The sequence below is a fragment of the Cornus florida genome, unplaced genomic scaffold (genome assembly GCF_030987335.1).
Source record: "Cornus florida cultivar Cherokee Brave unplaced genomic scaffold, ASM3098733v1 CherokeeBrave_3.0.0_Hap2_Chr01, whole genome shotgun sequence".
NCBI lineage: Eukaryota > Viridiplantae > Streptophyta > Magnoliopsida > Cornales > Cornaceae > Cornus > Cornus florida.
This window is the reverse complement of record NW_026775571.1, coordinates 59777884-59849972: the sequence shown is the minus strand read 5'-3', so window position 1 is coordinate 59849972 and position 72089 is coordinate 59777884. Positions and strand designations below refer to the sequence as shown.

The window sequence follows — 72089 nt, the reverse complement described above, 5'->3', positions numbered from 1 at the left end:
AAAAGCGGTGCTCCTAGAATTTCCTTGAGAATAAGATGATTGATTAAGAAAATGTGTTACCCCTCGGATCCGAGACACGGGTTGATCAAGTCCGACCCGAGTCCGAGGGATATCAAACAATTAAAGTATTTTAAATCGAACACGGAATACAAAATTGATTTAAGAAATAAAAATTTAAAAGTTGAAAGGAATTAGAAGTAAATATCTTCCAAATATAATTATAAAAATCCAAGCTTTAAGACCTCTGTAAGTTTACAACTCGGGAATCCATCTATTGGACCCCTTATAAAATTCTCAAATAGGAGTTTAAATCATAGAAATAAATTCTACACCTAACATAGAGAAGATTCCTACATAGTCGGAGGAATGAATATCTGTATCTGCTCTGCACGTCCAAGCTCTAACCCTGGAACTGACGAACACCTGAAAAATAAAGGAGTGGGTCAGCCCCACATGCAAGTCCAGATCTACTACAATTCAAACAGTAATTCGATACGTAGATAGATCCTAGGAAGACTCAACCATATCTAGAGTAGTCCATATATGTATATAGTGCACACTAATAGGACGCTCGCTAGTCCAATAGGTTTGTCTCAGCCTGAATAGAAGGCAACATGCAAATACGCACCCTAAGGTGGGCATGAGTACCTAGACCTACTAGGGAACAATATCTATGTCCAGTTTTCCATCCTAAGCAATATACGCGCCCTAACCATGGTCCTGAGACTCAAGCTCATACCATGGCACATAAAATAAATATATAAAGTCCGTACTCCTAATACAAAATATCATCCATCTATATAGTGGTCTGATATATGTAGCACAAATTCATCCTGAAACTATAGTAGGTCATTCACTTTATTTGATTGACATGACACAAGTAGGTGATGGACTTAACATTTATGGTTAATCCATACCTTAATCCAAATTTGGGTAGGACTTAGTGTTTTGAATTAATCCATTCCAATATAGGTAGGTCTTAGTGCTTTGAGCTAAGCCATCCCTAATATGACACCGTCCCATACCAGTTCATACACATCCATTCAAGTAAGACTTAACCTTTTTATAGGTAATCCAACTCATTCCAAATTAGGTAGGATTAGTGTTTTAACTAATCCATACCTAGTATGGCATCATCCCATACCGGTGCATACAATCCTCCAGTTCCATAGTTAATAACACAGCATAAACATGTATCAACTAATTTCCAAAAAAACATAAATATAGTTTAACATATTTACAACCAATTTATGCATCCAATATACCATTTAAATATCACATTACAGTGCTTTATATATATATGAAAAGACTGTACATGTAGTTCCTCCAGTTAATATAGTTGACGGAACAGTAATAAATACCAATCCACCATACTTCAAGATTTGCATATAAACAGTTTAACATGTGTACAGCACATTAATAATCCTACATAAGGTTTAGAAATCCCTTTCTAGTCCCATTTTATTAAGTAAGACTGAAACCTACCACTCCTCCTGCACAACCATATCTGATGCAATAGTTGATAAATTTAAAACATCCATTAATTCCATTTAAGCGTACTTAATCTTCTAGATAGATAAACATATGCTTATAACATATTTGAACATGCTTGATAAATTTAAACATGCAAAACAACCCAAAACTTTGCTCAAAGCAGTAAACAGTTTACAAAGATTTCAAAGACAACTTCACATATGCAGTTTCTTCGTTTAACCTTAGGTTGCTTCAAGGTTCAACACAATACCATTAACAATACTTCCAATCATTTTTACATCCCTGGAACTATTATACAACCCAATTTTACCCACTGAAACAACCCAGTCATCTTCCATAGGTCCAGAAACAACCCAAAATCACGCAGAAGCAAGAAAAGAAGCTGGAGCCGCCTCTAGAATATTGGAGTCGCCTCCCTTCTTGGTGGAGCCGGCTCCTCCCTTATTGGAGCCGGATCTACCCTTGTGGAGCCGGCTCCAATCCCTTGTGGAGCCGGCTCTCACACCCCCTAGAGCCGGCTCCCTCCTTTGGTGAGCCGGTTCTCCTCATTTGAGAGCCGTAATTCCTTCTCTGGTTGTCTTCTTCGCCTCCGGCTAAGTTCAAAACCTATTTAGTATTTTAAAACCTTGTTCCAGTGTTTATACACTATCCTAGATTATATGAGAAACCCTCCAACATGCATCAATAATCCCAATTAACCAAGTTTGAACCCAAGACACAGCATGCATCAGTTCACAGTTCTTTAAAAATTTGCACAGTTTGATTCACGAGATTTATTTCCGTTTGAACATGCATACAAGATAAATTTAATCATTAATCTACTTTTAATCTTGGTTTAATCCTTAGAGTCTTTCTAAGCCTGTACAGAACACAGATTAAAGAGATAGAGTGGAAACAGAACTTGCCTTCAGTTTTAGACTGTGGAACTGCAGACCTCTATCAACTCCGGCAACGATGGTTGTCTTAACTCCCTCTGCTGCTCCTAATTCAATCCCCAACCTTCTCCTTGAATTCTTCCTTCAATCCCCAAAGGTTCTCTCTGAAACTCTCTACAACTCTCTGTTTTTCCCTCTCTGAAAACCTGATACGTGAATGCAGGTTGTGTGATGTTTGTTTGCTAAACCCTAAACCCACATGAAGAAATATATTTATAGGCTTAATTCTCCAACCCTAATCCATATATAGCTAGAGCCCTAATGTAAACCCTTAGTTGGCCCATGCAATTGTCCAAGTTACAATACACGGCGACTTAATACAACCTAGGTCGGCTACAGTAACTCCAACCCTAACTGACATATACATAAATCAACTTAATTATATAATTTAACATTTAAATAACTTCCACAGAAATATAATCCTAATCTAAAATAAATTAACATTTAACTTAACCTAATTCAAAATAATCCAATAACAAAAACAATAATATTAATAAAAGAAAACAATTAATTCAAATAAAAGGACAAACAAGCAGATAATCAATTATCAAGCAAATAATCCAATAAAATGACACAGAATAAAATAAAATGCAATTAAATACAATAATTAAATTCCAGAACTGTCCTTTTAAAATTAGGGGTATTACATTCTTCCCCCCTAACAAAAGGAATTCCGTCCTCGGAATTCGCTCTTACCTTCTTCCAGTAATCCAGGAAACTGCGAGCGAATGGCATCCTCCCGTTCCCAAGTGGATTCAGCCTCATTGTGATGACTCCACTGCACCCGAACTAAAGGAATAACCTTATTACGAAGGATCTGATCCCGACGGTCGACAATACGACACGGTGGCTCCACATAAGTTGCATCCGGCTGCAACTCAATCTCCCCTATATCGATATGCTGGTACCGATCCTCATCTCGCAGAAATTTCCGCAACATGGAAACATGAAACACGTTGTGCACGCGATCCAAATTATCCAGAAGTGCCAACCTATAAGCAACCGCTCCAACGCGATCCGTGATCATGAATGGACCAACAAATCGTGGTGACAACTTCCTTTTCTTCCCAAAGCGCATAACACCTTTCATAGGTGACACTTTAAGTAGAACCTGATCTCCAACCCTAAATTCCAAAGCACGAGTACGCCGATCCGCATAACTCTTTGGCATACTCTGAGCGGTACTCATGCGATCTCGAATAAGAGCAACTTTCTCAGAAGTATCCGTAATAAATTCAGGACCCAAGAATCTGCTCTCGCTAAATTCCACTCCGGTATCGGCAGTGGCTGTAGAGTTCCTGGCGACCTCTGATGATCAATCTTGACCATCTGACAAGTACTATACTGAAAAACGAAAAGAGCAATGTCTCTCTCTATACCTGCCTACCAAAACTGCCGCTATTCCTTTTTTAGACCATCGTACTATCCTGGGGATTCAACATTCAGAAACAAAATTACCCTATCGACTTACACCAGTTCATTTATAAACTCCTTAGTAATCGTCCTGTCTTAACACATCATACATGTAAACAAATATTTGTTTGTTTGTCCAAAACCAATCACTCCACTGTGATAATCCTCCATTATCGTACTATACACATACCAATATAGTTTAACAAACCCATATGTATATTTATATCCAAAAATACTATCGTAAAACACAATGAAGATAGCCAAAACCACTAGTTTACGTTATTAAAACTCCTTCAAATCCATAAACCTCCAAAAGAATAATTGTCTTAAATTCTTTAAAACCAAAACTAGTGTAAACAGTACTATTCTTTAAATAATACTTATACCCCTACTAGTAGATAAAATCATAGTACTCTTAAAAGAGCATTTATACTTGAACTCCGGTGCTCTCCTTCGTGGATGCTCCAGTGTTTTCTCCATCTGGATCTTCTTCGGGGTCTTCCTCTCCGCTTGACTCAGCTTTGAGCACCACCGAAGTTGTGTTAGGTCCACAGTATGGTGGCCAATCTCGCACACCAGAAACCTTCCTTGACGTGTACTCCGAAGCAACACCCATTGGAATCAATTCCTTATTTTCCAATTCTTCCTTCTTGATCGACCTTCTCAGGGGAATCGCCGGAGTAACCTTCCTCGGCCTTGGGCCAGTCTTTGCTTTCATCATGGACCCCATCCTCTTCCTAGTGCCAACCATTCTGAAATTACAGAATAAACTTGACATTCGTACCTTCTAAACGAACCGTAAAGGAATTCAACGAATCCTAAACTTAAGCTCTAATTAAGAGAAAACGCTACGCGGAAGACTTAATATGAAACACCCTAGAGACACTTGAACCTGGAATGCTCTGATACCAACTGTGATACCCCTCGGATCCGAGACACGGGTTGATCAAGTCCGACCCGAGTCCAAGGGATATCAAACAATTAAAGTATTTTAAATCGAACACGGAATACAAAATTGATTTAAGAAATAAAAATTTAAAAGCTGAAAGGAACTAGAAGTAAATATCTTCCAAATATAATTATAAAAATCTAAGCTTCAAAATCTCTGTAAGTTTACAACTCGGGAATCCATCTATTGGACCCCTTATAAAATTCTCAAATAGGAGTTTAAATCATAGAAATATATTCTACAACTAACATAGAGAAGATTCCTACATAGTCGGAGGAATGAATATCTGTATCTGCTCTGCACGTCCAAGCTCTAACCCTGGAACTGACGAACACCTGAAAAATAAAGGAGTGGGTCAGGCCCACATGCAAGTCCTGATCTACTACAATTCAAACAGTAATCCGATACGCAGATACATCCTAAGAAGACTCAACCATATCTAGAGTAGTCCATATATGTATATAGTGCACACTAATAGGACGCTCGCTAGTCCAATAGGTTTGTCTCAGCCTGAATAGAAGGCAACATGCAAATACGCACCCTAAGGTGGGCAAGAGTACCTAGACCTACCAAGGAACAATACCTATGTCTAGTTATCCATCCCAAGCAATATACGTGCCCTAACCATGGTCCTGAGACACAAGCTCATACCATGGCACATAAAATAAATATATAAAGTCCATACTCCTAATACAAAATATCATCCATCTGTATATTGGTCTGATATATGTAGCACAAATTCATCCTGAAACCATAGTAGGTCATTCACTTTATTTGATTAACATGACACAAGTAGGTGATGGACTTAACATTTATGGTTAATCCATACCTTAATCCAAATTTGGGTAGGACTTAGTGTTTTGAACTAATCCATTCCAATATAGGTAGGTCTTAGTGCTTTGAGCTAAGCCATCCCTAATATGACACCGTCCCATACCGGTTCATACACATCTATTCAAGTAAAACTTAACCTTTTTATGGTTAATCCAACACATTCCAAATTAGGTAGGATTAGTGTTTTAACTAATCCATACCTAGTATGTCACCGTCCCATACCGGTGCATATAATCCTCCAGTTCCATAGTTAATAACACAGCATAAACATGTATCAACTAATTTCCAAAAGAAACATAAATATAGTTTAACATATTTACAACCAATTTATGCATCCAATATACCATTTAAATATCACATTATAGTGCTTTATATATATATGAACAGACTGTACATGTAGTTCCTCCAGTTAATATAGTTGACGGAACAGTAATAAATACCAATCCACCATACTTCAAGATTTGCATATAAACAGTTTAACATGTGTACAACACATTGATCATCCTACATAAGGTTTAGAAATCCCTTTCCAGTCCCATTTTATTAAGTAAGACTGAAACCTACCACTCCTCCTGCACAACCATATCTGATGCAATAGTTAATAAATTTAAAACATCCATTAATTCCATTTAAGCATACTTAATCTTCTAGATAGATAAACATATGCTTATAACATATTTGAACATGCTTGATAAATTTAAACACGCAAAAGAACCCAAAACTTTGCTCAAAGCAGTAAACAGTTTACAAAGATTTCAAAAACAACTTCACATATGCAGTTTCTTCATTTAACCATAGGTTGCTTCAAGGTTCAACACAATACCATTAACAATACTTCCAACCATTTTTACATCCCTGGAACTATTATACAACCCAATTTTACCCACTGAAACAACCCAGTCATCTTCTATAGTTCCAGAAACAACCCAAAATCACGCAGAAGCAAGAAAAGAAGCTGGAGCCGCCTCTAGAATATTGGAGCCGCCTCCCTTCTTGGTGGAGCCGGCTCCTCCCTTATTGGAGCTGGCTCTACCCTTGTGGAGTGGGCTCTAATCCTTTATGGAGCCGGCTCTCACACCCCCTAGAGCCGGCTCCCTCCTTTGGTGAGCCGGCTCTCCTCCTTTGAGAGCCGTAATTCCTTCTCTGGTTGTCTTCCTCGCCTCCGGCTAAGTTCAAAACCTATTTAGTATTTTAAAACCTTGTTCTAGTGTTTATACATTATCCTAGATTATATGAGAAACCCCCCAACATGCATCAATAATCCCAATTAACCAAGCTTGAACCCAAGACACAGCATGCATCAGTTCACAGTTCTTTAAAAATTTGCACAGTTTGATTCACGAGATTTATTTCCGTTTGAACATGCATACAAGATAAATTTAATCATTAATCTGTTTTTAATCTTGGTTTAATCCTTAGAGTCTTTCTAAGCCTGTACAGAACACATATTAAAGAGATAGAGTGGAAACAGAACTTGCCTTCAGTTTCAGACTGTGGAACTGCAGACCTCTGTCAACTCCGGCAACGATGGTTGTCTTAACTCCCTCTGCTGCTCCTAATTCAATCCCCAACCTTCTCCTTGAATTCTTCCTTCAATCCCCAAAGGTTCTCTCTGAAACTCTCTACAACTCTCTGTTTTTCCCTCTCTGAAAACCTGATACGTGAATGCAGGTTGTGTGATGTTTGTTTGCTAAACCCTAAACCCACATGAAGAAATATATTTATAGGCTTAATTCTCCAACCCTAATCCGTATATAGCTAGAGCCCTAATGCAAACCCTTAGTCGGCCCATGCAATTGTCCAAGTTACAATACACGGCGACTTAATACAACCTAGGTCGGCTACAGTAACTCCAACCCTAACTGACATATACGTAAATCAACTTAATTATATAATTTAGCATTTAAATAACTTCCACAGAAATATAATCCTAATCTAAAATAAATTAACATTTAACTTAACCCAATTCAAAATAATCCAATAACAAAAACAATAATATTAATAAAAGAAAACAATTAATTCAAATAAAAGGACAAATAAGCAGATAATCAATTATCAAGCAAATAATCCAATAAAATGACACAGAATAAAATAAAATGCAATTAAATACAATAATTAAATTCCAGAACTGTCCTTTTAAAATTAGGGGTATTACAGAAAATGAGAGTTAGAAAATTGATTTCCATGTGATTGAAAAGATAATCTATAACTTTGGGAACCTTGGATTTGCATTGGAGGCGGAACATACTTGCCTTGAAAACCATCTTGGGAAGGGTTTGAGCCTTCCCCTTGGCATTTCCAAGAGAAGTTTGGATGGTTCCTCCACCAGACATTGTAGTGTGTGCCATAAGGATTATTCCTTTGGTTAACAAATGCAACATTAACTTGTTCATGATGCTCACTTTGCACATGTCCATGGGGACAATTGGAAGTAGAATATAAGACACTAGAGCAAGTCATGTAAGATTCATTAGATGAATGATAAACATGATTAGGGGAGAAAGACACTTGATTCACCGAATTTTGGTTAGTCAAAAATTGATCGAACCATCAAGTTAAGGATTTGACTTTGGCGGTTATGTCATTGGAATTGTTAACTTGATATAAGCCGACATTCTTCCTTCCATTTACAATTTTACCATTTTTTTTATTACAAAGATCGATGCATGGAATTTTAACTCATACTTTCATACAATTGTCAAACATCATTTTCATGTTTATCAAGATACGAACCACCCATAGATGCATCTACCATTCCTTTTTGATTATCCGGCAAACTTTCAAAGTAGTATTGTACTAATTGCCACTTAAGAATGTCATGATATGGATACTTTCTAAGCAAGTCATTAAATCTTTCCCATGCCTCATGAAATAATTCCCCATCCCCTTGAGAAAATTCACGAATGGAAGTTCTTATATCATTGGTCTTTGAAACTGGATTGTACTTTTTCAAGAACTCTTGTTGCATTTCCGCCCAAGAAGTTATCGAAAAGGCCTAAGATTGTTGAACCAATATTTTTCCTTGTCCTTAAGGGTTAAAGGAAAAAGTTTAAGTCTTAACACTTCTTCTGGCATGTTCGTGTATTTCACGGTGGAGCATACTTCAAGAAACTCATCCAAATGCTTGTAAGGTTCTGCACTTGGAAGTCCATGATAGTTAGGAAGCATTTGAATGGTTTGTGATTTGATTTCATAGTGATGTTCTCTAAATAGGGGCAATTGAATGAATGTAGGTGCATTGAATTCATTTGGCACATAATGATCACGCAAAGCAATAAGTGGATTCACAACCAGTGGTGCTACACGAACACTTTGATGGCCTTGCATAATGGGAGGTTGTGGAGCAAAAATTGGCTGAGGCATTCCCAATGGAACTTGGCCTTGTTGTTGTGGTGGAATAAATGGTCTTGGCATGCCTAATGGGATTTGAATGTTATCATGATGCACATTAGGGTAGAGGATGCCTTGTTGGTCTATGTGACCAAGGTACTCCACATAGTCGTTATGTTGCTCCTCCATTGGTAAAATGGAGTGATGAGAGTTACCCCATCCTCTAGGATTACAAACAATGGATTCAAGATTCAAATTAAGATGGATAAGAGTAGGATTTAATGACCTACAACCATGCGTGCACAAACAAAACAAAAATAAGCAACAAGCAAGTAGCAATCACTTCGCCTCCATAACAAATCAATCAATAAACATTCTCCACATACTATGATCCCATACTCCCATGCTTTCAACAATATGCAAGGAAAAGTAAACTGCCTCCACGCGGGCTCACGATTTATCTAAGAATTTAAGAACTTGCCACCATGCGGGCTGACGATTTAACTAGAGATTGAGTTAAGAAAAGCTCACAAATGATCCCTAAGCAACTTCAATTTAGTTTTCAAGTTTTGCTATGTTTTGCAATTTTTTAGATTTTAGCCATTTTATGCTTAGCTTAGCTCATTGTTTTTCAATTCTCCTTTGCTTCACTTTCTTACCCAATGCACCTAGCTAATCAAGAACAAACACAATAAGTGACCAAAATAAAATAAAGTAAAAACACGATCAAAAGAGTACTAATTCCTAATTGTTTCCAAAACACTGCGTTATCAAATCAATCCCCGGCAACGGTGCCAAAACTTGGTGTCGCCTCGAAAAGACAAGTTAAAATGTGTTAGATAGTAGCCAAGTTTGAATTTATAAAGTGCCACTACTACCTCTAACTACTAATATAGCTAAGGTGAGTAGGGATCGTCCCAAGGGATTGGGGGCAATGTTGATATGGAAACAAGGTCGGACTAGTAGGTCGAGTGATGAAAAGGTGATTTGATTGGTTAATTAAACTACAATGTAAACAAATTCAATAGAAAACAATTAAAGTAAATAAAAAGGTAGAGAACAAGAGTGAGAGGTCTTGGGATTTAGAGGTTACCACTAACATTACCTTTCTAGATACTCAATGTGTAAAGAATGAGAGAAAATATATGTTGCAATACCAATATGTGTGATTGATTGAATCAACAAGTATGGATGACTAATTAAGCATACATTGTCTAGACAACCTAATGAATAGCATAATATATCAAACTAAGCCATTATTCCTTCCTTTAAGCTCACAATCAAATACTTTAACAAGCTAAAGAATTATACTACTTGCATCCATAAACATGGAATATCAAACAACAAGTATGGATTGTCTTCCCATCTAGGAAAATAAGGCAACTACACTACAACTAAACTAGAGACATAAAAATTAAACTAATTAAACTAAGGTAGAGGCATAATCCATTAAGAAATGAGTATGAACCAGCAAACAAGCCACAAGAGTATTCCATTAAAGCATCATGCCTTGACAATTTCTAGATTCATAGCATCAACACACATAGATATGCATTAATATCACAAACTAAGAGATAAATACATGAACATTTATTCTAGCATACATAGACATATGAATAGAATGAAATGATCAATTGGAAGCATTAAAACGACACAAATCATTGTAGAAACAAGATTCATATATAAATCAAATGTCAAGACAAGATTACAAGACAAATCCCCGCAAAATACAAAACATCAAGATCTAGAAGGCATACTTAGGGCTAACTCTAGCCCCAAGAAGATGTTTAGCCACTCATTGATGTAGTCATCTAACCCTCAAGGGCCATTTCCATGGTAGGAATGATCTTCTTCTTGATGGAAACCCTAGATGAATGGAAGAACTCCCAAATGGTGTATAACTCTCTAATCTCTAGCCTCCTCTCCACGATTATATAAATGTTTAAGATTGTATATATGTAAAATGACTCAAAATCCTTATATAGGTAGCTCAAGTATCACACCCAATGGTCAAGTTTCGTGCACTAGCGCCCTTTCAATGATTGCATCATGAGCCATCTTTTAATGAGCTAGACTTGTTTTATTTCAAGCTTGAGGAGGTTCGATCTATCTAATTCTGATGAGATCGATTGAACTATGGCTAGATCAATCAGAGTGTAGCCAGATTAAATAATCCTTGGCGACGCCTTTTTTGGAATAAGACAAATATGAGATATTTTTGGGATATTTTAGGAAAAAGACAAAAATGGTAGGTGGGGATAAGATCAAAGAGGTTCGATCGATTGAAAGAAAAGTTGCATCAATCAAAGATGGAAATTCTTGAGGATAAGGACAAAAGGTTTGATCCATCTTGGTGAGGCTGGATCGATCACTGTGAGATCGATCTGAGATTGGTCTGACCGATTGAAACTTGTTGTTTTCCACCACTTTGCTCTTTTCTTCCATTTAGCTTGAGATTGCTTCTTTTATGCTCTAATTTGGCTGAATTGACTTATTTTGGGGATAAATGCCTGAAAAGGGAAATAATATGAAATTAGTCTAAAACGGAAAAATAAGACAGATAAAGGTCCTAGAATACCCAAGCTTAAGGGGTTTAAATGCATACTTTTCGACGCTCATCAGTGGAATTTAACTGGACTAATCATTCTTTGTTTCCATACTGAAGGAGATTCTATTAGGGTTGCGATCCGGCGTGGCTAGTTCCATTGGAACTCGCCACAAACCTCTTCTTTATTGGTAGACCACATCAATAATTCCATGTCACACCTTCCTCTTTTGGATAATTAGAGTATTAATCCAATGTGTCAAGCTTATTGAAACTCGTCACTTGTCGTTTTTCCATTAGGCAAAAATAATGGAGTAAACAATAATAGTAACACTTTACAATCGGAATTTTAAGAATAAAAATATCCATGTTTAGTGCAGCATTGTGGCGACTTTGTGTGCACGTGTATTGTGGACTGGTGCAAGAGACACTGACAGACTATCACACTAAGCGAGTTACAGATGCACAATCTTATATTATCTGAGTATGGAAAGAGGAATTATTATATATGTAGGCGTATCACTCCCAATTGGTATGAAGCTTTTTGAGATAAAAGTCAAAAGTAAAATCGTGCGGGTTTTAGAGTTTAAAGATGATAATATCATAACATATGGTGGGGTGGGTCGTTTTAAATGATAGCAGAATTTGACCTAACCAAAAGTGTGGCCAACGAAGACGTTAAGTCCCAAAAACAATAATTATGTGAACATTATAGATGAGTACGCTGTGGGCCACTAACAAACTACCACACTTGAACAAGTCCGGATTAGCAGTAAGGTTAACAAAAAAAAATAACAGAAAAAACCTTATCTTTTAGTAATATATATAACATGCACTGAATTTATTTATTGTTTAACAATTACGAGGTTTGTCTGCTTTTTAATCAGTTCACAACTTCACGTTGCCAAAGAAATGCTGTCATATTTTTGAGATCCACATAGGTGATGGACAAAAAAAACAAAACATGTGTGATGCATGCGTGTGGAACATGGCGCTTGGGTCGGTACGTATATCGACTTTATAATAGACTCATCAGATTCAAAAATAATATCTCAAAACTTACCTGCCAAATAAATCCCACAATAGACAATAATAATTAAATAATATTGCTAACACATCAAGTGTTTTATAATGAGAAAATGTGATTACTCTATCCTGTTAATACATTATAATAATTGAACAATCTGGATAATAGATAATGACATGTTATGTGTGATTAGGATCCTGCCAAGTTTTAACAGCTCGGATTGTGTTGAACTCCGTACTATTATTCATTAAAATAATAAAATCGTACAAAATAATCTCCTTCACAAGGAAAAGAATCTTTTTCTGATATTACAGGTTGGTAATGGTACGTATATTAGACTAAAATTATTAATTACCTCAATAATATCGTATCTTTACATGTTTGTGTATATCCAACAAATGACATAATATCATTTAAATAAAATATCATCATCATTTATAGTAAATGCATGTTTTTGTAAGATCATATCAACCACCTCTCTTTTTAATTTTATTTATTTTTTTCTGATAAGTATCGATTACCTAACTACTAAAACATAAAACATATGTTGCTAAATAATTGGTAATGGATTTATGCCTTTTCGTAAAATTATTTGTAAACAAAGTACTAATTGATAAGCAAAGTTTAACATTTTTAGATTTAAACTACTAGTGTTTAACTATACAGTTATATTTTTAAAAATACAATTTTTTTTAAAAAAATATTGCACTGAAATGGGTTCAATAATATCATAATTAAAATAAATAAAAAAATAATAAAAAAAAAAGTATACTTGCATAGAGTTTGCAGCCTTAAATAACAAAATGATTTATTTTAAAAGTTCATTTTTTACTTTAGTTGAATTATGTAAAATAATTATATATGCATTAATAACTATTGTTTAGGTCTAAAATACCCTTCAAACACTTATTCCAAAATACTAAAAATTAACCCATAAAATCAAGTACTTTCTTTAAATAATTTATTTCCTTTAACTTTAAACCATATTGCTGCAATTTTCATATACACACACGATAACTTATACAAATAATAAAAAAGATTCAGTATAGTAAAAGTGGGGCAATCAATGGTTAGTCCCAAATATATATATATATATATATATATATATATATATATATATATATATATAATTAAACTCAAGAATATATAAATCTTCTTTATTGTGGTGTATGCCTTGAGATGATCATCATCAATTTTTTGGCTTAATTAATTACACTTGTTTTATAAAAATAATAATAATAATGGTAAAGTACAACCACATCCTCTGAGGTTTGGCAAAAGGACACTTAGAGGAAACTTACCTGTTTTTTGGACAAAGACATCCTCTGAAGGTTTAAAAATGAACAAAGACACCCCTTTACATAAAAAATTGACCAAATTACTGTTTGACCATTTAGGAGACTTTTTTAACTTTACAATTTAATAAATTTGACCAATCTACCCTCATGAATAATTTATGCATAAAAAAAAGTATAAAAAAAAAACTTTATATTGTTCACTTATTTATTTATTTATTTATTTATTTTACTTTATAAATGTCCCAACTTCTTAAAAATGTAGATATCTAAAATGATTTTTTGATTCAATACATATACTTCAAATAAATTATATTTTGTTATTACTTATTTTCTTTTTCTTTTTTATTCATCTAAAAAAATTAAACCAATCTCTTTTCCTTAAAAATAAAAAATATCCAATATAACTTTATGCATCTTAAATTATATATCAAATATTATGCATTTCCCAACATAAAAGAAAATAGGTACTAGTATAACTTTATGCATACCTCTGTTTTTTTTTTTTTTCCCTTTGTTTTATTATTATTTTTTTCCCCTTTTATGTTAGGAAATGCATAGTATTTGATTTATAATTTAAGATGCATAAAGTTATACTTGTACATATTTTTTATTTTTAAGGAAAAGAGATTGATTTAATTTTTTTAAATGAAAGAATTAAGCATCTTAATTTAAAAATAAAAAAGAAAAAGAAAAAAAGTAATAATAAAATATAATTTATTTGAAATATATGTATTGTATCAAAAAATTGTCTACATTTTTAAGAAGTTGGGACATATATAAAGTAAATAACAATTTTTTTTTTATTACTTTTTTTTAATGCATAAATTGTTCATGCGGGTAGATTGGTCCAATTTATTAAATTGTAAAGTTAAAAAAGTCTCATAAACGATTAAAGGGTAATTTGGTCAATTTTTCATGTAAAGGGGTGTCTTTGTCCATTTTTGAACCTTCAGGGGGTGTCTTGTCCAAAAAATAGGTAAGTTTTATCTGAGTGTCCTTTTGCCAAACCTCAGGGGGTGTGGCTGTACTTTACCCTAATAATAAAAATGATTGCTGGTGTACCATTTAATGAGCAACCATTTATTTTTTTCATAATCTCCCTCCCTGGCCATTTAGTTTTTTCATGATCTCGCTCTTTATGCGTGTGTACTGTATGTTGTATGTGTGTGGAGGGAAAAATCCCCCTCCAGTAAGAGTTGTCCACATAATCGTAATACAAATTTATACTTTCAATCCTTGAATAGATTGCAGAAGCCCAATCCAGGTTGAGCCCAAATTAAGTCTTCATTTAGCCCAAGATCGTTGGTACTAAGCTTCCAACCCATCAATCAAACTCAGCTGTCCCAAGATATATTTGGCCCAGACTATATGGGAGTAAATAAGTCCTACTAATCAAAGGAATCAATATAGAAGGAAAGTTCTATGTAATGAAAGTTTGGAATGGAAAGAATTATGAAAAGGAAAGAACTCTATTTGTATATAATGATGTATATGGAATGAATTGGAGGACAAGTAAGGCAAGTCCTACATAATTCTACTATCTTTTTGTATATAAATAGAGGCCTAGACCTTCAATAAAGATCATCAAACAATATACACTTTTCTCTAAGTAATTCTTATTGCTTATTATTTTATCTTGAGTGAGTTATATTATTTCTTTTAAATTCTTTTATAGAGAGAAATTTTGCACTTACAATTTGGTACCGTCTGTGGGAAACGTATAGAAATATACTCCCACAAGTGATTCAAATTGTTTATGTTATTACGATCTAGAATGTCGACTAGAAGATCTACAGCAGTAGCTGATCAACAGATAGAGTTAATGCAGAAGATGCGAGAAGAGTTCTTGCACCAATTTGAGACACTTCGTCAAGTGAATGAGGCTAGCACGGCTCAGATTATGTTGCTTCAACAAAGGAACAATGCCCTCTAATCAGCTATGGCCCAGATAACACCGTAGCCACCACCAGGTGATGTGGCAACACCTCCCCCCAACCAAAACATTCCTTCGATTAACGAACCTCAAGCCAATGAGGTTCGGCCTAACGGGGTTTGGCCTAATGAAGTTCAGCAAGAGCAGAGAACAAGAACCGAAGTGGTCGCTTCAGGCAATCATCCTCGTTGCATGCAAGACGAACAAACCGAGTCTAATCGTAAACTTACGGTATGGTCTAATGGCATTCCGGATGGCGCAGGCGTCCATGAGGCCTTTGACGAGAAGAGGCTTTTGAGGATTCAGACGACCGCCGAGATGGCCAGAGAGCATAAGAACTCTCTAGTGAAGACTTCATTCACTGATGATATATACCTTGTTGACAGACTTAAGAAATTCACTATGCCTTCTTTCACTTGGTTTGATAGCACAGGAGATCCTTCTCGTCACCTCGACCACTATTCACAAAAGATGGCTCTGGACAATCACAACGATGCATTCACGTGTAAGGTTTTCCCGACTAGTTTAACGGGAGCCGCATTGGAATGGTTCAAGAATAGGCCGCACAAGTCCATCCCGAACTATGAAACTTTGTGCACTATGTTCCTAGCACAATACTGCGGAAACAAAAAGTAGAAGAAAACTATCTATAGCCTCTTCACTATAAGGCAAAAGAGAGGAGAAACACTGCAGGATTTCCTGTCCAGATTTAACATGGAGGCCTCAGAGATAGCAGCTTGTTATCCTGCAACTGCTATAGAAACGTTCAAGATCGGCAAAGTCTAAGGAACCAAGTTCTATACCTTCCTAGTCAAATATTCCCCCCCAGACATGAAGACTCTTAATGCTAGGGCATAGATCTACATTAGACTTGAGGAGAATATAGCCCACCAAGCATAGCATGCCACCTTCGTCACAGTAGAAAATAAGCCGTGGGAAAAAGCTTCAAGTTCAAAAAGTCAAAAAAGCCAGTATGCCTCAGCACCGGTCGCTCAGGTACCTGAGAAGAGGCAAAGGATAGAGGAGAGGTTCACACCTCTTCATACCAAACTGGCTCGGCTAATCCAAGAGAACAAGATGAGGTTCACAGCCCCTTAGCCAATAAGGCAACCGTTAGAGCAAAGGGACAAAAATAAACATTGTGCTTACCATAGGGATTACGGGCATACAACCAATGATTGCAGATCCCTTAGGCAGTAAGTGGAAAACATGATAACCAGAGGTGAGTTAGCAGATTACCTCATATCAAGAGAGTACATGAACCCTAGGGAGGTCAATCCACGGAAAGTAGAGGGTAATCAAGTAAAAGTTATTCATGCGATACATAGGAGATCAGAGGACGACCAAGAGTCGGAAGAAGTGTACGGATCTAGACTGAGGGCAGCCCACAAGCTAAGGAAGTTATCCTCGGTAAACATTATCGCTTCGGGTAGTATCAGTATTGGTTTCGGCAATGGAAGTTGAGTAGAGCAGGCTCAACAAAAGGGTAGAGCAGGCTCTACCTTAGGTAGAGCCGGCTCTTTAGGCTCTAGAGGCGGCTCCACCATGTGTGGAGTCGGCTCTACTAAATGGTGGAGGCGGCTCTACCTTGTGTGGAGCCGGTTCCTTCAACGGTTTGTAGTTTTTCGACTTTCCTGCGAACCTAGGCTGCTGTGATTGAATTTTTAAGGTCTCAGGCTGATTCAAGAGCTATTCTAGGGTTATTCAGTAAGGTAAGAACCATGTTAAATGGGCAGAAGGTATGGTAATTCATAAGATACCATAGGAAGCTGAAATAGTGTCATAGTCTAACCCTTAGGGAAGTTTTCAGTTTAAACTTTGTTGCGGACGATTCAAGTTGTTTAATTTTCTAAATTAGCAATTGAATTAGGATTTTGATATGTAAATCATATAATAATGGTATGAGATTAAGCTTGTTAACTAATATAAATTCAGTTAATGCTTAATAAGAAACTAGTTGATATTTACTAAGAATTGTTTATGTCAACTTGTGGGATGTTGTGGAGTAATTGCAAGTAAGCATGTAATTATTGTTAATATTATTATTATGCTTATTGTGAGTTACAGGATGGTTATATTTATTCTCTGCATTTAAAATTTGTTAGAGAATCAAGTACTAGATGTATTGAACAAGCATACTAGCTAAACATTCTTGTTACGCATATGATTGGATATGTTGATATTGATATGTTATGCTATCATATATATATTATCAATACTGGATGGATAGTTTGTATGCACTGGTATGGGACGGTGACATACCAGGGGGATTAGCTCAAAAACGCTAAGTCCTACCTATTCTGGATTAAGGGATGGATTAACTACAAAAGTTAAGTCCTACCTATATTTTGTGTCAGATCACTAAATAGTTGAGTGACACTTTTGGTTTGGAACGGGTTTTAAATATATTTTTATGGTGCCACGATATAAGCCTGAGTCTCAGAGTCGTTGGCTAGGGAGCGTATATGCATTGGGATGCATAGCTAGCTATGATGGTTGGATGTGTACCCTGCTAGGTCTAAGTAGTCATGCCCACCTCAGGTGCGTTTTGCATGGTGCCTGCTAGTCAGGTTGAGACATGCCTGTAGTCCAGTGAGAGTCCTGTAGTGTGATTATATATATATGTATCTACAGACTATTTAGTTATTGTTGAATTGGTTAGGATGTACATGCGTATCGGGTCTCTACTTGGGTAGTAGTAGTATAGAACTTGCTAGTGGGCTTGACCCACTTATCATTTTTCAGGTATTAGACGTTTGAGGTCTTAGGGCTTGTTCGAGCTGAGCAGAGACGGTCTTCCATTCTACCAACGACGTAGGACTTTTTTTCAAATATTAGATTTGGGTTTTTATTTTCAGTTATTTACTTTCATTCGGTTTGGGTTTTTAATAGGGGTCCACTAGAGATGGATTCCCGAGTTGTAAACTTATGGAGTTTGGATTGTTAGAGTTTAAATATTTATATTTGAGGATTTTTAATTTAGTATTCCTTTAGCTTATTATTGTTATTTCTTAAATTCATTTTGTATTCTGTATTCGGTTAAATATTAATTGTTTGGTATCCCTCGGATCTGTGCTCGGACTTGATCACCCGTGGCTCTAGAATCGAGGAGTATCACATATAACCACTCGCAAGTGCACGAATCCATGCATATAGAGCTTCTTGTAAGGGTGTCGTACCCAAGAGACTTGTATTAATTAATTTGTTAATAGACTTCTTAAATTCTAAATTAACTTGTAATAGGACAAATAAGTTTTGATGATTTAATCTAATGAACTAAATATAAAATTAAATTAAAAACAATAATTAAATTAGATAAGGAAAATATGAGAGAAAAGACTAAGGATATGATTTCACCACTAACGTCGCACTACTAGTCAATTGCATCAATTTATTGGAGAGATATAAAAAATACATAAGAAATTAATCATGACTACAAGCACATATTAATTCAGCTAGAAGATAATATAAAATTAAAGCTAAGCATGGACTATCTTCGATTAACATTAACCATCTACCTAACTACTCTACTCTAAGGTATAGTGTGGTCTATTTTCTTTAAGCATAATCTATCAAATCCCTAATATTATATTCAATAAAAAAAACCATTGTATAACCATCTCATTCATAACTACAAGAAGTAAATAAGTTGTATTCAATCACAAGCATTAAATACCTAAGACAAGATATAAAATACTTTGCAATTGAATTAAAACTTTAAAACCGATTTCTATTGAAAAGTCAAGTAAAAATCCTCTAAGTTATACAATTATGCACGAAAAATATTGTTCTCCAATAAACAAATACAATCCAACCAGTAGTGCTAAGCTAGGGCTACATCATAACCCTAGCAATGCTTTTAGCCGCTCATGACTGGAATGGAATTCTTCTTGGTTGGGGAAGACATCTTCGCCGCAATAAGTTGATCCCTTCTTTCTTCTCCTCCGATATTAGCCTCTAGCTCCTGTGTATATGATGATTTCTCGATGGTGTAGAGAACTCTCTTTAAATAAGATAAGAATAGCCTCAAAGTTACCTTTTCCAAATAGAAGATATACAAAAATTCTGCCAAACTCGGACTCCAAACTTCATGTTGACTTCCAGCCCAGTATTGACAAGGTAAACAGCTATTTCACGAAATTCACGTGAAATACAAAATTATAGATCTTCGAATTTCCTTTCAATTAATGTAAAAGTTGAGCCATTTTGGCACTCGAGGAAAGAGATACAGACATAGTACCAAAATGGGTTCAAGTTCCCAATTTTGGAGAAAGTTCCTAGTTGGAGAAGGATTCTTCCTTTTCTTCTTGTTTCCATTCTCATTAACTTGTGGCTTCTCTTGGCTTATTTCTAAGTCTAATTAGACATAGATCTTCATTATAGCTTAGCCCAATGATATGAGGGGCAAAACGAGAAAGTTGAGCAAACCTTGCCTTGTACTCCCCAACTGTCATTGTTCCCTGCTCTAATGCTAGGAATTATGTTGCCTTTTGTTGTATGACTATCAGGGGAAAATATTTCTCATAGAATTTCTCTTTAGAAAATATACCTAGTATGAAATGTATCCTAACCTTCTCAGATCTCTTCCTCAAGTGTTATTCTTTCCTTCCTTGAGGATCTCAGAATATCATCTTGAACAACTTTCCAATTCCGCAACTGAGTTCGATCTTGATATGGTAATGTGATATTACAACTCGATCAGACTTATTTTGACACTAAAATTTACCAATTTCAAAAATTATATGTCACAATAAGCACATTAGTAATGTTATTGCTAGTTCTTTTTCTTGATAAGTATATAAATCTCTTTATAAATCGGAAGATTAAGATGAAATTATAACTTATAAGATTATTAGGTTTTGTCATGATTTTATAAAATAAATAATAAGATAAATGGGTAATAATGTCATGCCCACCGGTAAAAAAAAAAAAAAAAAATTCATTCACATAGTGACTGTTGAGTGTAAAAAAAAAGTAGTTAGTAAAATAATATAGCAATCATATTTACCCAACGACGTAAACTTATTATTAATTGATACTGTAATATTTATATTTACTATGTTGACAGTTCTTCCGTGAATTTTTGTATTATATAAAATTTATACAAAGCAAACAAAACAAATTCAAATGTGTGCTCTTTTTCTCTTTTGAACTTTTTTGAAAGGTACAAATGTTTGCCTTTGCGGTATTGTATTATCGTCATTTGCTCTTATAAATTTATAATGAATATTATTAAGAATTATATAATAAATTAAATTAGTTATGACTCAGGAAATGTAGAAAATCCTACTTGTAATTATAAAAAATTAATTAATGAAACTTGTATTTGTATTGGACCTTTAAATTATTTTTAATTAGGCTATCCAAATTAAAAGTTTAAGTGATCGTTAAATTAAGCAAATAAATAAGAGAATTGTGACCTATAAAATATGGGTTTTTAAATTTTTTTTTTAATTAACGAGTATATATTCATGATTTTCATGTATACCATACAATAAAAATAAAAGATAATAAACAAAATCCTCTTTTTTTCTGGCAAATTAGGGGAGGGGCGGCCCAAACACTTGCACACCAACTAAACTATTGGGTAATGTCCAAACAAAATCCTTTATTTAAGGGGTTTTTCATACTTTTGCAGAAATTGTGATTCTTCATTAAATGTAAATATATATATATATATAGCTAAAAGGAGTCATGTAACACAGGAAAAGAAAGGATTGGAGATGGAGATATAAAAGTCCAATAGAGAGAGAGGGAAAGATTAAAATAGTGGCTAAAGTAACAGTTTTAGAAATTTTAAAATTCTATATCAAAAAAAAAAACAAAAAAACAAAAAAGACTGATGAATCAAGAGTCACTATTATAGAGAGAAGTCTAGTTGTATCGATTTCCTCAATTTTTATTCTAAAAAAGATTGAAATTTTAAATCTGGACAAGAAATGAGAGCGTATTATTTTTTTGAGAGGAAAAAAGAAAAAAACTCTGGTGACTCTTTTCTAATTTGTTTTGTTTATTTGCATGCTTAATTTTTAAACCTATTGTAACAATCGAAATTTCAATAATAAAATTCGACCACCCCGTACTGCATGCACTTAACAGTATATTATATACCGGAATTATCTAATTTTTAACAACTACGAGGTTTGTCTTTTTTAATCAGTTCACAACTTCACATGCCAAAGAAATGCCGTGTCATTTTTTGAAATCCACCAGGTGCAAAAAAAAAAAAAATTTGTTTTTAATGTTTTACACTGAGAAAACGTGATAACTCAGAGTCTCTGAATACAGTATAGTAATTCAAACATGATATGTCCAATTGTTTTACACTGAGAAAACTTGATTACTCGAGCTTGTTAATTTATGTGTTTGATGTGAATGATAATGTTAAGAATCCAAATTCTCTCTATGTGATGAGGGAATCTTGAGCTGGTGTTGCTTGAAATCTGTATTATTCATTAAAATAACACGATTTGAAAAAGTTTGTTTCTAAAATTATAGGTTGGTAATGGTAGGGAAATTATTAAATATATCAATAGCATCGCATCTTTACACGAGCGTATCTCCAACTAATGGCATAATATCATTTCTAGCGTATGTTCATGTAAGATAATATCAACCACCACTCTTTTCAAATATATTTTTTTGTAAAATGATTCTTGTATCGTATATTTACAGTGAATTATTAGATCTATTGTTTTTAACTGGTCATTTATGTAATAAATTAAAAATAAGACCTTACCTATTTATATTTAGTATAAATAATTAATAAAAATTATTCAATTAAATAATTTATTGCAAGTGTTCGATATAACTATCACTACTCTTATAAGTATTGATAACCTAATTAATAATTACATATACCTAGTTCCACTCCGAAGAACTAATGGATAAGCAAAGTTAAACATTTATAGATTTAAACCATTTCTGATGTTTGTTTCTGTAAGATCCTATCAATCACATCTCTTTTCAAAAAAATTTCTTTTTCTATTCTATTTTGTCGGATAAGTATCGATCGCCTAATTACTAACACATATGTTTTTTATTGGGTAATGTAGGGTACGGTTGAACATGCTGTTCAATCCAAGTTTGAACTTAAAAAAAAAAAAAAATTTCTATTTAAAAAAATAAATATATAATCTGATGTAAAAATAAATGAAATAAAAATAGAGAAGAAGTGAATTTTTTTTTTTTTTTTTGATTTTATTACTTTGATTCAATGTTGAGATATATATGCCATGCATTCTTACTGTGATGAAAGATGAAGGAAAAAACAAAAAAAATGACATTTTAACTTAAGAGGTTCTTTTATAAAATTTGTCATCTAACACGTGACAACTAAAAAACATGGTCTGAGGGATATTTTAGTTTTTCCCCCACTATGCTCCCAAGAGTTGCCCATAAAGATTTATGTATAATTTTAGAATTTTTTTCTTTTTTTTGTAGAATTGTTTAACGAAAATGACTAAAAAGAAAAGTTCACGTATTTTTATTAATTATGAGGACATATTAGTGTAATTTTTTTCTTTATCATGTTTTAATTTATATAATGATATTAAAAGTGTGATTATATAAATATAAAATGAAACAATGCACTAAAATCTACGAAAGCAATGAACTTATTTTTTTATTTGACATGATTTAAACTTTTAAAAGTAAGCTCAAAAGGTTGAAATTGAAATTTTCTATAAGTGTTGAATGTTCATAAGTTATATTTATTTTTAAAAAAAATTATACATAGGTAGAGTTAGTAATTCTAAATGACAATGTTCGAGCCAAGCTTACATCTTTGACACTAAGGGATGGTAATCATCTCAGGATGATTGGATCACTAGAGAACTTATTGCAGTTGTTTATGCAAGGATGCTCCTTTGCAGGAGGACAGACATGGTGCCTTGCTGATTAGTTTGTGATTATTTTGCTCAGTGTATCCTTGTCTGTGTTGTCTAGGTAATTAGGCTGGTCAAGTGGGGGTTTATGCTTTAGATGATGGTGGTTTGTTTGTTGTATGTTTTATGATTGTTTGGCTGCCTTGTGCTTAGATGTGCCTTTGAGCTGTTCTTGTAAATTCTCATTTTTATTTATTAAAGCTTACCTTTTAACCAAAAAAAAAAAAAAAAAATCTAAATGACAAAGTATTCTATTTTAAAATTTTATTTTTGAATTTAACTTAATTAAGCAAAATAATTACAAACGCATCAAGGATTATTTTTTCCTTTGAATTAAACAAGGTGCATCTTTTGGTTTATTTGTTTCCTTTGTTTTATCTTTCTGATTGGATGTTTTTCCCCAACTATCTAATTCGTACTTAGTTATTCTGGCTGATTCTTAATTTGTTAGAATTAATTGTGAAAAAAGACTTGGAGGGCATTTGAGATCAACCTCCAAAATCTGTATTTACAGAGTGCTCTTCTTGATTTTTAGTTCAAGATTCTAGAATATGACATAATAAGAAGATCATATTTATCAAACATTTTCAAAATAAAGACTGTGTATGTTTGTGTGAAGAACTTTTGTGAAGATTTACTTTACTTCAATTCTAGATATAATATAATTTTCGGAAAAAAATTCCAGATGTAATAGGTCCAGCACCCTGCCAGTTGGAATAAAGAAATGCAAATGCGCGCATAAAGAGTGCGGATTTAATTAATACTTCTCTTGAATTTTTTTCATTGCACGGCTTACTTAACGTCTTATATTACTGCAAATAAGTTGTTCAAATCAATTATTTTAAGAACAATGCACTAATCAAAATTTTTAAGTTGTCATTATGAACTATTTAATTCATATTTGCTAGTTCAAACTGGTTCTCAACTATCTATTTTGGTATGTGAAAAATACATGATGGATATTTTGATATTTTGAAATAAGAGTTTGTAGGGCATTTTGGACCTTAATCATAATTCTTGAAATCATCATATATTTGTAATTATTTTGCTTAATTCAATCAAAATGGAAAAAAACTTAAAAAAAAAAAAAAGACCATTTTATTATTTAGAACTCCCAACTCTACCTATTTGTAATTTTTCTTATATTTTAAAAATCATAATTACTGGGTGGATAAATAAGTGTTTTGAAAAATTTAGGGGTCAATTAGAATTTTATACGAGTTTTGGGTCAAAAGTTAGATTCATTTCCCCAAAAAATTTAAAATGGAAGGCATTAACAAGAAATATTGAAATTTTTGGGGGCTTTTAATAAACATCATGTGTTCATTCGATTGGCTATATATATACCCATGCCATCTCCCATGTTTTTCAAGACGACTCGTCCTTCTCTTCCTGGTGTTCATTTTGTTCTCTTCAACTTCTGGCAGCCTTTCCCATCTCTTATTTTTTGGTATGTGTATTTTCATTATTTTACATCTGCTAACTTTTTATTTTCCATTTTTATTCTATTTTTCTTGATTGATCCCCAAAAGTTTCTTGTATATCAGCATCAATTTCATAGCCAGAGATGGGTAAGTAATTTGTTCTTCATATTCGCGTACCAAGAGAAAAAAAGAAATTAACTTATCCACCAATATTATTCTTGATTGGTCGTCTAAATATCTAGATTGCATACTACAAGTATTATTATTGATTGGTCGTCTAAATATCTATATATATTGCCTTTTGATTTAATTACATTTTTATACAAATTTGAAGTACTAAACTCATCTTTAGCTTTAAGGACTCCATGGCGGATGAACAGGAAGTTACTTTCGGACCACATGGTGGTGAAGAAGGACAATCATGGGATGACGGAACTCACAATACAATAAGAGAATTAATTATATATTCCTTATCAGCAGTTAGAACCATTCAAGTTGTCTATGATGATGGTGAAGGAAATCCAATCACGGGAAAGAAACACGGCCGTGACTGCGAAGAACCAAACAGGGTATAATATATATATATATTTGCGTGTGCGTGCTGCAATTTGATTTTCAAATATTCAACTCATGCACAAATTTATTTGATTCTATTTTTGTCTGTGTCTCATATTTTGCGGAAGCTATCTAGTTAGACAAAATAACATCTGAAAGTAAAAATAAAAAATGACGCACACCACATTATTGAGGCTCCCTGAAATAGATTCCCATCTCTCTAAATAACATATTGTTTTTCATTTATTATCATTATTATTATTATTATTATTATTATTATTATTATTTTGCTTGGCTTCTGATATGAACAATTCCACATTTGTGTTGATTTTATTTTTTATCAAGTGCACTATGCCTCTCTTTAAATGAAATATTGACTCAGTCACTGCATATAATAGATAAATAATATTAGAACTCCACCATCCACCTTACAAAGCATACAAGTATACAACTATATATACATTCTTAACATACAAATCTGTAAATTTGTTATTCGTGTTTTATTTCAGCCCAGTTCTTGTTGTAACCCACTTCTTATCCCATTATCGGGCTTTGGCTTCAAAAGAAAAAAAATCACCCAAATTTGTCTTGCAGATCATGGACTCGGATTCTAGTCTCTATTACGTTTTGTAGTATGGTATGAGGAAAAAAAATGAAAGACAAAATATAGAGTTTGAGAGACAAAAAATTGTGGGCTTAAAAACTTGTAATATCTATTTTTTCGCATAGTGAAATCTTTTTGCCAATTTTCACTATGAACGTTACATTTTTAGGTAATTCTATTTTTCTATTATGTTTGGGGTTAATTTGCATGTGTTTGTCGTAATACTTATCCTTATTCTATTAAATCTTGCAGGTCAAATTAAATTATCCTACCGAGTACCTTGTCTCAATATCAGGGTACACAGGGTCCTATCTTAATACACATGTTGTGAAATCTATTACATTACAAAGCAATATTAGACAATATGGACCATATGGTGAGGAGGAAGGAACTCATTTTTCAAACCCGTCAACTTCTGGCAAGATTGTTGGATTCTTTGGAAGACAGGGTGATGTTGTTAATTCGATTGGAGTATACATTAAGCCAATCCCAATCCAAACTACAATACCTAGTGTTGGTCCATTTGGAAATGCTACCGGACAGAAGTGGGATGACGGAACTTACAACACTATAAGGGGAATAAGTATACAGTCCGGATGGTTAATTGATTCCATCCAAGTTATCTATAATGATATTGAAGGAAATGCAGTCTCAGGCAAAAAGCATGGTAGTGATAGCGGACAACAAAACACGGTAATATATATATATATATATATATGCAATTTGATTTTCAAATCTACGACTCATGCACAAATTTATTATATTTTATATTTGTCTTGCCTCCCATGTTTTGTGAAGGATTACTAGCTAGACAACATAATAATAAAAAGAAAAAGAAAAAAAATATAGAAAAGGGAAGTTCCAATGGTCCGCTAAGCATGATATTGAATGTGGCACAAAAGCCACAGTTAGGTATAATTTGTCATTTAATACATTATAATAGGAACAAAATTTTTCTCTTTTTTGTTAAAGATTTTAATACTTAATCTTTCATTTATACAAATGCGAATGTCATACATACTTACCATTTTATTTACTGATATAATTTATGTAGGTCAAATTAGACTACCCTGGTGAATTTTTGCTTTCAGTTTGGGGGTACTATGGACAAGTTAATAAAATGGTTGTTATCCGGTCGCTCGGATTTCAAAGCAACAAAAAAACATATGGACCGTTTGGTATGGAGGATGGAGAGAAATTTGAATTCCGATCTGATACTAGTGGCAAGATCATTGGATTTCATGGAAGGTCTGACAAGTATCTTACTGCAATTGGAGCATATTACGACAAGTGAAATTTAGACGATGATCATCAACCATCTTTACCTAATCTTTTAATCGTTATAATTTAACTGCATTTGTATTCAACGCTGTTACAATAATGAATGCTGTATGTTGTCCTTAATGCTTGGTTAAAGTGGTTAAGGCAACACATGCAATTAAACTTGTGTCTTTGTGCGTGATTTCAAATAATTTTCATGTTTTCTTGTGTCCTAAGAAAGTTTGAGTTGGTTATGTATTTTATGAAATTATGTCAATCCAGTGATAAGATGTTGTATATTATCTCTGGTGTTTCTTATAATAAATTGATGATTGTACTTGTAAAAGAAGACTCTTATTGGTTTTGAAAAATTGGATGCTATCAATTTGGTTTAAGTATATGATTTGATAAATCAGATGACATTGGAACTACTACAATTTAGATTGAAAGCTAGTATTGAAAATCTTTGCTTTACCAAGATTCCGAACTTTGTTTGTAGTCATAATAAACCATTCATATCTCAAAGAAAAACTATATATATTTAATATTAATATATATATATTTTTAATAATTCATGTATTTTGAATAAAGTTAACAAAATTTTCACAAAAAATATGCAAATAACAAAGAAAACTAAATATGCAAATAACAACCCCCCAAGCACAGTGAGGAAGACATAAATGCCTCACACCGAGGGAGACATAAATGTCTTACTAGTTATTAATAAATAGAGTAAATTACACTGACACCTCATGAGATCTCCGTCAATGTGATGTTGGTCAACGGGTTTTTGGCATGGACACCCTTCAGGTTTCAAAAATTTTCATTGACACCCTTTCAATTAAAATGTCACAAATGCCCTTAAATTTGTAATTCAAATTTATATAAAAAAAAATATCAACACTATGAAATGACCAAACTATTGATGACATGTTGTTATGGTTCACTCAACAGACTAGCAAAATGATTCAGACTTTATTTGTTGCTGGCTGCTGGAGTATTTGAAAAGAAAGAAATAGAAGACTACATGAAAATAATTCTAGTCCCACTTCTGAGGTGGCTAGACAAATTATGTTTGAGGTTTTAGATGTTTGCAATGTCTCTCTTAGAGACATTCTATAGTTTACAGTTTTTTGTTTTTTTTTTTTTTATTTACTGGAAATGTTTATTCATTAAGAATCTGTACTTTCCAGTAAAATTCTGAGGGCATGCCCTCTATGCACTTGTAAATACTATTTATACAAAAACCATTTATGAAAAAAAGAATGACCAAACTAGCCATCCCTTTAAAATTTATAATACATTTACCCTAAAATGAATTAACCTAATTGCAGACAACCATAAAATAGTTGCCACAACCCCCACCATCACCACCACCACAACCCTCACCACTGTCTGCAGCCATAACCCCCAGCATCACCACCACAACCCAATCTTAAACTAAATTCAATTAAATCGTAGTCCCCAACAATGGCGTCAAAAAGTCGATTGCCTCTTGTGATGCCCCCTAATTTTGGAACACGGGTTGATCAAATCCGCGCACAAAATTAAGGGATATCAAAATAATTAAAGTATTTAAACAAGCACAGAATACAAAAAGAAATAAAAAGGGTAAATAATACGCTGAAGAAAACTAATAAATAATAATTTCATTAATACTTCTCCAAAATTACAATTAGAGAATCTCATAATGCAATGACCCCTAAAAATATTATCTAATAATCCAGTCAATTATAAATAAAATAAGTCTATCATCCTACTTTGGAATAAACTGAAAGAATGGATAAATACTCTAGTTGCGGATCCTCAATCTTGAGACTTGGAACTTTTAATAACCTGAAAAACAAATCGCGGATTAAACCCTACGAGCAAGCTCTTTCTATTAGGCCTTTAAAAATCAATTAATAAACAAATTATCTCTAACCAAAACCAATCTTATTAACACTACAACAAATTTGGTCTTTGGCGACAAAAATTATAGCGACAAGATGAATTTGTCGCAATAAAATGACTTTTTGTGACAAAAGTGTAATACTCCTAATTTTAAAAGGATAGTCTCGAAATTTATTTATTTGTTTTAATTGTATTTTTAATTATTTAATTGATTATTTGACTAATTGCTTATGTGTTTAATTGAATTAAGTATTACTTGATTATTTGATTATGTGTCTATGTATTATTTGTATTTGTCTATGTGTTAATTGTTTAATTAGATTATGTGCTTAAATGGTGTTTGGATTAATTGTAAATTAAATATTTTCTTTTCTTTTATTATTTTATTTTATTTTTCTTTTATGGTTATGGTTAGTAGTAATGGGCCAATCAATTGGGTCCCATGGACTACTTGGATAGGACATTGGATGTGTATGGATTATTATCCATGGATAATTGTGTATGTATATATATAGATATATATTATATACTAATATAAAAAGAAAAATAATTTATTAATTACTTTTATGGTAACTTGGGTAGTGATATTTAATCTGATGTATATATTTTTATATTTAAATAATAAAAATATACGTAGATTTGATACATGTTATATTTTAAATTACTTTATAATATTATGGTAACTTAAGTATTATTGGATAATCTATTAATAAATAATGGAATGTGTATAATTTATTTATTTAATAAACATATACATAAATTATATACGTAACATATTTTACTTACCTTTTTAATATGTATAAAAGGAAAAATAATTTATTAATTACTTTTATGGTAACTTGGGTAGTAATATTTAATCTTATGTATATATTTTATATTTAAATAATAAAAATATACATAGATTTGATACGTATTATGTTTTAAATTACTTTATAATATTATGGTAACTTAAGTATTATTGGATAATCCATTAATAAATAATGGGATGTGTATAATTTATTTATTTAATAAAGATATACATAAATTATATACGTAATATATTTTACTTACCTTTGTAATATTTTAATAGTTATTTTTTTTTTAAGTTGACTTTGATTGGGAAAAAAGGGTTAGGGTTATTTTATTTAACTTATAAATATATAGCTATAGGTTGTAAAAAGGGTTAGAAATATTCACGTGATATATTCTAGAGAGAGAGAGTTAGAGAGGGAAGGAGGAAAAAAACCCTGTAGAGAGAATATCAAGAAAGAAGAAGTTTAACTTTCGATCTGAAAGTTTAAGGTAAGTTCTTCTTCTATCTCTTTCCCTTTAATTCGTGTTTCTGTACATGCCTAGGAAATTTCAGGATTTATTAAACACATAAAATTAAATAATTATGCATGTTTAATTGGATTAGAACATAGGTTTTATAAATTTTATTCATATCTGTTCTTGTGTTATGAATTGATAAATGCATGATTTTGATTTGATTTTTGGTGTGAATTTTTACATATTTAAATTATGTATTTTTCATATATGTGGAATGATAGAACGTAGAAACATGCCTAGGATTCCTGACCATTAAATAGGAACTAGGTTTGGGTTTAAATAAATTTAAATAGACTCAATCATAATGATGCTTGCTACTTGAATGTTTTAAACAAACGAATGAATTTAATCTTTTAATATGTTTTAGCAATTGAGATTAAATGTGTAGGATGAATTGGATATGGAGAATGCTTATTTGACGGCATAATAAAATATCATCATATGTATAAGAATTAGTTTATGTAGGACATATGATAGAGGAAGCTTAAATAAATAATAAGTCATTCTTATTTTGTGATAACTTGATATCATATTATCATAGTTATTTCTGAATTATTTGATGTATTTCTTTAATTGTTACATTAATTGTTGGATTGTGTGGTTTAATGCACCGGTATGGGACGGTGGCATTCTAGGAACGGATTAACTTATCAGTTAAGTCCTACCTATTTTATATAAGGGAATGGATTAACTAAAATGTTAAGTCCTACTTATATTCAAGTCAAGTCAGCTGAACAAGTTGAATGACTTATGGATGATTAATTTATTATATAAGAGAATGGATTAACTAAAATGTTAAGTCCTACTTATATTCAAGTCAGGTCAGTTGAACAAGTTGAATGACTTATGGATGATTAATTTATACTGAATAGGATGGTAACTAGATTATATATATATAAGTATGGTGTCATAATATGAGCTTAAGTCTCAGAATCAGTGGTTAGGGTGCATATATTGCCAGGGATGTGTAGCTAGATATAGTGTAGTTGTGTACCTTGGTAGGTCTAGGTACTCATGCCCACTATATGTGCATTTTGCATGTTGCCAACTATTCAAGTTGAGACAACCATATAGTCTAATGAGGTTCCTTTAGTGTGTATATATATATATACGGACTACTAGTTACTGTTGGATTGACTAGGATGTATATGTGTATCGGATCTCTTCTTGGACTGTAGTAGAGTAGAACTTGTTTGTGCACCTGACTCACCATTATTTTTCAGGTGTTCGTCTAGAGTAGAGGTTGTTCATGCTGAGCGGGGATCAGTTTACTTCATTCTTCCGATGCTGCATAGGAGTTCCTTTATGATTCAGTTTCCTGATTTAGACAGTTATTGCTGTCATTTGTTTAGTTTGGATTTTCTAGGGGTCCACACAGTATGGATTCCCGAGTTGTATTTTGGAGGATCAGTTGTATCAGAAGAGTTTATTAATTAATGGAAAAACATTTTGAGGTTTATTATTAGCTTATCATTTTAGTTTCTTGTCAGCATTTTATTTATTCTTCTTTATTCTTTTGTACTCTGTGTTCGTTTTTTGCCGATTTGTTTTTGATATCCTCGGGTATTCGGGCGTAGGCCTGGCCAACCCGCATTCGGAAATCCGGGGGTATCACAGTTGGTATCAGAGCACTCCAGATTCTAGTGTCCTTAAGAGTGTCTTTCGTTATGTGACTTCCGCGTTGCGTCTCTTAAAACTTAGAGCCCGTATTAGTATTCGTTGTACTCTATTTGTTAGGAAGAGCTGATGTCAATTATATTTTGTAGTCATAGAATGGTTGGCACTAGGAAAAGGATGGGTTCAAGGCGAAAGCGATAAAGACCCAAAGGAGTAAAGGAGTACGTTATCGATTTCGTTACCATAAGGCAGAGTTAGGGATCGATGGTTTAGGTTCATTTGGCGTTACTTTAAAAGTATAAGCTAAGGAAGGATTTAGGTGTACGTGATAGGTCACCGCATATCAGGGCCAACACGACTTCAGTTGATCTCAAAAAGGAGACAAGCGAAGAGTAGGAGCCAAAGAGGATCCTAATGGAGGAGATTTATGTGCATCCAGTAGAGAGGGTACTAAATCTTGAAGATGGATGATCGCGCGAGGTGATCTGAATTGCTAATAGTATAGCGAATGTTATTAATAGAATTGGGGTTGATCAATCTACAAATAATTAAACTTTCTTATTATCTCTAAAAGAGGTATATAAGAAGTATTGTTCAGGAGTTTGGGGATCGGATGTGTTCTTATTAGAATGAAATACATAATTTTTAAATTACATACAAGAGGGCATTGGTATTATGTTGTGACGTTCTAATTCGCTTTAAAAAGTCAAATTAGACAGTTTACATTCTGCATATAAGAAGGATGAGGGTTAAGCCCTTGGTATTTGCTTAGGCAAATATTTGTGTTTTTAAGCTATATTTTAAAGGATATGTTTCGAGATTGGATGATTATTTATGAAACTATAAAAGGGAATTTTGAAAAATCTAGTAAGGTTGATTTCAAATAAGACTTTCTGTTTTAGAAAAAACGATATCCTAAGTAGGAGTATATCTTGTTTTATTATGTTTATCATACGTGTTTTAATTTTTTTTTTTTTGTTAATTACTCGGGATTTGGTATGTGGTTTAGTTGGGGACAAAAGTGTGTGATCAGCTAGCTATTGTTTTAATAACATAGACTAATAGCGCTACTTATGCTAGATTTGTGAGCATACGGTCGTAGGATTTGGTAGATACACATAAATCTAGCCAATCTATTGGACCTGGACATGTGTCATTATGGTGTGTTTTGGGATGGGATAATTAAACCATCACTACAAGTCAAACAATTTAGAACGATTAGTTTGATATACTTTACGTTAGGCATGGATTCGTATCATATTACAACGCCATGATATTGGTGGTTGTTAATGTTTCGGTATGCGTGAGGTAGTGGTAAATAAAAATCACTATAACGCCATGATGATATATCAGAGGTGCTGGATTTGCTGAACATCTTCTTGAAAATTTCAGACGTTGTTACCAAGTCGAAAGGAGGATTTAGTACTGGATTAAGTACTTATTGGAGTGACGCCGAGTGAAGATAAGAGACTGAATAAATATTCATCAGTAATCAAGAATTTAATCAAGAGGGTGTGTCATTAGTAGGAATTTTCCGGAGTTGCACATGGAGGAGGAAACTAAGTCTCTTCATTTCCATAAATAATATGGAATTATTTTTTTTGGTCACAATTTGTAACAATTAGCTGTTGCAAAGAAATTGATAACTTATGTAGAGGATGGAAAGATTTCATATTCTTTTGAAATTAGACAAAGAAGTTGGATTGTCATTAATTTGTCTTAAAGAAGAAGGGTGTGTCAAAGATAAGATGGTAAGACCAAACACTTATATAAAGATAAAGTGCATGGTATGTATGGAAATGTCGTAATTTGTTGACTTTTGTTGAGTTAAAGTCATAATTAATTATTGATAAATGGAATTACCGATTGACTTTCAATATCGGTAAGTTTATCACAGATCAGTGGTGGATAGATTTAGTTACAGAATTCGCTTTTGAAGATACTCCAATTTAAACAATGAGTACAGACGAAAGCTGGTGGTACCGGATTAACGATAATTTCTGCAGACAAATTGGATAGAGGATGCAAGGACTGAATTTCACAACTCTTAGTTCTTTATTTATCCTAATGGGAATATGATGCTTCACGGTATGAAGCAGATGTTTGGAGGACAGGAAGGAGATGGGACATAGTGATTTTGTCTCCCATTGTAATTTTTATTAGATAGTCGAGATGGACCATCAGAGATCACTAGATCATTTACAGCTATTCCCTATATTGAAGTGGAAATGAGAGAGCATTTTCCACGAATTTAGTTGAGGGATTGCTGACTTCGCACAAGGGTCATGATTCTGGATGGGATTATGGTTGACTGATAAGTTAGGTCAGTTTAGTTCTTGTCTATTTCGAACTGGTAGGAATTTAGTTCATATGAATAGAATGGATCACGAGACGGTTTAGATAGATAGAAGTGGTAATTCACATTTTATATTAAGTTCCGTCTGGTGGAAGCAATTATGGAAGTGGATGTTCTTAACAACCGATAAGATATTTAAATCTTTCGGTTCGTTGATGAGTTATCAGTTGAATGTATAGTAGGTGTAATAATAACACTTGTTATTACTAAGGTAGTTCAGGAGGTCAATTTTAAATATTGGAGCTGACCCTAGAGAAGGAGTTTAAGGTACTGGAGGAGAGTTAGTAGTTTCTGTAAATAGTGATATGACGGTCGGGCGACTGAGATGAAAATTTATAATTTTTCTTGGTACACCCAAATGGTTAGAAGGTACATCACGACATTAAATGTCAGTTTTGGTGAACAAGTACGGATAGGGACGTGTATATGATTGCCCTAAGTGTCAAACCTGTTACAAAGGTGGAAAGTTGATCATCGGATATCATAACAAATATGGAAGTTGAACTAAACAGGAGTAACGGTCAGTGGGAAGGATCGACATTGATTTGGAATTTCAATTTTTCATATAGAATCCGAGTGGTGGATTGAGAAAGATCGCTTGAGAATATAACTTTGAGTGATGCTTATTTTAGAACTTCATAGTAGTTCTATAGTTCAGTGATAGTGGTGTTATAGCATGTGGATGTCCATATTAGTGGATGCAAAGTGCTATTTCGAATGAGCTTTATGACAATTTTAGAGCAGCAGCTCTACTTCATATTCATAGACGGAGGAATTAATCAAGGGATTAAATTAGACCACACAGGATATGTTTGCGACGTATATCCTAGATTTTCATGGACAGTTGGAAGTGTTTACTTCACTTGTCGGAATTTTGTCTGTGATATTGTTGGCACAAGGAGGTTAGTGTGACAACTTTGGAGGTTTTGTATCTTTCACAATGCATACCTCTCATTTGTTGGTTGGAAATGGAAGTAAGGGTTATACAATCAGACCTCGACTTCATTTAAAAATATGCCGGAAAGAGATACTTCCCTTTGTATTGAACTGCGCGCGGTTGGGAGGCGACAGTGGGATGTTGTAAATAGTTGAACTCGTATACTAGAGTTTTTCTATCAGGGAGTAGTTTACTCGTTCTATTTTCCATATAGGAAGAAAGACGATTTTTGGAGAAAGGTCAATTTTACTTATTACATTGACTTTTAGAGAATTGTGTTTCGCAATTGAAGCAGTCGCCTCTGAATTAGCGTTACCAAATTATTAGCGCTGGGTGCATAGGAGTTTGTGCGAATATTCTATGGCACTTGGAGGTATGTAGATCATTCTCTTGTTGACATGGGAGGATTACGTTGATACAACCTACGCATCGTATGATTATTATGTTTCTTAAAATATAGGAACCCTTATAGTGAGGTTGCGTCTACTTGGGAATATGAGGATATTTTTCGCTCACAGTTTCCAAGCATAATAGAAGAAAGTAAGGGCGAATTTCGAGGACAGAATTCCTTTTGTTAGGGAGGAAGAATGTAATACCCCTAATTTTAAAATAATAGTGTCGGTATTTATTTATTTGTTTTAATTGTTTTTTTAATTATTTAATTGATTATTTGACTAATTGCTTATGTGTTTAATTAAATTAGGTATTACTTAGTTATTTGATTATGTGTCTATTTATTATTTGTATTTGTCTATGTGTTAATTGTTTAATTAGATTATGTGCTTAAATGGTGTTTGGATTAATTGTAAATTAAATGTTTTCTTTTCTTTTATTATTTTATTTTATTTTTCTTTTATGGTTATGGTTAGTAGTAATGGGCCAACCAATTGGGTCCCATGGATTACTTGAATAGGAGGTTGGATGTGTATGGATTATTACCCATAGTTGTGTATGTATATATATAGATATATATTATATACTAATATAAAAAGAAAAGTAATTTATTAATTATTTTTATGGTAACTTGGGTAGTAATATTTAATCTGATGTATATATTTTATATTTAAATAATAAAAATATACGTAGATTTGATACGTGTTTTGTTTTAAGTTACTTTATAATATTATGGTAACTTAAGTATTATTGGATAATCCATTAATAAATAATGGAATGTGTATAATTTATTTATTTAATAAATATATACATAAATTATATACGTAACATATTTTACTTACCTTTTTAATATATATAAAAGAAAAAATAATTTATTAATTACTTTTATGGTAACTTGGGTAGTAATATTTAATCTTATGTATATGTTTTATATTTAAATAATAAAAATATACATAGATTTGATACGTGTTATGTTTTAAGTTACTTTATAATATTATGGTAACTTAAGTATTATTGGATAATCCATTAATAAATAATGGAATGTGTATAATTTATTTATTTAATAAAGATATACATAAATTATATACGTAACATATTTTACTTACCTTTGTAATATTTTAATATTTATTTTTTTTAAGTTGACTTGGATTGGGAAAAAGGGTTAGGGTTATTTTATTTAACCTATAAATATATAGTTATAGGTTGTAAAAGGGGTTAGAAATATTCACGTGATATATTCAAGAGAGAGAGAGTTAGAGAGGGAAGGAGGAAAAAAACCCTGTAGAGAGAAGATCAAGAAAGAAGAAGTTTAACTTTCGATCCGAAAGTTTAAGGCAAGTTCTTCTTCTATCTCTTTCCCTTTGATTCGTGTTTCTGTACATGTCTAAGAAATTTCAGGATTTATTAAACACATAAAATTAAATAATTATGCATGTTTAATTAGATTAGAATATAGGTTTTATAAATTTTGTTCATATCTATTCTTGTGTTATTAATTGATAAATGCATGATTTTGATTTAATTTTCGGTGTGAATTTTTACATATTTAAATTATGTATTTTTCATATCTGTGGAATGATGGAACGTCGAAACATGCCTAGGATTCCTGAACATTAAATAGGAACTAGGTTTGGATTTAAATAAATTTAAATAGACTCAATCATAATGATGTTTGCTATTTGAATGTTTTAAACAAACGAATAAATTTAATCTTTTAATATGTTTTAGCAATTGAGATTAAATGTGTAGGATGAATTGGATATGGAGAATGCTTATTTGACAGTATAATAAAATATCATCATATGTATAAGAATCAGTTTATGTAGGACATATGATAGAGGAAGCTTAAATAAATAATAAGTCAATTTCTATTTTGTGATAACTTGATATCATATTATCATAGTTATTTCTGGATTGTTTGATGTATTTCTTTAATCGTTACATTAATTGTTTGATTGTGTGGTTTAATGCACTGGTATAGGACGATGGCATTCTAGGGACGGATTAACTTATCAGTTAAGTCTTACCTATTTTATATAAGGGAATGGATTAACTAAAATGTTAAGTCCTACTTATTTTCAAGTTAGGTCAGCTGACAAGTTGAATGACTTATGGAAGATTAATTTATTATATAAGGGAATGGATTAACTAAAATGTTAAGTCCTACTTATATTCAAGTCAGGCCAGCTGAACAAGTTGAATGACTTATGGATGATTAATTTATACTGAATAGGATGGTTACAAGATTATATATATATATATATATAAGTATGGTGCCATGATATGAGCTTAACTCTCAGAATCAGTGGTTAGGGTGCATATATCGCCAGGGATGTGTAGCTAGATATAGTGTAGTTGTGTACCTTGGTAGGTCTAGGTACTCATGCCCACTATATGTGTATTTTGCATGTTACCTACTATTCAGATTGAGACAACCCTATAGTCTAATGAGGTTCCTTTAGTGTGTATATATATATATACGGACTTCTAGTTACTGTTGGATTGACTAGGATGTATACGTGTATCAGATCTCTGCTTGGACTGTAGTAGAGTAGAATTTGTTTGTGGGCCTGACCCACCATTATTTTTCAGATATTCGTCTAGAGTAGAGGTTGTTCGTGCTGAGCGGGGATTAGTCTACTTCATTCTTCCGATGCTACATAGGAGTTCCTTTATGATTCAGTTTCCTGATTTAGACAGTTATTGCTGTCATTTGTTTAGTTTGGATTTTCTAGGGGTCCACATAGTATGGATTCCCGAGTTGTATTTTGGAGGATCAGTTATATCAGAAGAGTTTATTAATTAATGAAAATATATTTTGAGGTTTATTATTAACTTATCATTTTAGTTTCTTGTCAGCATTTTATTTATTCTTCTTTATTCTTTTGTACTCTGTGTTCGTTTATTGCCGATTTGTTTTTGATATCCTCGGGTATTCGGGCATAGACCTGGCCAACCAGCATTCGGAAATCCGGGGGTATCACAAAAAGTAGCTTTGTCGCCTTAAGCTAACTTTCCTTGACAAAAATCAAATTTGTCACAAAAAGTTGTCGCAATATCAACCCCGAGAATTTCCTCACGTTCGGTCATATGGCGGGAAAGGGTATGGCGACAAAATTAATTTTAGTGACAAATATATTGTCGCAACTAATTACAATATAGTGACAAATATAGTTTTGTCACGATTAACTAGATTTTAGTGACAAATATAGCTTTGTCACAATTAATGGCATTTTAACAACAAAATTGTTATCGCTATAAATAACCTTATAGTGACAAATCATGCATTGTCGCAAAAGATTGAGTTATTGTGACAAATATAACTTTGTCACAATTGATGGCATTTTAACGACAAAAATTATTATCGCTACAAACAAACTTCTAACGATAAATGATGCATTGTCGCAAAAGATTGAGTTATTGTGACAAATATATCTTGGTCACAATTAATGGCATTTTAACGACAAAAATTCTTACCGCTACAAACATCTTTCTAGTGACAAATGATCATTGTCGCAAAAGATTCACTTATTGTGACAAATATAGCTTTGTCACAATTGATAGATTTTTAGTGACAAAAATTATTGTCGCTACAAACAACTTTCTAGTGACAAATGATCATTGTCGCAAAAGATTTATTTATTGTGACAAATATAGCTTTGTCACAATTGATAGATTTTTAGTGATAAAAATTCTTGTCGCTACAAACAACTTTCTAGTAACAAATGATCATTGTCGCAAAAGATTCACTTATTGTGACAAATATAGCTTTGTCACAATTGATAGATTTTTAGTGATAAAAATTTTTGTCGCTACAAACGACCTTCTAATGACAAATGATCATTGTCGCAAAAGATTCAATTATTGTGACAAATATAGCTTTGTCACAAATTGATAGATTTTTAATGATAAATTTTTTGTCGCCAATTTCTATCTTTTAGCGACAAAGGATATTTCATCACAAAAGAGTAAATTCTTGTCACCAATTGACCTTCTGTTACCATATACTTGTTTGGGAAATAATAAGAAAAATTAAAACTTATCATAAGGTATGTTTTTAATATATAAAAGTATGTGTATATATATAAATATATGGTAAAGTGCAAAAAACTCCTTGAACTATATTTGAATTTGTAAATAACCCCCTTGAATTATATTTTGTGCCTAATACCACCTATTGCAAAAAATGCCCCAATGTTCTAATAATAAGTTAATTATTTTATAAAATGGTAGTTATAATTTTTTTTTTAATGATAAATTAATTCTAATAATAAAGTTAAGGGGTAATTTGTATAATTCATATTTAAATTTAAATAAGAGAATATATATATATAAATGGTTTATTAATTGGAATTAATTATTTTTATTTTATTTTAAAAATAATTTATTTTATTTAATTGAGTACTTCGATTAATTATCTTATTTTAATTAGATTATATTTCGTTAGTATATTTGTTGAATTAATATGGTATTTTGCTTTGTGGAATGCTATGATAAAATGATCTATTTGGTTTGTGTGTATTTATGTTTACATGAATTGTTTGTTAATTATTTGTAATTATTATATTTTATTTAATTATTTTATTTTAATTAGATTGGGCTTAAGAGGAGTGTAACCAATTGATGTGGTTTTGGACTTAAAGGAAGCCTTTTTTGGGTTAATTAATAAAGGCCTATGGTTATAAAGATATTTAAATAATTATCTTTGCATAATTATATATATAATTATATGTATATAAATATAATTAATTAATAATTATTATGGAAGGAAATATATATATATATGTGTGTGTGTGTGTATAATTTAATTTGTTAAGGATTATTATGAAAGGAAATATACTTATATATTATATAATATATGTGTATATATATTATTTAAGATAATTATTATTTCTTTTATTTGATAGTCCTAGTAGGAATTTGATTTGAATTTTAATGTGTGTAAATATACAAATAAGGCTTTGTGGTTAAAACTTTACACGAATAAGAGAGGTAAAGAGAGAAGAAGAGAAGACTGACAAGGAGGAGGTCGGATCTGAGAAAGAGGACGTCAGAATTGGAAGAGACAATCAAAGCTTGAAGCGTTGGTTTCTCTTAGAACTCATAAGGATTTCACATTGAGTATCAGTGTTTAGATTAATTTTATTTGATTAAATCAAAATTAAATCGGAGTATTAAAAATATGTTTTATTATTATTATTTTTTTAATTGTTGAATTTTAATTATATATATAGGTTGTATATATTTAAAATCAACTATATGTGTGTGTACATATACATATATATATATATATATATATATATATATATATATATCAGTTATATGTCTTTTCAGAATTTCTGACATTAAATTTTGACATTAAATTTGATTGATATTTGTTACTTTGCCAGCATCGAGCGAATGTATGACGCACTGAGGCTTCTATAGACGGACAGTGGAAACATGGGCTTGATTCATAACGTGTGGTGGTGTAATGACGGTTATCCGTTGAGCATCTGGTTACGATCCTTTATAGCTACTAACTGTGTAATCACACTGCAATGCCATGAAATAAATACTACAGTTGTGCTTTCTTTGAATGGTTTGCAAGTTTTTTTGTTTTTTATATATAAATATTTATATGTTTTTGGCATTGGTATAGATGTTGATTGGGGGAAAAAACATTGTATTGTTAGTGGTCAGTATTCAGCAATTGATGCGGTGGTTATGATACTAAGACAGTATTTTACTTGAATGAAACGTACTTATCATTTCAGTGATTCAAAATTTTAAAAATTGTCAGTTTTTTATACCTTGCAATGTGATATAATTATCAATTTTATATCCCATATCTATTGTCAATTTTATATCCCATATCTAATATAATTGGTACTTGTGGTTTTAGTGGTGTAATATCCGTATTTTTTTTTATTAGTAATATTTATTATTTAGTTGACTTTTTAAGAAATATTTGAGATAATAAGTTATTTTTTTTAAAAAAAGTTGAAATTTTAAAGGGGATCCTTAATTAGCTCACCTACCGATATTCTTATCTTTATATTAGTTTTATTTTATTTTATTTTATTTTTCCCTTTTGCGTAAAAGGAAGAAATAAAACAAGAGAGAAAGAGAGAAACCGAAGTTATCGATACTTCTTACCTTCTGCAGTAGCCGGGGGAAGGGACGGTGATCCAATCTTTACATAGGAAAGAAAGAGTTGCGTACTCAGACAAGTTAATCTTGCTTTGTAATTTTATATTATATTTGCGACTTGATAAGAATATTATTTAAGGTTTTATATCATATGAATTTATCGAAAATAAATTTAGTTTAGATTTGTCAAGGTTGATGTATATTATTTTAGTGTCATCTGTTGAGTTACTAGAGTTCATTTTAACGATGATTAATCTTAGATTGGCACATGGGTATTGTTTGAAAACATCAATTTTAAAACATGTATTCCTTAATTTAGTTATTTTATTTCCTGATAGATGACATATATATATATATATATATATATATATATATATATATATATATATTATAGAATTTTTGTTATATATATGAACTTGCGAAAATAATTATATATATAATTATTCTATATATATAATTATAGAATTTTTGTTATATATATACATGTTATTTTAAAATATGTATTCATTGATTCGTGTTAACCATGTGGAGGTGTTGGTTACTGGGTGCACAATGGTATATGTAATACATATGTTTACTAAACAATGATTTGACTGGACATAGATAGGTCAGATTGCATGTTAATTTGTTAGTGAATGACGTGGGTTTAAACTGGACATTTGAAACGGATTGGTTCTGTGTGCTATATAAAATAATTTTCTTTTTATTTAATTATTATTGTTTTAATTGATTTTAAACTAAAGAAAATTAGGAAAAATAGTATTGCTATCCCAATAACTTAGGAAATTTCCAAAATATTAGTTCTAAGTGCACTGAACTTAGTTGTACTGAAATACAGATTGTAAAATGACTGTTTGATGGTTTTACGAAATTAAGACCTGAAAAAGTATTATTTTCAGCACTAAAAGGGAGAGTACGGAAAAACTATTAGGAGTTAGATTCTGAAATTTTACAGGGTCTTATATTTAATGTTAGGCTTTATCCAGAAATTTTGTACTCTCACTAGTTGGGTCTTTAGAGTTCTGTTTTTAAATTAAAAGTGTATTTGTGTGTATTAATTATTAATTAATAATCTATTTCATAATTCACTATAATTAGCAATTAATGGATGAGTTCAGATTAGTCGGAGGGGTAGTCAGGGACTGACCCTATGATGACTTTTGGGTATGGTCAAGGACCTACCTAATTGGGTGTGCACTACCCTATTATTATGGCCATGGGTCTAATGAGCCCTTATTGTGTGGACGTGATTAGGGATCATCTGGGGAGTAGACATACAATCCAGCTACACGTGTGTTTTCGGTAGTCATGGACTATACGATTCACACCACTTTATTGGATATGAGCCCGGGGCTCATATGAGATATGCGGATTTATTAAAAATAAATAATGGTTATTTATTGAGTTTATAATTAACTGGGTTATGCATAATTAATTAATGCATTTATTGAGTTGCTTATATATATGGGAATACAAAATAAGGTTAGCTTGCTGAACAATGATTGTGTTTAGCATTTCTTACTGAGCTTGTGAGCTCACCCCATTATCACATTTCAGGTGCTCGTAGAGTAGGAACGTGATGGAGACACATGACAAAGTCGGATTTTAGCTCGGTTTTCCTTTATTATGATTATTGTAATAAAGTTAATGTTTTATGAAACTTTATCGAGTTGATTCAGTGGTAATAGATGTTTTGTTGTGTTAGAGAGACTTTCACCTCTTTTTATGGATTTGATTTATGTTTGTCAGATACTCATGTTAATAAATTGGATGATGGGATTCATTATAGTTATATTTTATAATGGATGTATGTTGAGAATTGGTGGAAGTTATACATCATATTTTACATACAAGACAAAGAGTCTTTGTGTTAAAATTTGGGGTGTGACAAGTGGTCTGGAATGAGGAGGGATTTGCCTTTCTTCTGATGCCCCAAGTAATTGCACTTTGGGTTCTTTTGGTTAATTACTTGAGTACTAAGGAGTTTTCTAATATTGTTGTCTGTTTGAATTTGAAAAAATATGCAGTGTTCTTTTTCTCTTGGATGTTTTATGACAAGGTGACTGAATTATCTGCTCTTGTACCAAGTAAAAGCAACTTAAGGTTTTAGATATTTATAATCTCTTATCTGACCTGAATGAAGTCCACCTTCATTTATCAAATTATGATGTTATATATATCTAATACCTTTCTAAAATTTTGTTACAGCCTTTTTAGCGAAGATGGTGAGAGTTAGTGTTTTGAACGATGCTCTTAAGAGTATGTACAATGCAGAGAAGAGGGGAAAGCGTCAGGTTATGATTAGACCATCATCAGAAGTGATCATAAAGTATTTTTTTAGTGATGCAGAAGCATGGTATGATCCCTTTAAACCTTACTTAAATTTATCCCTTTTCTGATGTTTTCCTTGTTTGCTCCTAAAAATTTCCATTTCTATCTATTTGTTTTACGTATCTTTGTGATTTTGCTCCGTAGGATACATTATCACTTAAAAACACAATAACTAACAAGGAGCATTATTCAAGGGAGTGACATGTAATGCTTGAGGTAATTGATTGGAGATGTTCTGGGGTTTTTATCTGCTGCTAGAAGCTAGCTTTGTGGCTTGTTTTTCTTTGATGCTATTATTTGTCAATTCTTTTAAGTTGTGTACCTTTAAAATTAACAAACAACATAGTTTTTTCTTTCTAGATAAAAAGAGCAAAGAGAGAATGTCAGAAATTTCTGCCTAAACATACTTCATAATTGAAGTTGAATACTAGACACCCCATGTGCCTACTTAGATTTCTGAGAGAGTATAGATTTTTGAGGGTGTATATTTCAATAAACGTCTTAAAATTCAAATGGAAATACATTCAAACTAATTAAGGAAAAATTCAATTAAAGATGGGAGAACACATCAAATAGAAAACGGCATTTTTTATATACAACTACATCAAAAACTGTCATAAGCAAGGTGTTATATCCAATAGTACTAGTTTTTTCATTTAAGATAATAGAGCAAGAGACAAATCGTAGCGAAATCCATGTCAATGAAATAAAACTTTGTCCATAGATTTTATCTAGCATCTAAAATGCATTAACAATCTGCCAACAACATTTAATTCAACTTAATTATGAAATTTAGTTGTTCATTGTAGTTGGAAGCATATGACTGGTTCACAAAGTAAGCGTTATTAATTATGAAACTGTTTAGGCTGTCATTATATTAATCTTTTGCTGATCACTTGACTTCCCATGCATTTACTCTTTAAAATATTAGCTACTAGTACCTTTTTATTTCTTGGTAATAAGAAAATATCAACTGCATGCTACAGTAGGAGAACTACCCCAGTCGTCTACCAAAACACCATTTCTAAATCTATTTACAAGGAAAATACATACATTACATACACGTATCTTGCTAGGATTTTACAAAACAATGGTGCTATACATCATAGGCTTCACAAAAATAACAGGAACTCAAGAACTATGAACATACTAAGGACTTGTAAATACATAAATCAATGGATGAATTCATCACAATATCTAGATTGTTCAATTTTAATTAAGTCTTTTCCTATGCTTAGGAACTGAATTACTTGATTTTTGATTTAATTTCTTTCTACCCGTTTCATGTGTTGCATTTTTGACATTAGTACATTTCTAATTGCTTTGAATTTATTTAAATGCATCGGAAGTCATTAAATTATTTTTTACCTACTTTACATGGTTTGATGACAACACCAATCAGCTAAGCAACCATAATATAGCAATTTTGGTCATTCGTTTAGACCAAATATTGGATTTGTCTGGTTCATTTTTTTTTTATAATATAAAATTCCAATATTTGTTTAACCCACAATTTTTTTGAGTTACTCTTTAAAGAGTTAGAAAAACATATAATTTCAGAGAATACTAGTTGTTAAGAAAAAAGAGATAAGTTGAAAGATGAAAACCAAATCAATAAAGAATTATCAATGTGGGCATTCAACTCGGACAAAGTAGTAAACATGAACATATCATCAGAATGTTGTTATAAGCATCTGAATAGAATACTCAGTATAATTAACTTGTAGGTACATGAAAATATTCTTACTTGAACTAGGAACAAAAAAATAAAAATTCTTACTTGAACTAATAAAAAATTATCAATAATTGAAGTTTACATCAACTATAAAAGATCTAATTAAATGTTCTGTTAATAAGTATGTCCAGCAACACATCCAAACTAAAAAGGAGAAAAAAAATGAATACATGAAATATATTGACTACTAAGTATAGTATCAATTGAAAGATCTTAAGCAATAACCACTCAAGAAATGCTAAATAATAGCCATCCTAAGAAATAAATTTTTTCCCATGGGTAATGTAAAATTATTATAGATATAAACAATGGAGTACAATAGAAGCTAAGGCCAATGGACAAAACAACATTGACCACTTACAGTAATAGAAGCCCACAAAACAGCTAGCATCTTTCCAAAAAGCACCATAAAAATTGCAGCAACATAGAGTGAAGCTAACTGACAAGCAGGGCTACCTCTTGCTAGATCAAACCCAAAAAAAAAAAAAAAAATAACAGAGTACAGAAGATCAAAGACACTGCATCATAATCACAACTACACCAGCACGCACAAACTAATAACCGTAGCTCCCATCGTCTATCCCCGCTCCCATTTAAATTGCCCCACTATCCAGTTTATTTAATTTTTTTGGTAAGCTAACATCATATGTTGATGTGAATAATACTTACAAGTATTAGAATTTAGGTAAAACCAACCCAAACAAAAACTCCTAACCAAATCTTACCTAAGTACAAGACATTCAAACACTCAAGATGTTTGAAAAACCTATAAGAGAACTTAATGATATATCTTACTAATGCATATAAATCTTATTAATGCATATATATATATATATAACCTCAATTTCTACATCAGATTCATATTCATTCAATCTAATTTCAGTTTCAGCATTAGATCATATTCTCACAATTTAACCCACAACATCAAAACTAAAAAGAAGTACGAACTCAAAATAAAACTCAACAATGAGGGATGAAGTTGAAGAACTCATCGAGGACCTTTGTTTGCTTGGTGCACTTCCGTGATGACGTAGATTAGGGATGGAATTGTTTTGTACTTGTCAATTTTAAATCTTCATGATTAAAAAATCTACGAAGATTAAACTTAATGTACCGAAAACAGTTGGAAGATCGAAACAAAATCAGATATGATCTGATGAAATTGCAAAATAAAATTATGCAATTAATTAAAACAGCACAAATGTATCCATATAGACATACATGTACATATGTGATATATGATTTGTAGAAAGAATTTTCAATCTCTTATCTCTACAACTTTGTAGTGTGATAGAAAGTTTATTTAAACCCTAGGTGAGACTGAGAGTGATTAAAAAAAAAAAAGAAAAAAAGAAGAAGAAGAATTGCATGTGTATATGAATAATTCCATGGTTAATCTGGTAACTTCTTCGTTTAAGCTAATAATGTTAATCATAATTTGGTTTTTTTGCGGTACATATTGTGGGATAACAATAATGATATTACCTAGAAAAAGGCAATGAAATATAGTAATTATACTTTGCATCATAGATGATCACACATAGTTCCATTCCTGGCTGAAACATGCTGAAGAGAGATATATTATAGTTTACATATTAGACAACTTGTTAAAAGACTTGGCAACAAATCTTTCTCAACCTACCAATTCAAACATTTGCAATCCTCCCCACTACATTTTGCTAAACGTTACATGTAACAAATTAGTTATGAAAGTCATATTTTATTTTATTTTAACTAAAATGTTCTTGAATCAATTTGTGATCCATATAAAATCAGATTAAGGCTCTATTTAAAGTTAAAATATAAAGTAATTTATTAATTTTCTTTTGTTTCCAAAAATTAATAATTTAGCTGGGTCTCTGTGTGAGAAAAAGAGTCTTCCTAGCTAGTGCGATTAGTTATCTTTATTGCATGTGAACAAATCATTTGAATTAGGTCTTTCTTATGTGTGCATTCATTTCAGCACATCTGTGACAACCACAATAAATTAATTCCCTAAAGCAATGGCTTGGAGAACAATATCAATTAGTTGATAATTAGAAATTTTTTTAGAAAATTTTCATATATTAAAGGAAAAATTACTATCAAGTCAAGCAACTATTTTTTAAGTGATTTACCAATTTATAAGCATATAGGAGCACTCAAACAGCTTAGGTTCATCACTCATAAGAAAGTTCATTCCATGGGATATATTAATGGGATCAATCATGCAGACTTGGTTATTAATTCTAAATATAAATCAATAAAATTAATATAAAATTAACTTCATCGTGAACAAATATAAATCAACAAAAAAAAAAAAAAACAAAAAAGGGAAGAAATTATATATCCTACCTGTACATGAGGCTTAAATTAGTACTTAACAAGACTTATTTTTTATGCATGTCATTAATTATAGGTTGTAAAAATCTTATTTAGCACTCAAACAGCTTAGGTTCATCACTCATAAGAAAGTTCATTCCATGGGATATATTAATGGGATCAATCATGCAGACTTGGTTATTAATTCTAAATATAAATCAATAAAATTAATATAAAATTAACTTCATCGTGAACAAATATAAATCAACAAAAAAAAAAAAAAAAAAAAAAATCAAAAAAGGGAAGAAATTATATATCCTACCTGTACATGAGGCTTAAATTAGTACTTAACAAGACTTACTTTTTATGCATGTCATTAATTATAGGTTGTAAAATTCTTATTTTCTTGTAGTGTATTCTCACCAGGATATCAAGTTCTCTAAAATAATTTTTAAAATTTTATTTCAATCTTTAAATTCTAATCTAATTTATTCTTATTCTTATTATTTTGCAGGTTTCACATTAATTGCAATCTAGCTCCCCTTTTGGATTCAGATTTCTTTTGGAATTTTGATATGTCTATGCGATTAACATTGTGTAATATTGGATTTATAACATTTTGATATGTGCCGGAATTATCATTTTAGATGATTTGCACATTTTAATATCTAAATTCTTAATGGAATATATGTTTTTATCTTTTATATTTGATTATCAAATATATTGATTTTGAGTGATATGTTTGGATCTTGGTTTAGATTGTTTAGTTTATTAATATTTTAATTTAATTTACAGGTTCCAAATTTTAAATAGGTGAAAGCAAAATTATATTATTGTATTAGTGGTACGATATATAATTTTGTCACAATATTTAACTTATAGTGACAACGTATTTGTCATAACATGATAGATATATTGTGACAAAAGATATATTTTGTCACAATAAAATAACATTTATAGTGACAAAATATTGTCGCAACATGATATATATTGGTGAATATTTAACCTTATAGTGACAATGTATTTGTCGCAACATAATATATATATTGTGACAAATAATTTTGTCACAATAAAATAATTTATAGCGACAACTAATTTTGTCACAACATGTCCCTATATATTGTGACGAAATTTTTGTCACAATAAATCTAGTTATATTGACAAAAATTTTGTCGCAACATGGGACATATATTGCGATGATATTTTTGTCACAATAAAAGTAGCTTATACTGACAATAATTTTGTCGCAACATGTTATATGTATTGTGACCAAAATTTTTGTCACGATAAAGTAGCTTATAGTGACAATATTTTTGTCATAACATAGGATGTATATTGTGACAAAAGTTTTTGTCATAATAAAATAGCTTATAGCGACAATTTTTGTCACAAAAAGATTATACATATAGTGAAAAAAATTGCTTTCGTCACAAAATAATAATAAATAGCAATAAATTTCATAGGTCTTGGAGATCTTAAGGTGACAATTTTTGAATATTTTACGACAAATATTTTGTCGCAATTTTTATTCATTTTGTGACAAAAAAATATTTTGTCACAATATATCTCATCTCTAGCGACAAATCAATATTTGTCACAAAAAACATATTGTGGCTGGCTTCTAGCGACAAACCGGTGACAAAATTTTTTTTGTCGTGATAATCTTATCGCAACAAAATATGTACTTTTAGCGACAAATTCGTTTGTCGCCAAAGACCAAATTTGTTGTAGTGTAAAGTTTTTATCTTTAATAAACAATGATACATAAATCAAATAGACAATTTAATCATAACATTCCACAAAGCAAAACACCATATCAATTAAAATATATACTCACGAAATATAATCTAATTAAAATAAGATATTTAATCTAAGTACTCAATTAAATAAAACAAATTAGTTAAAAATAAAATAAAAGTAATTAATCCCAATTTAATCAAACAAATCATTTAAAAATAAAATAAAAGTAATTAATCCCAATTAATAAATCCTTTAAAATATCGGGGTATTACATTCTTTCCCCCTTAAAAAAGGAATTTCGTTCTCGGAATTCACGAATCCATGACATGAAACTCTGACTATTTAATCCAAATGTTCATTCTTCCTTTTCCGGGGAAATTAACCCATCCCTACATACTTATAATTAGCATGCATATCTCGTAATTTATTAAGAATATACTAAGTTAATCTATGCTCGTTGCATTTATTTGTAACCTAACCTTACCAACTTATATGCATTGGAAAATATCTCCATTGCTGTAATTTCTTGTAGCAAAACAAATAAAAACTCTTTTACACACATGGTGCAAAATACATATTTATATCCTTACCAACAATAGACGATTACTTAATTAATAAAACATAAATCGTTACATAGTGATATGATAACCTCCTTTCCTTTCTAATCAACATTACTTCCCTTATGGGAGACAATTTGAGTAAAGACCTAATTGTTCATATTATCTAGGACTTCTTTTTGCTGTACGTACTTGCTATAATGAATAAACCACGTTGTCATCTAACTAGTGACAACCTCAATGGAAATAAACTTCCCTCACAACATAGGTATATATTCCAACAATATTATTCGCAGAAACATCTCCCCTCGACCACTTTAATATGAAAAGTGACTGCACAACACTAATGATCTCTACTGATCACACCTAATAACGAACATACCAGATACTTTGGAAGTATGGATGGCTATTGCCACTATCATTCTTGTCTTCCATCTTGACATTCTATATTCTGATACGCCTTACCCTGTAATCTACATACCTCAATATTTGTATATTTCTAATTATCTAATTCCATATTTATATAATTGATAAATATAAGTACACACTAGAGACTCTCATTGGACTAAGGCAGTCTCAACCAGATAGTGGGTATCTCATGCAAAACACACATAAAGATGGTCACGAGTCCTCATTCTACCCGGGCCCACACACCCTTAAATCCAGCTACCCATCTCAATCAGCAATATATGCCTCCATCCTAACTATTGATCCTACGACTCAAGATCATGTCGTGGTACATATCTATACATATATAAAATCCATTCTATCCAAACATAAAAATAAACTATCCAACCATATTATTTCAATGGCATGACATCCAATTATTCCGTTGACCTGACACAAATAAGTAGGACTTAACTCTATGGTTAATCCGTTCCCTTATAATTATAAATAGGTAGAACTTAATTGTTTCGTTAATCCGTCCCTAAAATAAACAAATAGATATGACTTAACTTTTCCGTTAATCCATCCTTAAAATACACAAATAGGTAGGACTTAACTTTTCCATTAATCCATCCCTAAAATACACAAATAGGTAGGACTTAACTTTTTCGTTAATCCGTCCCTAAAATACCCCCCATATTATTTTAATGGTGCATAAATATATAAAATCCATAATTGATGCAACATATATAATTATACATCAAATAATCCAGAAGTAAGCATAATAAAAATTTGATAAATACATGATTATATTATATGCCAATACATGATTAAAATCATATAAATATACATTGAAATTGCTAGAATAATATTAAGCAATTAAATCCTTCATTCCCAATATATAAGTTGATAAAAATTTCATATTGTTCAAGTTCGTAGCATATTAATGTATATTATGCATTCTGAGATTTTAACTAGTCTATGTCAACCATTTAAATCACCTAATTTGATCTAAATAACCTTGGAACACCCCAATCCTCAAAACAGAACTTAAAAACCATTTTTGCAACTATATTCATTCTCCATGAACAATACTAAGTGTAGAAATAATAACTTCCCGCAATTCAGTTATCTACTCTATCCCGCACCTATGTTTACTATGTGAACGTAAATTATCGACTTTTGTAGTTTATGTCATTTCATCAGTTTCCATAATAGATATTGTATCCCTACATATTGATTTAGCATACAATCCTGGTACCTACGTTCTTGCCTCCTCAAATACCTTCCAAATCGCTATCCTACCATATTCTGACAAGACTATCCAATTTAACTTTAGGAAGCACTAACGGACCGAGTATAGAATACAATGAATCCTAAATTTAAGCTCTAAGTAAAAGAGTACACAACGTAGAAGTTACACAACGAAATACACCCTAGGGACACTTAAACTTGGAGTGCTCTGATACCAATTGTGATACCCCCTAATTTCGGAACACGGGTTGATCAAATCCGCGCATAAAATTAAGGGATATCAAAATAATTAAAGTATTTAAACAAGCACAGAGTACAAAAAGAAATAAAAAGAATAAATAATACGCTGAAGAAAACTAAAAAATAATAATTTCATTAATACTTCTCCAAAATTACAACTCTGGAAATCCCATAATGCAAGGATCCCTAAAAACATTATTTAATAATCCAGTCAATTATAAATAAAATAAGTCTATCATCCTACTTTGGAATAAACTGAAAGAATGGATAAGTCTTCCAACTGCGGATCTTCAACTTTGAGACTTGGAACTTTTAATAACCTGAAAAACAAATCGCGAGTTAAACCTTACAAGCAAGCTCTCTCTACTAGGCCTCTGAAAACCAATAAACAAATCATCTCTGACCAAAACCAATCCTATTAAAGTTTTTATCTTTAATAAACAATGATATACAAATCAAATAGACAATTTAATCATAGCATTCCACAAAGCAAAACACCATATCAATTAAAATATATACTCACGAAATATAATCTAATTAAAATAAGACAATTAATCTAAGCACTCAATTAAATAAAACAAATTAGTTAAAAATAAAATAAAAATAATTAATCCCAATTTAATCAAAAAAATTATTTAAAAATAAAATAAAAGTAATTAATCTCAATTAATAAATCTTTTAAAATATTGGGGTATTACACCTCTTCTCGATGTGAGCAAACTTTTAATATTTATAAAATTAAAAATTTGAGATACATTTAGCAATGTGATAAAGTGTGGTGGCAAACAATCTCAAAATCAAGTATCCTACTACAACTACGCAGAGTAGTGTGAGTAAGGGTTGAACACAAGGACTATTGCATGGCTTGAACTAAATTCAAAATCAATGAGCATTTGATTGTGACAATGATGGTTTGTTTGAGTTAATTAATCCTAGAATTAAGCTAAGTGTAATAGCAAATAGAATGGTGCAAGAGTTAAATATAATGAAATCAAAAGAGAGAGGGACTTAGGGTGTGGAAATCACCGCTAAGCTTATGTAACTACACAAATAACTTCAATTAATTAATGGGGAAATTGCATTGCATAATGGAGACATGGCTACAAGCACACATCATCAACAAAGAATAATGTTACACATGCATTCAATAAATATTAATTATCAACCTCAAGAATGGACTATCCACTTAACCTACTCAACATCGTGGTATAATTCATCAAATATGAGTATAATTCATCAAATCAAATAGCAAGTGTATCCAAATTAGCACAAATGCAAGGCCATCCTTAAACATAATTACAAAGAGCATTCAAGGTAGAAATCAATAGTAATTCATCCAAATATAAGACAATGTGAAGAGAATTGAAAATTGATATAGAGATAAAGTATGTCATTGTTTAGTACAACCAACAAAGAATTCTCTAGGCCTAGCAATTATACAATTACAGTTTCCCCAAAAATGAAGTTATGAGATATAGTTACGCAAACTTAGGGTTCATCTAAACCCTAAGTGGAGAGTTTAGCCAGTCTTGGAGAATCGGAAATCAATCTTTATGGTGAGAACAACTAGCTCCAAGCTCAACTCTATCTTTGCCTCCTTCTTCTTTTTCTTATGTGTTGAAACCCTAGAGAGAGAAAGTGTGTATAGAGTCCCCAATTTGATCCTAAGTGTCTCTATGAAATTAGGGCTACACAATCTTTTTATAGTTGACTCTTATTGGCCAAAATAGGCTATACCCCGTACACCAATGTCACTTATATCGTGCAGCACAACTTTGCCTTCAAGAGGGCTGGATTATGAAGTTTTGAAGGACTCTCGGCATGTTCGATCGATCGAGTATAAACTTGATCCATCGAGACTCGATTGGTCAAGCTAAGGGCTTGATCGATTGAGTAGATCAATTTTCTACACCTTCTTCCCCTTTTTGCCCCTTCCTCTTTGCCAAGACTTTATAGAAGCTTTAAGACACTAAAATAAGCTTTGAGTAGTTTTAAGTACCTGAAATCGGGCATAAATCAAACTAATGCTAAGATTGGGAAATAAAGATAAATCAAGGTTCTAATATATCCAAGTTTTAGGGCTGAAATGTGCATATTTTAGCACTTATCATACACCTATTGAAAGTACGTAGATCAAGTTTTACCTGAAATTTATGATTGTTGCGTCTACCTCAATCACTGAATATGAACTCTTCATCATTGAAAAAATCATCACAATAATCCGTATAGGCTGGAGGCCTACATGGATAAATAGAAACATAATTCAAATTAGGTTGGCTGCGAGACACATCATCAGCGTGAACTCGAATTAAACCGCGAACTTGGTTGCTACCATTTCCAAAACCAGTTACTACGAACTGATCTTGAGTATGCATGACTCCTCAAGGGGCTTTTGCTTTGTGATTGTCGTCGCCAAAGTGGAAGCAACCCAAACGATCAATCACCATCAAACCAGGAAAAGACATGATTTTGATATTAACCGACGTAAACAGAAGCGATAAATTATTCACAAGAAACAATAAATGTAAAAACCCTAATTTTAAAAAGCTTTGTTTTATTTAAATTAATTACTTTATTTGATTTATTTGGCTATTTATGTGTATTGAAATTTTATTATGTTAATTATTTAATTAATTATTAATTAATTTAATGTGTTATTTGATTGTTTATTTCGTTATGTGTATGTACTTGTTAGAATTGCTTGAGATGTGATCTAGTAGTCATTAATTGTTTAACTTCTTGTGTTGGTGAATTTAATTATTTATTTGTTAATTAATTGTCTTATTATTTGTTTCATTTTTTTTTTATTTTTTTATTTTTTTTTATTTTTTAAGTTAAAGCAATTTACTCACACACACTACCTCCACCGAGGTTCGAACCCCCAACCTCCCATTTGAGAAGGAAGAGGTGATATCGCTGGGCCATTGGTCCTTTGGTTTGTTTCATTTATTTACTAGCAATGGTTTGGGGTTTAAGAGATTTGGCCAAAGGATTTAGGTACTGGACCAATGGAGAAGGTTTTTATGGGTTAAGTAGGCTTAAGGCCCATGCGCATATTGTATGTATATGTGTGTGTATATATATATATATATTAGTTGTGTACATGTGTGTGTATATATATATATATTTTATTGTTGTGTTATTATTATTATTATTATTATTATTATTATTATTATTAGTATTAGTATTATTTTACATATCATAATATAGTTAGGATTATGCATGTTATATGTGTGCGCGCGCGCGCACGCATTGTCTGTGGGAGAGGGTTTTTACATGACTTTATAGAGAGGCAGAGAGAGAGATGGCTAGAGAGAGAAAGGAAGGAGAAGGTGACTTGAGCAAGGAAGAGTAGCCGGTGACGATTTGAAGGTTTCTAGAGTTGGAGAAGAAGGTCGGAGAATTTGTGCGGTTGATTTTCAATCCAAAAATCCTAAGGCAAGTCTCTTTTCTATCTTTTCCCCCTTAGAATTTATAAACCTTACATCACATGCTAGAATTTAGGATTAAATCGGAGAATTTAATATGGATTTATTGTGCTATTATATGAACTAAAACAGACTTGTATATGCATGCTCATATATATGTATATAACTTGTTAAATCTTTCTTTCACATGTATTAAATCCTTGTTTTTAATCTTTAAAGCATGTACTTGTGTATTAGATCAATTGTGGAGTTGATTTGGAACATAGACCATGTTATAGGACCCAATAACGGATGAGTTGTAGGCTAAAAACAAAAGCACGAATCAGCAGGCTTCGGTCGACGCATGGGGAAAACATCAACCGGTTTGCCTAAACCGGTCGACCGAGTCTCCCTAGAAGTCAACCGAAACTCCCTATAACAAGAGGGCTATGTTTGGTTATTTGCATCATGTTTTTATGTCTTAATGGGGTATAAATGAATCCAATGATTATGTATAAGTGTCACTCAATATAATTTAGTATGCTTTGGGAATGCAGAGAGAAGGTTTAGATCAATTAATAAGTTGATATTATTCCTTAAAGATGCTTAAGCTATATTAATAAATGCAATGGTTGGATATATGATTTTAATCAGGTATATTGATGCGCTGCGATCTACAAATATGATCTATGCTTGTATAATATGTTATATCGTTGTTAGATATGATATTGATGAGAATGATGAATTGTTTTGATGCTTGGATGAGAATTAGTGAGATGGCTAATAAGTTCATACTCACCAATATGGTTCCATTGATAGATATGGAAATGTGATGTTTAAGTGAACTCGTTAATAAGTTTAAACTCACTATATTATGCCATTGTTAGATATAGCTTTGGTTGTTGATGATATTATATTATATATATTTATTCTGATACGAGCTTAAGTTTTTGAAATTAGTGGTTAGGACTGAGGCGTATATTGCCTGAGATGAGTAGCTTGTACAGGTGACTGGTGGGTTCTGCTAGTATAGGGGACTCTTGACCACTTTGTGTGCGATTTTTCAGGTGATACCCTCAATCAAGTTGAGGTTGCTCTGTTAGTGTGTGTATATATATGCATGACTATGTAGCTATTACATCGGTTTTAGCTAGGGATAGATTGTTTATAGGTTCTCTAATTGAGTTGTAGTAATGAGGACTTACTTGTGGGATTGACCTACCATTGTTATATTTTTCAGGTCCACATCAGTTTCAGACTTAAAGATTATAACATTATCCTTTATTATTGATATTAGACTTGGACTTATTTATTTAATTCAGATTATGGGATTTATTTAGGGGTTCATGATATATGAATTCCTGAGTTGTATTTTGGAAGTTAATATTATTATTATTATAATGCATTTAATTTCAGAGGATTTGTAGATGGGATTTATTTATTAATAATTATTTAGTTTTCCTTTCAGCGATTATATATTATTTCTTAATTAACCATTTGTATTACATGTTTGTCTATTATTAATTGTTTGACATCTCCTGATTTTTGGGCGAGGATCTGATCAAACCACGTTTGGAAATTGAGGGGTATCACAATAAACTACTTTGAATCCACAAAGCAACAACTTTGAATGCACAAAATAAGAGATAAATTAAGAGAAAATATAATATTGTATTGAATAATTGAATAAATAAAATAATTCTACTTTGCAGCACACATAATTATAATAAAAGAAAACTAACTAGATAAAACTAAAAATATAAAGAAACCTAATAGCAAAAATAAAATAACATTAAAAATAAAATTTCTCTAAAAATTTTGAAAAATATAATGAGAAGCCTAATCAATAAAAACAACTAAATATGAAATTTGTGTTCAATCTGACTTCTTTTAGGCTTTAAACAAAAATTCTGAAATAATCAATAGGCCTCTTATAACGTAATAAAACTCAATTTGTCTTAAATGAAAATTTTCAGCCAAAATCCAACATAGTCCATAAGGTAAAGCTAGTGGGTTGTTCTCAATGCATCGTTTACATCCAAAAAATCACTTCATTTTGGTAAAAAATGGACTCGTAGAACTGTTCAGAATTTTGTCCTGCATCACTATATCTACAAAACAAATTATTTATAAAAAGAAAGAAAGACTGATGAGTCAAGACTCATTGTTTATCGATTTTCTCATACATTGAAGTGAAAGAGGTTGAAAATTTCAATCTGAACAAAAAATGAGAGTGTATTATTTTTTTCCTGGATAAAAGGAAAAAAAAAAATCTAGTCACTCTTTATTAATTTGTTTTGTTTGCTAATTTGTGAAGGTAATAGTAACACTTTACAATCGAAATTTCAAGAATAAACACAAGTCACTCTTTATTAATTTGTTTTGTTTGCTTATTTGTAAAGGTAATAACTTTACAAACGAAATTTCAAGGATAAAAATTTCGATGTTCAGTATAGTACAGCGTGATGGTGAGGGACGGATTTATAATTTTTTTTATATTATATTTTATATCTCTAAATTTATATTTTTTCTATATTTATACTCATAAAATGTTAAAATTACCCCACTAAAAGTATTAAAATTTTCCCCTTACATAAATTTTTCCTCCTTACATAAATTTCTAAATCCGTCCGTCTAAAAAGGCATTGAATTTCCATAATGCCCTGAATAATATTGTTGGCATGTGAACAGAACTTATCTTATTATATATATATATAAATATATATATATATATTGAAATTATTTGTTTTTTTAACAGTTACGAGGTTTGTCTACTTTTTAATCAGTTCACAACTTCACATTGCCAAAGAAATGCTGTAATTTTTTGATATCACACAGGTGACGGACACAATTAAAAAAAAAAATAACTGTGATGTATGTGTGTGGAACATGAGCGCACGGGTCGGTTTGGCCTTTTAATATTTTACAATGTAGATACAGTATATTATTAAATAATGTTGCTAACACATAATGATATGACATATAAGTGTTTTATAATGGGAAGATGTAATTAATTACTCGAACCTGTTAATACACTATAATAATTGAACAATCTCGATAATAGATAACATGTTACGTCCCGTTGTGTAATGGTACGATCTGGTAGACTAAAATTATTAAGTATCTCAATAGTATCGAATCTTTACATGTTTGTGTAAAATAATATCATTTAAATAAAATAACAGTATCATTTCTAGTATGTATATACATGCATGTTTTTGTAAGATCTTACCAACAGTCACTCTTTTCAAATTATTTATTTATTTATTTATTTATGTCTGGTAAGCATCGACTACTTAATTTCTAAAACATATGTTGCTGAATAGTTGGTCATCGATTTATGCATTTTCGTCAACTCAACTGTAAACCAAGTATAAAAAGCTCAAATACATCTAATTGCATGTCAATCTAAATCCCTTGTTCCACTACATACTAATTGATCAGCAAAGTTCAATAGATTTAAACCACCAGTGTTAATTTAAATTTAAAGTTATATTTTTTTAAAATACAAATTCTAATTATTGAACTGAAATGGGTTCAATTAAGTTTATCAGAATAAAAAAATGTAAAAACGGAATTTTCTTTGTTCCACCTTACATCTGGCAATGTGAAATTCAATTTGCCCAAGTTCTATGTAGTAATTGAAAGCCTAGAAAATTTTAAGTTTCCTTTTGGAACAGTGTATCTCTTTAAATGGGTAATGTAGGGTTGAATTTGTGTTTAATTTGATGGGATCAGTCATATTAATTAGAAATGTTTTCATTCCAAAGACAAATCACAAAATCAACATCAGAATAGGAGAATGTCGGTTCAATAGTGATGAAGTCTAATAGTATGAAAAAGAGAGAAAAATAGAGAAGATGAAGCAATAATTAGAACTTATTGAGTAATTGTTTTAATTTTTTTAAAATTTAATTCTTAATTTTTTTATTATTTATTTATTTATTTTTTTACTTTGTTTCCACATTTAGAAATATATGTCATTCTTACCATGACCAAAGATTATGAGAAAAAATGTAACATTTTATCTAAACAAGTTATTCTTAATTTACCCACTGAATTTTTATTTTTATTTTTAGTACGTATGCTTGTGATTTTTCCTTGTTCTCTTCATCTCAATTTAAGTGTCGTTTTTGGAGAATAGTAATTTTTAAGAGAACATATGGGACATGCATTATTTACCTGAAAAGTTATTAAATTGCCCTTTTAAGTTTTGAATATTCAAGTTTGAAATTTACGACATATATGAAATTTTGAAAAAAGAAAATGGACAATTATTTTAGAACAGACAAAAAAAAGAAGTATGACACTTATTTTAGGACAGAGGGAGTATATATATTTGTAAGCATCATTTAATGAAAATGACTAATAAGGGATTGACCTTGATTCGTCGGACACATCAGGTGTAAAGTTCAATTCTTCTTGGGTGCAAACAATTCCTTTGGTAGTGGAAGAACACAACTTATATTTATTTTACAACTTACATTGTTTGGGTGTGAAAGGAGAAATGTTATATATGTAGGTGTATCACTCCAATTGGTATAAAGTATTTTGGGGTAAAACTCAAGAACAAATCAGTACGAACTTGGGGTTCAAAACGGACAATATCATAACATGCGGTAGAATGACTCATTACAAATGATATTAGAGTCTGATTCAGCCGAAAGTGTGTCCAACAAGTACGTTAACCCTGAAAGAAAGGTAATTATGATGACTTTGTAGATGAATGTATCATAAACGGATGCAAAAAACACTAACAAATCACCACACTCTAGCAAGCTCCGATAAAAAAATATTGTTAACATGTGAACTTAACTTATAAAAAAATATAGTTAACATGTGAAATAACTTATCTTGTTAATATATATATAACTCATACTAAATTTATTTTGTTTTTTAACAATTACGAGGTTTGTCTGCTTTTTAATCAGTTCGCATTGCCAAAGAAATATTGTCATTTTTTGAGATCCACACAGGTAAAGGTGATAGGCCAAAAAAACAAGTGTGTTTGTGTGTGTGTGGTGGAACATGACTGCACGGGTCGGGTTGACCCTTTAATATTTTAGAATGTGAACAGTGTAGTATTTGAATAATGTTGCTAAGACATAATGACATGACATATTAGTGTGATTCGTGTGGATTATAATAATATTAGGATCCTGCCAAGTTTTAACAGCTCGGGCTGTGTTGGATTCCGTTATACTATTCATTAAAATACGAAAATCACACAAAAAAATCTCCTTCACAAGAAAAGATTCTTTTTTGATAATAGACGTTGGAAATGGGACGATTTGTTAGACTAAAATTATTAAGTGTATCTCTAACCAATGACATAATAACATTTAAATAATAAAAAAATAAATTATCTAGTTCCACTCCAAAGTACTAATTGATGAGCAAAATTCAATAGATTTAAACCACCAGTGTTTACCTTAAAAGTTATATTTTTTTAAAATACAAATTTTTTTTTTATTGAAATTCAGAATTAAAAATAAATTATTAAAAATAAGTTTATCAGAATTAAAAAAATGTAAAAACGGAATTTTCGTTGTTCCACCTTACACCTGGCTATGTGGAATTCAATTTAGTCAAGTTCTATGTAATAATTTAAAGCCTATGAAATTCAATAGTGATGAAGTCTAATATGAAAAAGAGAAATAAAAATAGAGAAGATGAAGCAATAATTAGAATTTATTCAATACTTGTTTCAATTTTTAAAAAATTAAATTTTTTATTTTTGATTTTTTTTACTTTTATTACTTTGTTTCCACTTTGAGAAATATAAGTCATTCTTACCATGACAAGAGATTAAGAAAAAAAATGTAACATTTTATCTAAGCAAGTTATTCTTAATTTATTAAACCAAAAAAAAAAAAAAAAAAGTTATTCTTATTTTTTTTTTTTTTAGTATATATATTTGTGATTTTTCCTTGAACTCCCAAGACTCGATGGAGACTGATATATATATATATATATATATATATATATATATATATTTGTAAGCATTATTTAATGAAAATGACTAACAAGGGATTGACCCTATTTCGTCGTGACGCATTAGGTGTAAGGTTCAATTCCTTTTGGTTGCAAACAATTTTTTTGATGCTGGAAGGACACAAGTTAAATTTATTTTACAACTCAAATTCTTTGGGTGTGAAAAGAGGAAATGTTATATATGTAGGTGTATCACTTTAATTGATATAAAGCCTTTTGGGCTAAAACTCAAGCGCAAAGCAATATGAACTCGAGGTTCAAAATGGATAATATCATAACATATAATGGAATGACTCGTAACAAATGATATCATAGTCTGACCCAACCGAAAGTGTGGTCAACAAGGACGTTGGCCTCAAAAAAGGTAATTGTGGCGATCTTATAGACAAGTATGTCATGAACAAGTGCAAAAGACACTGACAAATTACCACATTCGAGCAAGTTCAGATAAATGATAGGGAGTATAGTTCACATGTGAACAGAAATAAACAATATGGTTAACATGTGAAGAGAACTTATAAAGAATATAATTAATATGTGAACAGAACTTGTCTTGTTAATATATATGAACAAGTGCAAAAGACACTGACAAATTACCACATTCGAGCAAGTTCAGATAAATGATAGGGAGTATAGTTCACATGTGAACAGAAATAAACAATATGGTTAACATGTGAAGAGAACTTATAAAGAATATAATTAATATGTGAACAGAACTTGTCTTGTTAATATATATATAACATATACTGAATTTATTCGTATTTTAACAATTATGAGGTTTGTCTGCTTTTTAATCAGTTCACGTTGCTAAAGAAATGCCGTCATTTTTGAGATCCACACAGGTGATGGACAAAAAAACACAGAAACAAATTATTGTGATGTATGCGTGTGGAAAATGACTGCACGGGTCGGTTTGGCCTTTTAATATTTTACAATGTAAACAGTGTAGTAATTGAATAATGTTGCTAACACATAATCAAGTGTTTTATAATGAGAAAATGTGATTACTTGAGCCTGTTAATACACTATAATAATTGAACAACGTTGATAATAGATAATGACATGTTAATTCCGTTTGGTGTGAATTAGCAGTGGCAATTGAAATTCGTGAATCATAATCTTATCATATCAATGTAAGGATATTATATTAAATAGGTAAATTCAAATTCAATACATTTAATAATCGTATCAAAAATTCTCAACACTAATCCAACCTGTTTATTAAACGGGTAAACGTAATAAACCATTTAATAACTTGTTTATCAAAATAATACATTTAATATTTAATTAAATAATAAATAATAGAAATTTTTTGTCACAATTAATCCCAATATTCAAAATAAGAAGAAAACTGTTGAAATGACTTAACTATTCATAATAATTGGGTTTAAATAGGTAACATATTACATAGGTCACATTCACGATTATAACATGTTAAATTAAATGGGTCATAAACGGATTACACGAATTGAACCTCTCAACTCTAACCCGACACGGTTAAGTAAACGAGTTAATCGTGTCAACCTGTTTATGACCTGAATTCCTTTATAATCAATCCAAACCTATTTATCACGTGTCGTATTCGAGTTGTGTTGGCGGAACATGTCGTAATTTGTCCCCTCCAATGTGAATGATCCAGCCAAGTTTTAACAGTTCGGCTCGTGTTGGACTTTGTTATAGTATAGATATTCATTAAAATAACAAAATCGCACAAAAAAAATCTCCTTCACGAGCAAGGGCGAATTCAAGAATTGTCAATGGGGGGGCTAATATTAAACAAGGGAATATTGGGGATCCAAAGATTAAAGAGTTAGAAAATTTTAGAGGAAATAGGGTTAGACTTTAGAAGGAAAGAAGGAGAGAAGGAGTGAGCTCTTTAATTTTTTCGATGATTAGAAATTTAGGAGTTTTTAGTGCTTTGACTTAGTGATTGTTTAAGGCTTGTTTAGCTTGGGCCTATTTAGTTGGGCCTTTGTTTTAAAATTGTAACTTAGATATTGGACTTGTTTAGATGGATTAAAATGGAGGGGGACTAATACTACTACTATATTTATTTTATTTTATTTTATTTATTTATTTTTTTATTATTATTATTTTTTTAACATTGGGCTAAATATACCTATGCTAATTTTTTTTTTTTTTTTTTTTTTTTGGGGGGGGGGGGGGGGGGCGGCAACTGTTCACAAGAAAATGATTCTTTTTCTGATATATTACAGGTTGGTAATGGTAGGATTTGTTAGACTAAAACTATTAAGTATTTCAATAGTATCTTATACAAATGACATAATATCATTTAAATAAAATAACAGCATTAATATATGCATATTTTTGTAAGATCCTATCAACCACCTCTCTTCTCAATATATATATATATATATATATATATATATATTTGTCTGATAAGCATCTGTTACCTAATTAATAAAACCATATGTTGTTGAATAGTTGGTAATCGATTTATGCATTTTCTTCGACTCATCTGTAAACAAAGTATAAAAGCTCAAATACATCTAATTGCATGCAAGCCAATCTATATCCCTAGTTCCACTCCAAATTATTAATTGATAAGCAAAGTTCAACATTTATAGATTTAAACCACCCATGTTTAATTTTAAAGTTATATTTTAAAAAGGTACAAATTTTAAAAATTCATATTAGAAAGGTATTCATTTCAAAGTTCAATGACAAAATTAACATTAGAATAGGAGAATGCACTTAATACGTTCGGATCAACATCCCAGAGTTTCACGCGGCTGATTGTAAGAGATCAATATTGATAAAATACGAAAAAGAGAAATGAAAATAGGGAAAATGAAACAAAAATTAAATTTTATTCAACAATTGTTTCAATTTTTAAAAAATTTAATTTTGATTTTTTATTTAATTTTATTTTATATTTTCATTACTTTATTTCCTCTTTGAAAAATATATGTCATTCTTACCATGATGAAAGATCAATATTACCATGTAAAGAAAATGACTAACAAGGGCTTGACCCTGAATCCTCATGAGACATCACGTATAAGGTTCAACTACTATTAAGTTAGGTGTAAACAATTCCTTTGATGTGGTGGGCTCAAGTTATATTTATTTTACTATCCATAATTCTTGGGGGTGAATAAATAAATATTTTGTAAAATTTTTTGGGGTTAATTAAAATTTTGTATGAGTATTTGGCCAAAAGTTAGTTCATTTACAAAAAAATGCAAAACTTTTTTTGTAGGCATAAAGAAGAAATTTGGCAAATTTTGGGTGCTCTTGCTCCGCCCCTTCTTATAGCAGCTGGTTTGAATAATTTAGTCCACGTTGTTTTTATAATAAACATTTTAAAGGAAATTGTTTATGATTCCATTGGCTATATATATACCCATGCTATCTCCCTTTTATTTCAAGCCAACTCTTCCTTCTTTTCCTAGTAGCTAATATTCATTTTGTTCCCTTCGTCACTGTTCTACACAGCTCTTCAACTTCTTTTTGGTATGTTAAGTATTTTCCATTCTTTTGGCTATTACATATGCAATCTTTTTATTTTCTAATTTTGTTTTACTTTTCTTTATTGATCCTCAAACGTTATATATATATATATATATATATATATATATCAGCATTAATTTTATAGACAGAGATGGGTAAGTCTCTGTTCTTCATATTCACGTAACAAGAGAAAAAGAAAATAACTTCTCCACCTATATTATTATTGATTCGTCGGCAACAATATTTACGCCTTCATTCCATAATCTTTAAGAGTAATTCTCTAAAAAAATTAGCGAGAAGTTTCTAAGAATTATAATTTGATTAAACTTATGGAGACACACCTCCAAAAAAAATTAAGGTAAAAGGTTCAAGTTTGTTGAACAAATAATAATAAGCTCCCTCATCTTCACTAAGTTTTATAAGTATGATCTCTGAATTCTCCTTTCGAAATATACATTAAGGATATATTTTAGTATATGTAAATTCGTAGTTTATATTTATATATTACAAAAGAGTATATATAGTCCAATGGTATGATTTCTCCTCTCCCTAAGACAAGTAGGTTTGTGAGTTTGTTTGTTGTTAATAATTATTAAAATAAAAATAATAAAAGAGAAGTCTAAATGCCGTGCACATCCTTAAATACTTCACTCTCGATCCTATTGGTAACTAGTTCATTAATTAATGATCTGTATTCCTCCGCAACCAATTATGTCTTTCTATTTTTTTCTTGAATTGCATACTTGCACACATATAACACATGACTACACACACACACACACACACAAACACACACACATATATATATATATATATATATATCGCCTTTTGATTTAATTACTTTCTCATGCAAACTTGAAGTACTAAATTCATTTATACCTTAAGGACTCCATGGCGAATGAGCAGAAAGTTACTTTCGGGCCACATGGTGGTTCAGGAGGGGAACCTTGGGATGACGGAACCTACAACATAGTAAGGGAAATAATTATATACTCCGCCTCTGAGATTAGAACCATCCATGTTGTCTATGATGATGGTGAAGGAAACCCAATTAACGGAAAAAAACATGATCGTAATAGCGGACAACAAAATACGGTAATACATATATGTGCAATTTGATTTTCAAATTCGCAACTCATGCACAAATTTATTTGATTCTATTTTTGTCATGCCTCTAATGTTTTTTTGGAAGCTACCTAGTTAGACAAATCAGTGTCTCAATATATATATATGTCTGACTATACCATTTTGTGGAGGCTCCCTTGAAATAGATTCCTTTCTCCATCACTTTTTTATTTTAGTGAGGCTATCTATGCTAAGAAAAAAAAAATTGGCTAGTTACCCAACGTGCAACAGACGAAACTTTCAAAATAGGAAGAAGGACAGTAGTAATTGTAGTGAATGTGAAAATATTACAAATCAATACTGGTTCGTATATTTTTAAGTATTTATTTTTCTTATCTTACTTCTTGAATAGTATATTATTTTGCAATTATTATTATTATTATTATTATTTTGTTTGGATTGATTTGATGTGATATTTGTCATTTGTTAGTTTATTTTTTATTTTTTTTCATGAAGTACAATGTGCCCCTCTTAAAATAAAATCTTGACTTCGTCCACATAAAAAGATACATGTATATCTTAGAACTCCAAAATTCACATTACGAAGTATATATATATATATATATATATATATATATATATATATATATACTAACTTGTAAATTTGTGACGCGAATTTGTTTCATTCCAATTTTGTTTTGCAAATCGTGGACCTAGATTCTAGTATCTATTGTAACAAGGTATTGTAGTGTGGTTTGAGAAAACATGGAAAGACAAAATAGAAAGTTTGAGAGAAAAAAAATCGTGGGCTTTAACACTTGTAATATCCAATTTTTCACGTAGGCAAATATTTTTGTTGATCTTCTATCATTTTCCTAGCATTTTATTCTTTCTATGATTACTTGTGATGTCTAAGTTTATCCTTGTTTTATGATTACTTGCAGGTCAAATTAAACTATCCTTCTGAGTACCTTGTCTCAATATCAGGGCACATAGAGAACAATACAGATCGTGTTGTGAAATCTCTTACATTACAAAGCAACATAAGGCAATATGGACCATATGGTAAGGAAGAAGGAACTCCTTTTATGAACCCGATAACTTCTGGCAAGATTGTTGGATTCTTTGGAAGGCAAGGTGATGTTGTGGATTCGATTGGAGTATACATTAAGCCATTCCAAACTATAATACCTAGTAGTGTCGGTCCATTTGGAACTACTGGCGGACAATAGTGGGATGATGGAATTTACAATACCATAAGGGAAATAAATATACAATCTGGATGGTTAATTGATTCCATCCAAGTTGTTTATAATGATATTGAAGGAAAGCCAGTATCGGGCAAAAAGCATGGTAGTGACGGCGGACAACAAAATACGGTAATATATATATATATATATATATATATATATATATATGCATGCAATTTGATTTTCAAATCTACGAGTCATGCACAAATTAATTAGATTTTATATTTGTCTTGCCTCCCATGTTGTGTGAAAAATAACTAGCTAGACAACATAACATTAAAAAAATTAAAAAAATAAAAAGGAAGAATAAAAAAGAAAATGGCATAAAAGCCACGGTTAAGTATAATATTCCATTTAATACATTATAATAGTAACAAAATTTTCCTTTTTTTTTTGTTGAAAATATTAGTACTCAAGCTTTCATTTATGGAAACATGAATAACATGCATACTTACGCTTTTTCTTTACCAATATAACTTATGTAGGTCAAATTAGACTACCCAGATGAATTTCTGCTTTCAGTTTGGGGGTACCATGGACAAGTTGATAAAATGGTCGTTATTCGGTCACTTGGATTTCAAAGCAACAAAAGAACATATGGACCGTTTGGCGTGGAGGATGGAGAAAATTTTGAATTTCGGTCCAATGCTAGTGGCAAGATCATTGGATTTCATGGAAGGTCTGACAAATATCTTACTGCAATTGGAGCATATCTCGACAAGTGAGAAAAATATTTAGACGATGATCACGAACCATCTTTTCCTCATTTTTAATCATTAATAATTTAATTCCATTTGCATTCATTGCAATTATAATAATAGATGCTCTGTGTTGTCTTTAATGCTTGGTGAAAGTGGTTAAGTCAACACAAACTTGTATCTCTATTTGTGATTTCAAGTAATTTTCATGTTTTCTTGTGTCTTAAGTCTGAAAGTTTTGGTTGGTTATATATTTTATGAAATTGTGTCAATCCAGTGATAAGATGTCATATGTTATCTCTTGGTGTTCTTTATGACAAATTTGTGTTTTTTTATAATAAATTGATGGTTGTTCTTGCAAAAAAAAGTATCTTGTTGGTTATGAAAAAATTTATGCTCTCTATTTGGTTTAAGTATATGGTTTGATAAATCACATGACATTGGATCTATTTTTCAGATGGATAACTAGTATAAATATCTACCTAATCCAAGATTCCAAACTCTGTTTATAGCCATAATATATCATTCATACCTCAAAAAGGAAAATATATATTTAAGGGTAAATTACAGTGACACGCCATTGAGATTTGCCATAATGACAGTCATAAATAAATTGGACATTTTCTGAACAATGACACCCCCTCAAGTTTGAAAATGTTAACAAAGACACCCTTGACACATCTGACATGATGAAATGACCTTATTACCCTATGGCACATTAAATTATCAATTTACCCAATGTCACTCTTTTTGATTAACTTGATTGACTAAAATATCTTTCAAAATTAACATATTCTCATAAGCACCACCACCATTACTTCACAGCCCCACCTACACGCACTACCACCACCACTTCACACCATCCTATTGTTTATATCTTCTTTTATGTCACAACTAAGAATATATATATATATATATATATATATATATATATATATATATAAACAGAGTAGATATATGTTATAACAAAGATAATAATAATAATAATTAACAATTTTTTTCTAGATTTTTTTTTTTTTTTAAAGCACGATTAAAATGATTTATTGGAATTTGAAAGGGTAACAAGAATTTTATTTTGCAAATCACTTTTAATAATCAAAGAGATATAAGTAGTGATAAATACGAATTTTTATAAAATTTGGAGAAGTGAAATTTAATCTTTCAATACAAAATAGGGTATCATTAATAGAATTTGACCATATGATTAAAGTATAGCAGGTAAAAGGGCATGGGATATGGATGTGCTGTGACACTCTCTAATTTCCACATATAAGTTGACTAGACCTGTATATAAAAATTAGGAGTTATCACACACCTATAAATAAACAAGCATAAAATACAATATGCAATAATAAAAGAATTAAAGGCAGCAGAAATAACTATTATTAAATAAGCTCAAACATCCACAAATACTTAAACTTCATTTATTACAACTCGAGAATCCCGTAAAACAAGGACCCTAAATCCAAATCCAAAATCCATAAAAATATCTATAGAGTAATATCAAATCCCTACTTTGTGATAACCGGAAACGAAAGGATGATGAAGACTAAAGCTATAATGAACGTAATCCTTAACCCTGTGGCTGAAACTGACGTGTATCCGAAATAACAACAATAGGTTAAACTCATGAGTAAATCCTTTCTACTACAGCAAAAACAGAGAACCGATAAACCCAATAAAGAACAAAACCTTTAACGCAATATCCATAACATGTAAAAAGAAATTATAAGTATCATCCATGCCAATTGATCATACCACGAACCCAGACAACTCAACCATGCCTTGTCAAATCATCGTACTTGTGAGACTGTGTTAATAGTCAGCCCACTATGGTTCCACATCACAATCGATATCCACAATATGATAAGCATCATTTATAATGCATATATAACATGGAATTATTTTATCTATTCCAATTAATGATTTCGGTGAAGCACAATACCTTACGCGAACTACTCTAAGGTCGAGCTTGGGTCCAGGGGTTCGAGCCTATGACAAAACATCACTATTTCAAAAAATTATCGAATTTTAGGGATTAAAACACACCAACGGGCCAGTGGCCTAGCTGTATCAGACCCTTACTTCTCAAAGAGTGGTCAAGGGTTCAAGCCTCAGTAGAGACATGTGTGAATGAGTATCAACTATGAAAAAAAAAACACATATGCAGGAAATATGAGTTTCATTCAATTGAAACTAGATTTTAGTCGGCTGAAATCACAATTTTAGTCGACTGAAATCACCTGAGCATGAATTATTTTATAGGCTGAGGGTTCTCATACTAAAACATAATAATTTAAGACTGGTTTTGAAAGTTTGAGGCAAGAACAATGAATTTAAACAAATTTAAACATGAAATTATAAGTATCCAAAAACGTAACTAGGGTTCAAATCGAAATCGATAATATCAAAGCATGAATCACAAATTTAATTTATAAATTTAGAAATTTACTAAAACGTTTTCAAGTTAAGTCCACAACTTCATAATCAAAAGGAGTTTATGACTTAAACAGTGTAATTACATACGGATTTCAATTTTAGAAGGTGAAAATTTTATAAGTTCAAAAGGAACAAGAAGAGCAAGACTTGCCAAAGGAATTATGAGCAACACTATGCAAATCACAGTCCTCTCCGGATTCCTTTCCTCGAATCGGCAATCTTGGGTCTTAGTCGCAACTAACTCTCTCCCTCTCTCTTTCTCGCTCATTCTTCTTCTCTCTCTATTTATACGTATAATGTGTATATACCAAAATTGTTATATTAGGATTAATACTATATGGTACTCAGGTTTAAATTAAACATGAGCCCACCAAAGTCCAAATAGAAAATCCCAGGCAAGCCCAAATAACCCCCAGTAATATTAATTCCAACCGAATAAACATAATCTAATGCAAAATAACACTTAAATATACAAAAATATAAATAATCTCATTTAATAATTTATTTAAAAATATTGAGTATTACATGTGAATCACGAGAAAAACTTCCTTACACATACTAAAGAAAAGAAAAGGCTTAAGCCTCTAATTAATAAAAACATCAAGGGGGTAAACCCCTGCTATACAAAAAGATTCCAGAAATCTCAATCCCACACGTATTAAGGCAAAAAAAATAGTAACACCCAATTAACATAAAGAATGAACATTGGCATACTTTATGTTAACTGGATTTGCGGACCTTCTTGGTTTCCATTGGCGTAGTTTACATCAACTTGAATTAGAGGAGCTTTTTGGTCTTTAATGACAGAGTTTACATTAACAGAACTTCGATCATATGTTAACGTATTGCATTTGTATGACAAAAGTACTCTTTCTCCAAATATAAACAATAGAACCACAAAACATAAGCTAATAATTAAGTGCATTTAACACTTCTATAGTATTCTTATACTGCATATACACCTCCTAATGTTCACTGAAAGGCAATGTTTAAAAATGATGAAATTAGTACCAAACGCTTATCCACATCCCCTTTTATATATACTAGCATTTTGTATCGATTGAGAATGATCGAGATGAAGAATTCAGTGTCCC

The 72089-nt window shown here is 31.3% G+C and overlaps 2 protein-coding genes across 2 annotated transcripts; both read left to right on the top strand.

Moving 5' to 3' along the window:
• Nucleotides 1–25433: 25433 nt before the first annotated feature.
• Nucleotides 25434–27521, top strand: LOC132273116 (jacalin-related lectin 3-like). The gene is made up of 3 exons (XM_059774146.1): nucleotides 25434–25637; nucleotides 26480–26920; nucleotides 27282–27521. Exons 1-3 carry the CDS (start codon nucleotides 25434–25436, stop codon nucleotides 27519–27521), a joined length of 885 nt encoding a protein of 294 aa, XP_059630129.1.
• A 38913-nt stretch (nucleotides 27522–66434) lies between these two features.
• Nucleotides 66435–68583, top strand: LOC132273107 (jacalin-related lectin 19-like). Its single transcript, XM_059774139.1, has 4 exons — nucleotides 66435–66638; nucleotides 67553–67745; nucleotides 67935–67987; nucleotides 68344–68583. The coding sequence occupies exons 1-4, from the start codon at nucleotides 66435–66437 to the stop codon at nucleotides 68581–68583; spliced, it is 690 nt and encodes a 229-aa protein (XP_059630122.1).
• Nucleotides 68584–72089: the final 3506 nt, after the last annotated feature.

Excerpts from the sequence above, each read along its gene's own strand:
- LOC132273116 (XM_059774146.1), top strand. The coding sequence starts at position 25,434 with ATGGCGGATGAACAGGAAGTTACTTTCGGACCACATGGTGGTGAAGAA. Across the intron at positions 25,638-26,479 it reads ACTGCGAAGAACCAAACAGG|GTCAAATTAAATTATCCTAC; the intron begins GTATAATATATA and ends TAAATCTTGCAG. Across the intron at positions 26,921-27,281 it reads ATAGCGGACAACAAAACACG|GTCAAATTAGACTACCCTGG; the intron begins GTAATATATATA and ends TAATTTATGTAG.
- LOC132273107 (XM_059774139.1), top strand. The coding sequence starts at position 66,435 with ATGGCGAATGAGCAGAAAGTTACTTTCGGGCCACATGGTGGTTCAGGA. Across the intron at positions 66,639-67,552 it reads ATAGCGGACAACAAAATACG|GTCAAATTAAACTATCCTTC; the intron begins GTAATACATATA and ends GATTACTTGCAG. Across the intron at positions 67,746-67,934 it reads TGGATTCTTTGGAAGGCAAG|GAAAGCCAGTATCGGGCAAA; the intron begins GTGATGTTGTGG and ends ATGATATTGAAG.